This window comes from Temnothorax nylanderi, unplaced genomic scaffold, assembly GCF_030848795.1.
Source record: "Temnothorax nylanderi isolate EJ_2023f unplaced genomic scaffold, tnyl_v1.0 TNYL_tig0251_pilon, whole genome shotgun sequence".
In the NCBI taxonomy this organism is placed as follows: Eukaryota; Metazoa; Arthropoda; class Insecta; order Hymenoptera; family Formicidae; genus Temnothorax; species Temnothorax nylanderi.
Genome location: NW_027249313.1, coordinates 130,381 through 196,753, shown reverse-complemented (window position 1 = coordinate 196,753; position 66,373 = coordinate 130,381). Strand labels below are relative to the sequence as shown.

At 36.8% G+C, this 66,373-nt stretch overlaps 8 protein-coding genes across 14 annotated transcripts; 4 read left to right on the top strand and 4 right to left on the bottom strand.

Moving 5' to 3' along the window:
- Window positions 1-11,823: 11,823 nt before the first annotated feature.
- Window positions 11,824-19,420, top strand: LOC139779960 (LITAF domain-containing protein). The gene is made up of 4 exons (XM_071718494.1): window positions 11,824-11,985; window positions 12,573-12,700; window positions 12,808-12,964; window positions 13,057-19,420. The coding sequence occupies exons 2-4, from the start codon at window positions 12,586-12,588 to the stop codon at window positions 13,160-13,162; spliced, it is 378 nt and encodes a 125-aa protein (XP_071574595.1). The 5' UTR covers window positions 11,824-11,985; window positions 12,573-12,585; the 3' UTR covers window positions 13,163-19,420.
- A 3,275-nt stretch (window positions 19,421-22,695) lies between these two features.
- LOC139779955 (putative nuclease HARBI1) lies at window positions 22,696-29,262 on the bottom strand (the record flags this gene model as incomplete). Its single annotated transcript, XM_071718485.1, is given in 4 exon segments — window positions 22,696-23,075; window positions 23,176-23,407; window positions 23,410-23,733; window positions 29,169-29,262. Coding segments are annotated over 4 exon segments (660 nt in total), but the record flags the coding sequence as incomplete, so codon positions are not given.
- A 2,408-nt stretch (window positions 29,263-31,670) lies between these two features.
- On the bottom strand, window positions 31,671-35,086 carry LOC139779947 (GTPase-activating protein and VPS9 domain-containing protein 1-like). Of its 2 annotated transcripts, none has more exons than XM_071718475.1 (7): window positions 34,989-35,086; window positions 33,816-34,594; window positions 33,398-33,631; window positions 33,031-33,287; window positions 32,717-32,928; window positions 32,251-32,636; window positions 31,671-32,181 (listed from the first exon to the last, which is right to left on the bottom strand). In XM_071718475.1, exons 3-7 carry the CDS (start codon window positions 33,485-33,487, stop codon window positions 32,143-32,145), a joined length of 984 nt encoding a protein of 327 aa, XP_071574576.1. In that variant the 5' UTR covers window positions 33,488-33,631; window positions 33,816-34,594; window positions 34,989-35,086; the 3' UTR covers window positions 31,671-32,142. The 2 variants fall into 2 exon arrangements, with proteins under 2 accessions (XP_071574576.1, XP_071574577.1); XM_071718476.1 differs by lacking the exon at window positions 34,989-35,086 and adding an exon at window positions 34,737-34,842.
- A 111-nt stretch (window positions 35,087-35,197) lies between these two features.
- Cutlet (chromosome transmission fidelity protein 18 homolog) lies at window positions 35,198-40,056 on the top strand. 3 transcript variants are annotated; one of them, XM_071718474.1, is made up of 11 exons: window positions 35,198-35,446; window positions 35,617-35,979; window positions 36,054-36,195; window positions 36,289-36,475; window positions 36,539-36,960; window positions 37,027-37,269; window positions 37,352-37,692; window positions 37,801-38,042; window positions 39,095-39,357; window positions 39,447-39,708; window positions 39,765-40,056. In XM_071718474.1, the coding sequence occupies exons 1-11, from the start codon at window positions 35,365-35,367 to the stop codon at window positions 39,966-39,968; spliced, it is 2,751 nt and encodes a 916-aa protein (XP_071574575.1). In that variant the 5' UTR covers window positions 35,198-35,364; the 3' UTR covers window positions 39,969-40,056. The 3 variants fall into 3 exon arrangements, with proteins under 3 accessions (XP_071574575.1, XP_071574574.1, XP_071574573.1); XM_071718473.1 differs by having other exon boundaries at window positions 36,539-37,269; window positions 39,495-39,708; XM_071718472.1 differs by having other exon boundaries at window positions 36,539-37,269.
- Window positions 40,057-42,039: 1,983 nt separating this feature from the next.
- LOC139779954 (uncharacterized) lies at window positions 42,040-42,510 on the bottom strand. The gene has a single exon (XM_071718484.1). The coding sequence runs from the start codon at window positions 42,508-42,510 to the stop codon at window positions 42,040-42,042; it is 471 nt and encodes a 156-aa protein (XP_071574585.1).
- A 2,391-nt stretch (window positions 42,511-44,901) lies between these two features.
- Window positions 44,902-50,862, top strand: LOC139779957 (uncharacterized). 3 transcript variants are annotated; one of them, XM_071718488.1, is made up of 4 exons: window positions 44,904-45,046; window positions 45,186-45,274; window positions 45,352-46,838; window positions 46,909-50,862. In XM_071718488.1, exons 3-4 carry the CDS (start codon window positions 46,191-46,193, stop codon window positions 47,608-47,610), a joined length of 1,350 nt encoding a protein of 449 aa, XP_071574589.1. In that variant the 5' UTR covers window positions 44,904-45,046; window positions 45,186-45,274; window positions 45,352-46,190; the 3' UTR covers window positions 47,611-50,862. The 3 variants fall into 3 exon arrangements, with proteins under 3 accessions (XP_071574591.1, XP_071574589.1, XP_071574590.1); XM_071718490.1 differs by having other exon boundaries at window positions 44,902-45,274; XM_071718489.1 differs by having other exon boundaries at window positions 45,186-46,838.
- LOC139779959 (uncharacterized) lies at window positions 50,586-55,809 on the bottom strand. The gene is made up of 6 exons (XM_071718493.1): window positions 55,670-55,809; window positions 52,439-52,536; window positions 51,974-52,160; window positions 51,608-51,829; window positions 51,425-51,487; window positions 50,586-51,095 (listed from the first exon to the last, which is right to left on the bottom strand). The coding sequence occupies exons 3-6, from the start codon at window positions 51,993-51,995 to the stop codon at window positions 50,863-50,865; spliced, it is 540 nt and encodes a 179-aa protein (XP_071574594.1). The 5' UTR covers window positions 51,996-52,160; window positions 52,439-52,536; window positions 55,670-55,809; the 3' UTR covers window positions 50,586-50,862.
- Window positions 53,722-59,549, top strand: LOC139779958 (polyisoprenoid diphosphate/phosphate phosphohydrolase PLPP6-like). Of its 2 annotated transcripts, none has more exons than XM_071718492.1 (6): window positions 53,722-53,890; window positions 54,075-54,209; window positions 54,627-54,726; window positions 54,799-55,921; window positions 56,270-59,238; window positions 59,344-59,549. In XM_071718492.1, the coding sequence occupies exons 1-4, from the start codon at window positions 53,888-53,890 to the stop codon at window positions 55,182-55,184; spliced, it is 624 nt and encodes a 207-aa protein (XP_071574593.1). In that variant the 5' UTR covers window positions 53,722-53,887; the 3' UTR covers window positions 55,185-55,921; window positions 56,270-59,238; window positions 59,344-59,549. The 2 variants fall into 2 exon arrangements, with proteins under 2 accessions (XP_071574593.1, XP_071574592.1); XM_071718491.1 differs by having other exon boundaries at window positions 56,231-59,238.
- Window positions 59,550-66,373: the final 6,824 nt, after the last annotated feature.

Below are 66,373 nucleotides of genomic sequence, written 5' to 3'. Positions count from 1 at the left end.
AACCACAGTATAACTGTACATACTGTGTCATAACTGATAAAGTAAGCAAGAGAAAAAATAAAAGTGTAAGCATTGTATTTAATAAATCCAATTTCATTAAAATTGAATGTGATTTTATATTATCATTTAATACTGAAATGAGAATATATACAGAGAATACATAACCTCAACTATAAATCATCAAATTTGTTGCGGATGTAGTAAAAGAAACAGGCTGGATAGAATATACCGAACCGAACAATATTTATTTAATAAAGACCGTTTCTTTCGATACAAATCATCACACGTATTGTCTTTTCCTTTTAGAAAATGTAAACTGAGAACTTTATTATTACGTGCGACCAAAACAAAGTGTAACTGAATACTGAAAGTTACTAGAACTATGACTTGACAGTTAGTAGACTCGAACTCTAAAGATGACGCATAGAAGCATGCGCTCATTGGTCGCGCCATCTTGATGCGGAAGGTTTCAGTTCACAACAAAATTAACTAATATTGATAAATATAAGCTCAGACTATCGCGTCAACACATTTTTAGTATAAAAATGATTTTCAAAATTGTTCTGTTTTTTTCATTTATTGAATTTACAAATTTGCTAAATTTATATAAACTAGCACCACAGACGCGCGCTTCGCGCGCGCTATTTAGCTTTAACATTATGCTATTACTATTACACTATTAATTTCTTGATACACACAACTGTCAAAATATACGATGACAGCTGCAAATGAAGTAAGCGCAGCGAGAAAACCAATCAGCATCGCGGAAAAGCGGCAACAATAAATTCGACTATCGACTTAACCATGATACAAAGACATTGTCTTTGTATCATGGACTTAACATGCCTTTTTTTAGAAAGGAAACTCTTAAATTTATCAAAAAAATTATTTATTGCATTATTTACTGCATTTATTAACTTTTTGTGATAAATTAAATTTATCAGTATTTATTGTTTGTTACTATTTACTTAATTTCTTAATTTACGGAATTTATTTTATTTAATTAAGTTTTATTTATTTACTTCAATTTAATTGAAATAATTCCTCAATTAGAATTGAATTTATGTAGACATATTTTCGATACAGTTATTTTGTTTTATTCAAAAATGACGCGTAATGCCTGCCGTCACTTCCGCTCCCATTAATGGCGGCTTACCACACCGAGGGTATACATAATGGTTCTTATCAATGTAGGTATTCATAATTATTACGTAAAATATTATTATATATACCATTTGCTTTAATTTCTTATTTACAGAAAAATTAGGAGAATTGCAGGCGACAACTCGTCGAGATCTGACGACTTTAAAGGCAGGAAAGCCTTTAACAAGATTAAGATATAGTTGGATTATAAAAAATGGATTATAATGCTCTTGTGAACGCGTGGGACAGATTAGACGATGGCCTCTCTATAGAAGATTTTTTGTCATTGACAAGTTCATTACTATCAAAAATTATTAGATAATAACAAACAATTTAAATAAATAATTCGTATAAACTGTTTACTAAAATGTTTTTGCTTCAATAAATTTTTAAAATAAAATAAAGATATGCGTTCCGTATTTACTTCTGTACATTTTTTAATATTTCTTAAATATTTTATATAGGGGAGACCGGGGCTATCTCTGTCTACGGGGGCTATGTGTCCACAGCACTGCTATCTCAAGTTTTAAAAGACAGATGTCTCTACCATTGTAACAGAGTAGTTGAAAAATGCCCTACGTAAGATATTTAAATGTTGTTTGTTTTCTTGCAATGCCTTTTGCAGACGCTATATACGTTAAAAGAAAAGCGAAAACAATTATTCACATTTTTCGACGGTCGAAAAATTTGCTGTGCGACAGTAGTTTAACTTAAATTAAAGTAAGCAATTCATAATATTATCAATTAATATATATAATAGTTATCAGGTGTGAGAAACGTCAAATCTTAATTCCGCATTATCTAAAATTGGCAACATGTTAAAGACTGAAAAACGTGATCGGGGCTATCTGTCCTATTTTTGATGGGGCAATGTGTCCACACTTCAATGACGAATTGTTCTTTTATAAATAGATAATGGTGCGTAACTACAAAAGAAAGACTTTCCTTAAGACGGATAAGGTAGACATATCCAATAAAATTATATTTAGAGCGATTAAAAAAATAAAAATTGAGCGAGAATCTTTTCATAAAAACAGCGTTAGACTTTGGAATAAATGTTCGGGCTCTCACTCGCTACTGTAAAAAAATGACCTACGAGCAACTACTTGATTCTGCGATTCAAGAATTGTCACCAAATTTTTATTATAAAAATACACGTCAAGTTAAATATATGAGTTTGTCTTAAATTATTGAGTATTTTCTATTTCAAACGCTGCCGAAGATAAAGTAAAGGCTACAAATAAAAAAAAAGATTAAAGAATTGAGGGGACAAAAGAAACTCATCACATTGATTTTGCAACGGACTCAAAATCAGTTTGATGCCACCGTATATAAAGAAAAGTCAGCTCTACGCAGGAAACTTTCAAAAAATCTACACCAAAGTGCCTGCTACTTCTCTGACTCCAACGAGTAGGCAGTTTTTTCAATATTATATATTAATAATAAATAATATTATAAATAAGTATAAAAATTAATATAAATAATGTGTTTTTTATTATGTGGACAGATAGCCCCGCATATGGGGCTATCTGTCTACGCTTGACTTGTCCACTTAAAAAATTCGCCTCTTTAAAATGTTAAAAGATCAACGATTCTAATTATGTTTTTTTTTTAATAGCAAGGTTGAAAGGTTATACCATTAAAATTTTAGTCAAATATCTTTATTAGTTTTTTAGTAAAAACTAATACACTTGAAAAAAGTGTAAAGTGTGGACACATATAGCCCCGGTCTCCCCTATATGATAAATAATATATAACAGCGTAAAACATATACCTTTTATGTATATGTGTATATATACAGGGTGTATCAGAATGTTTGGTACTTTTTTCATATTTAGATAGAGCGAGCCAAACTGAGTCGAAAAGTCATGTACCATTTTGCAATTTTCGCAATAGTTGATGAGTTATTAATGATTAAAAATCGCCGTATTGGCCCGGCCCACCGCCAAATTCAAGCGCGCGGCGAGATGCGGCCGCCCCGCGGTCGGCGCGCGGGCAGTTGTTTACTTCAAGCGGCACGAGCGGCGCGTAACGCCGGGCCCCCGTCCTGAGCGATGATAGTTTCTCGCCTTTTTTAAATAGAAATAAAATTTTCTAACAACATAGAAAAATTTTTTGTGCGTACTTATGTACATACGTGTGTACATGCATACACAGTAAAATATCAATTGTACTGCTTAAAAAAGCGATTACTCAATTTACTTTTTTTCTGTTAGTAAGTAACGGTTGTCTTTAAGAAAGAATATTTTCTTGATAATAGTCTTAAAATGTACAAATTTTAGAAAGAGTCTTTATCATGTACTCGAAAGAAGAATTTATACTCCTTCAAAGAACATAATAAAATTTTATTAAAGAAAAGTCAAAATAATAAATAAAGTAATATGAGGACCCTCGAGATTATAAAATAGGAGAAGTCAAGGCTATGACGGTCAGACGCAGATCACAGTGCGTAATATCAGAAATAACTGATTTATTCGTCGTTTTGATACATTACATCGATCCGTACGTTTCGGCTCAGCTTTGAGCCATCTTCAGCGGTAGTTACAGAAGTTAAGTTACACGTTCTCCGTACCGTATGGTGAGTTTACTGATTCAAAGTATCAGAAACATAGACCAATTGATCCATATCTGTAAATTTGTTCAATTAATGTTGAGATATTAAAAAGATCTCTTAGGAAACTCACCATTCGGTCTGAAAAACGTGGAATACAGAGCCATGTACATACATAATGAATACTCTCTGCGAGAAGACTTGACGATCTTGTCGACACGACACACAATGATATGAAAGGTCTTGCAAGAAGAGGCATGTCGTAGGTCAACACACCGGCGAGGATTATAACATAGCACGATTTGACACCGTCTCAAAATGACACGGATTTTTTGCATCATGCATATGTCACGGTTTTGAGCAAATTGTAATCCATGCTCATGAACTTGGTCGTTGGCAAATCGGGGTTTTACTATTGGTACATGCAATATTGTGACGGTGTCAAATCGTGCTTTGTTATAATCCTCGCCGATGTGTTGACCTACGACATGCCTCTTCTTGCAAGACCTTTCATATCATTGTGTGTCGTGTCGACAAGATCGTCAAGTCTTCTCGCAGAGAGTATTCATTATGTATGTACATGGCTCTGTATTCCACGTTTTTCAGACCGAATGGTGAGTTTCCTAAGAGATCTTTTTAATATCTCAACATTAATTGAACAAATTTACAGATATGGATCAATTGGTCTATGTTTCTGATACTTTGAATCAGTAAACTCACCATACGGTACGGAGAACGTGTAACTTAACTTCTGTAACTACCGCTGAAGATGGCTCAAAGCTGAGCCGAAACGTACGGATCGATGTAATGTATCAAAACGACGAATAAATCAGTTATTTCTGATATTACGCACTGTGATCTGCGTCTGACCGTCATAGCCTTGACTTCTCCTATTTTATAATCTCGAGGGTCCTCATATTACTTTATTTATTATTTTGACTTTTCTTTAATAAAATTTTATTATGTTCTTTGAAGGAGTATAAATTCTTCTTTCGAGTACATGATAAAGACTCTTTCTAAAATTTGTACATTTTAAGACTATTATCAAGAAAATATTCTTTCTTAAAGACAACCGTTACTTACTAACAGAAAAAAAGTAAATTGAGTAATCGCTTTTTTAAGCAGTACAATTGATATTTTACTGTGTATGCATGTACACACGTATGTACATAAGTACGCACAAAAAATTTTTCTATGTTGTTAGAAAATTTTATTTCTATTTAAAAAAGGCGAGAAACTATCATCGCTCAGGACGGGGGCCCGGCGTTACGCGCCGCTCGTGCCGCTTGAAGTAAACAACTGCCCGCGCGCCGACCGCGGGGCGGCCGCATCTCGCCGCGCGCTTGAATTTGGCGGTGGGCCGGGCCAATACGGCGATTTTTAATCATTAATAACTCATCAACTATTGCGAAAATTGCAAAATGGTACATGACTTTTCGACTCAGTTTGGCTCGCTCTATCTAAATATGAAAAAAGTACCAAACATTCTGATACACCCTGTATATTATAGGGTGGTCCTTATTTTTCGACTTTTAAATTTATTCTGCGGCACCCCCCAGAATGTTTCCAATTCGCAAAAAAATAATCCCTGCCAAAGCTCAGCTCGATCGGATAACGGAAACCCGTGCCCCCGGATTTTTAAACATTTGAGTTCTCTTGTATTAAACTGTTTATTCCATCAACATTGGTTTTTAAAGCGTATTTTCCACAAAAATCGGCCTAAAGCACTTTTCTTTTTTTAACATGTGTGTCTTGCTTTTCTGCATCGTTTGAGACCTTATACGTCTCATTTAAACAATTAGGTAAATTGTTAATAACTAAAAAATAAAAATAAATAGTTATTGCATTTATTGCTTGATCAGCTGGAAAAAATTATGTATGGGCTACAAAAGTTATAATAGTATGTTTAGAGCCAAAAGAAGAACAAAAATCAAAAGATTTCATGTCTTTATTAAAAACAATCAATTTTTAGTGGCTAACGTTACCTAATAATATTTATTGCAATAATAAGGTTTTCTTTGTCAAATCAGGGAAGCGGCGGCGGTAATCTTTTACAACTCGTAATAAATACTGTTTTTGATCTTCGTTTCTAGTTTCTAGTAATTAATTTACTGTAATCCTCCATTAACTTAACGCCTCTTTCCGCTGTATCGTTAACAACTTTTAATTTGGATACAATTTGAAAACCTTTTTTAAAAGTGTCGTTTTCTGACCAGGTTGACGGGTCAGTCTGCATAAAATCCCGACTAATATTAAATCTGTCGAAAAAATCAGCTGTTTTCGCAGTTACGAAATGTTCAATATCTTTTTCTAGCACTTCAGGAATATTGTGTGCTTTTATAACTACGCGCTTAACACTTTCATTTGTCGATATTTTTTCTGGATTGATAGCTTCAGTCATCTACTTTTTCGTATCTGCGGATACTTTCTGATCAAAGAATACAAGCGCAACAGCTTCGGGACTTAAGGTAGGCGTCTCGGTACGTGCTAGTCATGTGACTGTTTGTAGGTTTTCACGTTCAGAAATATATTTCAGGCAATTTTTGCTAAGGGAAAATTATTTTATGAATTATGGTGTAAAATTTCATACGTGACAAAGTATGTTACTTTTTCCAAATTCTGTGATTTTTCTCATTTGACTCCGTTTTGATCAGCTGATCATGCGAGTCGTCGAGAAAGGTTACAAGTGAGAAAAATACTTGGCAACGTCGCATTTTACGTCAGTTGTAGTTTGTCAACAACCGGCAAATTCCTAACCTCGATTTAGATAGCCAATGTTAGATAGCCCACAGGGGTGTCAATCACTATCCAATTCGGCTAAGAAAGACGAGCCCCATAACCTGCAATTACAGTGATTAGCCAGCGGCGTTGCCAAGTCTTCCCAACCTCACCTCGACCAAAAAATGTCTGCTCGATTACCGCATTTTCACTAAAATAAACTAAAAAATTAGCAGCGAAATCTCCGGTAAACTATATATTTTATGGTTGCATCGGATTCTTCGAAATCTAATGTACAAAAAGCAATGTTTTTTCTCACTTCATCTAATCGAAAAATGCGAAAATATGTGATTGAAACCGTGATAGAGCCTTCTTTTTCTGGCCGTCTGTATGAAGTAATGCAAAATTTGTGATTTTCGAGATCGATTTTCTAGAGTAAATAGTCGGTAAGGAGCCACAGAAAAAATCGACTGCAAAGCTGATCATATAATTTGATATAAAATCCGAAATCGAAAACTTTATCTAATACATGCCCTGACGAGACGACTACCTTAAGTATAAATATTATTAGGTAACGTTAGCCACAAAAAATTGATTGTTTTTAATAAAAACATGAAATCTTTTAATTTTTGTTCTTCTTTTGGCTCTAAACATACTACTATAACTTTTGTAGCCCATACATAATTTTTTCCAGCTGATTAAGCAATAAATGCAATAACTATTTATTTTTATTTTTTAGTTATTAACAATTTACCTAATTGTTTAAATGAGACGTATAATAGGCCAGTCATATTAGACATCGAATCTTCCAATTAATCTTCCCAGGTTGCAACCACCATGAATCGGTTTGATTTAAGGTGCTCTAAGTGGGATTTATTTTGCTTCGCAAAATTAATGCGCAATAAAAAGTTATTAACAATATTATCAACAAAAAACATGATTTTTTTTATTTTTTCTCAAATATCTCGAAAACTAAGCAAGATAGGGTTACTAACTATACGTACCTTTTTTGTAGAGCGTAAAATTATCTACAATAATGATCTGAACAACATTTATCGTCAAGTCAGTCGTTTAGCTAGCACGCGCCGTCAAAGTCCGAGACTCGGATCTCGAAAACCCTCGATTTCATGGTTTATTTGATGTTGCGCCAGTGAGGTGCAATTTTTTTCCGTCATTTAAAATGGAATTAAAAATCTCAAAAAAATCACACATTATCTGAGAACGACAAAGAATACTTTTCATGGTGTAACCGATTTTTTAGACCCTTTTTCTTTAGTTTGTAGCTATGTAAGCAAAAAATTTTGATTTTTTGGAATAGTCTTAGTTTTTTGCTGTTTTCAGGCCTTAGAATTTATTTGAGACAAATTTTATTGTATGCATCTTGTTGTGGATGAAATTTGCAACAAAAATGGACCCTTGTATTTTTTTCGTACGACGAACGCTGATTTTTTTATTGACACGCAAAGTTATCCAATATTGCGCACAGGTCGGATAACGTTTGTTTTACACTGAAATAATTATTTTTCATTAAAATTTACGTGATTTTTCTCATTATTATTGAACCATATTGCAAAAAACGGCTTTGCTAAACGACTGACTTGACGATAAATGTTGTTCAGATCATTATTGTAGATAATTTTACGCTCTACAAAAAAGGTACGTATAGTTAGTAACCCTATCTTGCTTAGTTTTCGAGATATTTGAGAAAAAATAAAAAAAAATCGCGTTTTTTGTTGATAATATTGTTAATAACTTTTTATTGCGCATTAATTTTGCAAAGCAAAATAAATCCCACTTAGAGCACCTCAAATCAAAGCGATTCATGGTGGTTGCAACCTGGGAAGATTAATTGGAAGGTTAACCCCCTAAATTAGTCTAATATGACTGGCCTATAAGGTCTCAAACGATGCAGAAAAGCAAGACACATATGTTAAAAAAAGAAAAGTGCTTTAGGCCGGATTTTTGTGGAAAATACGCTTTAAAAACCAATGTTAATAGAATAAACAGTTTAATACAAGAAAACTCAAATGTTTAAAAATCCGGGGGCACGGGTTTCCGTTATCCGATCGAGCTGAGCTTTGGCAGGGATTATTTTTTTGCGAATTGGAAACATTCTGGGGGGTGCCGCAAAAAAAATTTTTGTCGAGTAAATATATATAAGGACCACCCTAATATATATAATATATATATATATATATATATAATAAATTCGTATAGATAACAATCTAAGATCTAAGACATATGTTACGCTGCACACACGCGCGTACACATACACACACACACACACATACACGCACACACACACACACACACACACACACACACACACACACACACAAACACATATTTCCTTTTATATCACACGTGCGTGGAAAGTGGCCCATTACGCGCGTGTTTTTTATGCGACAAATAGCCAATTCCACACACGAGAAATTTTCCACTCGAAACAGTGCGGTAATGAGATATTATGTCACACGTGCATGGAAAGTGACACATTCCGCACGCGACGCGTGCGGGATTTACCACTTTCCACGCACTTGCAACATAAAATAGGGTGTGCAACACGTGCGTGAAGTTGAAAATTCCCGTGTGCGGTGACCGCACTCGCCTTCGGCTCGTGCGTCAACTCCGCACCCGTGAATTTTCATCTTCCAGCACTTGTTGCACAATGTACTATTACCGCACTGTTTCGATCGTAATGGGCCACCACGCACGTGTGATATAAAATAGTGTGTGTAACACGTGCGGGTTGAAAATTGGACACGCGTGCGGGTGATCGCACTCGCCTTCGGCTCGTGCGTCCACTCCGCACCCGTGTCCAATTTTCAACTTCCCGCACTTGTTACACAAATAACTATTCTTTTTCTTTTTGTCTTGTTTTATCGCGATGCGAGGGAGAGGTAGAGGCCGAAGAAGAGGCAGAGGCAGAGGCAGAGGCAGAGAAAGAAGCGGAGCTGGTGAAGAAAAAAATATATCGGGCATCAACATATATATTAACACATATATTATGGGTGTACAACTTAATTCGGTCCGTTTTCAAAAGATGGCTCTAGGTGCTATAAATGGTTGACGGCGACAGCTGATTTTTGCTGTATTGTGAAGTGTCAACATCTGTCAACCAAATATTGTTTACAAGCCTTTGAGTTTTGCACAACAAGTTTAATTTTTACTGCGTTGAAAATGTCGAGTTTCGTTCCAAATAAGCACCATTTGCGGGAAGTTTTGATTTTCTGTTTCAATTGGAAGAAAAGTGCAGCTGAAGCGCATCGAATGCTTGTGGAAGTGTATGGTGAATCTGCACCATCGGATAAATCTTGCAGAGAATGGTTTCGACGATTTAAAAGTGGTGATTTTAGTGTTGAAGACAAAGAGCGTTCGGGTCAACCGAAAAAGTTTGAAGATAAAGAATTAAAAACATTACTCGATCAAGATTCGTGTCAAACGCAAGAAGAGCTCGCAAAAACATTGGAAGTTACTCAACAAGCTATTTCGAAACGACTCAAAGCCGCGGGATACATCCAAAAGCAAGGAAATTGGGTCCCATATGAATTGAAACCGAGAGATATCGAACAACGATTTTGCATGTCCGAAATGTTGCTTGAACGGTACAAAAAGAAGTCTTTTCTGCATCGAATCATTACCGGGGGCGAAAAATGGATTCACTACGACAACCCGAAACGCAAAAAATCGTATGTAAAGCCCGGCCAACCGGGAACATCAACGCCGAAGCCGAATATCCATGGTGCCAAGGTAATGCTCTGTATTTGGTGGGATCAGAAGGGTGTGATCCACTATGAGCTGCTAAAACCTGGTCAAACCATCACGGGAGACTTCTACAGGCAACAATTGATCCGTTTAAAGCGAGCTATAGCCGAAAAACGTCCAGAATATGTGACCAGACACGAATCCATAATCTTTCACCATGACAACGCTCGGCCTCATGTTGCTGTTCCGGTTAAAAACTATTTGGAAAATATTGGATGGGAAGTTCTGGCTCACCCGCCTTATAGCCCAGACCTTGCCCCTTCCGACTACCATTTTTTCGATCGATGCAGAACGCTTTGACTGGAATACGCTTCACTTCAGAACAGGGTATTAAAAATTGGCTCGATTCATTCTTGGCTTCAAAAGATGAACGCTTCTTCCGCGACGGAATCCATAAATTGCCAGAAAGATGGGAAAAAGTAGTGGCTAGCGATGGACAGTACTTTGAATAAGGTATTAATTCATTTTATCGTTCAAATAAATGCGTTTTTCAAGCAAAAAAACGGACCGAATTAAGTTGTACACCCAATACCAAAAATAATCTTCAATAAATAATAAAGTAACAATTAATATCTATATTTTATTTATGCATAGCTCTCTCTACTCCTAAATCTAACTTCTAAATCCTTTCCTTCCTGAATTAGTGTTTATAAATATTTATTTCATTTTATTTACAATTTTTACTTTTATAAATAAATAAATATATATATATGTATATATTTTTTAATATGCATATATATAGGTATATGCATATTTAAAAGTTATAAATATAAAAATTGTAAATATGATTAAATAAATATTTATAAATATGACGTAGCGCATCGTCGATTTACCAACTCGAGACTTGGCAATCGGCGAGGCACGAGACACGATACCCGAAATGCGTGGCATCGTGGCAACGTCGCATAGCCGGCGCGTACCGCCGCGGCCAGCATATCCCCTCCAGCTGGGTAGTTCGGACACGAACCACCAAATACCGACAATATCGAAAAGTGGATGTATACATAGCACGGACATGAACCAAATTCATCGACAGTATCGAAAAGTGGATGTGACTCGTAGTTCCAATTCCTGAAAGTGGATGTGTGGCGCTACTGTACGGCCTAGCAAAAGCGTCCCAAGAAAATCGCCGTCATTGCGCCTCTCATCCTTCTCTCTGCTTTTGTCGGCAACTTTGTCGCTGTCGCTATCGTCTATTGTGCAAGGGGCTTTATGTTTACGTTTTAAGCCCCTTGCACAATAGGCGATAGCGATAGCGATAGCGACAGCGACAAAGTTGCCGACAAAGCTATACCTTTGTCGGCAGGCAACCTTGTTGCTGTCGCTATCGCTATTGCTATCGCCTATTGTGCAAGGGGCTTTACACTTATGGTTATGGCAATTCGTATGCGAAAGCCTGGGGCTCGATTGCGTATCTTGAAACGAGGTAAAAATTACAAAAGTGAGGAAATTCGCTAGAGTATCTACGATTTTATTTGTCAAAATCTAGTAAATCTGTTCATTTTTGTAATTTTCACCTCGTTTCAAGATACACAATCGACCTCCTGGACCACTCTCTCTCTTCTCTCTGCTGGAAAGCATCTTATTTACGCACGCGCGCACAAACACACGCACATCTACTCGCGCGACACACACACACACACACACAGATACACGACACCTACACTCGTTGTTTATGCAAAGCCACGGATCACCAGATCACCACGGATGATTCGGTGTTGCATGCGGAACTTTTAAGGATCGAAAACGATCGTCGTGGATTAAATAATCACACGAAAGATTCGATTTTATCGCTTTATCGAGGACAAGTAAGTAATTATGACGCAATTGCGTTATCGCGACACGCTATCGTGGCCGAAACGTAGACCGAAACAGGGCGGGGATGTTGTTCGGGATGTGCGTCAAATTTCGCAATCGGCATTCGCACGTTGATTGACGTATACGGACAACAGCCTTCGACACGAGATCCATCGTTTGTTTCATCGGGCGTATATACATACACAACAGTCTGATTCGCTCGAGTTTCGCGTTCTCTACCGTTTCGTTTTTCTTTTTTACGCGAAATTTTACGACCAAAAGCTGCAGCTGATCTCAAGCAGCCATCGACAAACCCCCTTTCTCTTAATTTGTCCCCGCGATGATTTATATTTTTAGCATCGCGCGTCACGTCTGAAATATAACGATAAACAACGCTATAGATCACTTTATTATCTAACATGGTCTTTCGTTTTCATGTAAATTAAATCATATAAATTGAAATACATCCTCACCTATCTAGATTTACATGTACTGTTTTAACGTATTATTGCAAAATCTTGGTACTGCTAAATTAATAAAATATGAAAATCCTTGAATATTTGGGCGTTGCATCATATCAAATTTCTCATATTGACAGCTAGAAGAACATCATGCATAAGAATGGACCGCCGCCACCTTATGAACCACCACCTTATGCGCCGCCTGCTTACTCCCAAAATGTGGGAGGCGTTCCTCCAGCTAGTCCGTTTACACCTGCGCAAACTTGTATGTTGAGAAGATATAGAATTTATATTAATTAATGAAAATTACTTGATTAATTGATGAAAATATACATGTTACTAATTGTATTCTCTGTGCTCTGTATTTTACAGATGCAAATGGGCCTACTATAGTTACGACTATTGTTCCGCTTGGACCACAGTCGACTCATACAATCTGTCCACATTGCCATGCTGAAATAGATACAACAACAAAAACTGAACCTGGCATGATCGCTTATATCTCAGGTGTTATTATAGCATTGCTGGGGTAATTATGATTAATATTTCGAGTTACATTGCGTTATATTTATATAGGTATAATTTATTGTAATGCACAATTTCTGTTTTATTTTATATTAGATGTTGGTTTGGTTGCTGCTTGATTCCATGTTGCATCGACGAATGCATGGACGTTCATCATACCTGTCCAAACTGTAAAGCTTATCTAGGACGTCATAGAAGATAAGTGGATTGTATTAGCATCCACGTGTTGCATTTGAATGTTGAAATATCTTTACGGTACTACTAATTCCAATGGATATACTAAACTTGATTTTGACATTGTACATTATTTTGACGGACAGCTTTTTGGTCAGAGAGTGATGATCTATAAAAGATGTAGCTCCAATTAGATCAATCTAGTTAAATCTTTATAACGAAATTAGTAGAAGAATGCACAGTATCTAAGTAATTATACAGTTCTATATAATTTTTTAATGTCTACAAGATAACATTGCACACAATTCATTATTATAAGGCACGGATTTTGTAAGAATATTTTTCATGTTTTTGCGTGAATTACGGAATTATGTGCAATTATGTGTAAGATTGTGGTAATTATGCAGAGATACGGACCTCTCTTCGATGACTTTGGCCTTAATGTTGTCTGTGTTAGCCCTGCCTGATGCTCTGGTGAAAATAAAAATCAGAGCGTAAGAGGAGAATGATAGAAGAGTAAACGAAACTTATAGGAAACATAAATTGGAATGCATCTTTTATGTTTCACTTCCAACTTACGTTTCCTAGAAATTTCGTTTACGTTTTTGTCACTTTCCGCTTACATTTGACTTACGCTCCGATTTTTATTTTCGCCAGGGTGCGAGTACACGTGTAATACAGGTACTCATATAAATATGGGTATTCGTATTTCGTATGATACAGGTATCCGTACGATACGGGTACAATACGGATACCCGCGTAATCGGTCTTCATTCGTATGCAACAAATGACATCAAGACTGCATGCACTTTGAATTTATTTAACTTTACCAGTGACTGTAGCATCTTGCGAACACAGTTTTAGCAAGCTCAACTTAATAAAGAATTATCTCCGTTCTGCGATAAACCAAGAAAGATTAACCAGCCTTGCATTATTATCAATAAAAAAAGTGGTTTTACACATAAATGTAGATGCAATAATAGACGAATTCGCTTTAGCCAAGGCAAGAAAAATAAAATTGTAACTTTTATAAATTTATACATTTATAAGTAATGTTTCCTATCTAAAAAAGACTAGTATACATTAAATCAGATGTTATTTTTTCTGGGAGGGGGGGGAGGGGGCGTCGATACAGATCTTTGCCAAGGGCGCAAAGGATCCTAGATACGCCTCTCTGTCAAGGTCACCCATCTGAGTGACCTGAAGGTTTTAGCTGTCGGTCATTGTTTATTAAAAAGTTATAAACAAAAAAGTTAAAAAAATCTAACGGTTTGTGTCAGAGCTAAGAGAAGTAATTTGTTGATATGTGTGTATAGACAGTACACACTTATCAACAAAGGGCTACCGTCCCTCCTCCACAAACAGGGGAGGATGGGGGTAGAACTTGGTTCGCGTAGAAAGTTGAAAACCCGAACCGTACAATGGCAGACCTCGTTTCGCTCTGTAAGCAGAGGTGGGGTGGATCTTGCTTCGTGTGGATGATTCTCTGGACAGCATTTTGTACTTTCCACGCAAAGCGATCTCCACTCCATCCCACCCCATCCCTGCTTACAGGGCGAAAAGAGGTCTGTCATTGTACGGTTTGGGTTTTCAACTTTCCACGCGAACCAAGGTTCACCCTCACCCACTTCCGCCTATATGTGTACTGTCTATACACACATATTAGCAAATTTACTTACAGACGATAGACCCTCATTCCGCGTACACGTGTGGGCAGGGAGGAGCTCCGCCGCCCACGCATTCAATAAATAATATTTACAATTATAATCATACAATTATGGTTAAAGCAGAGAATACTTTGTATAGTTTGTATTCATGCTTTTTAACATATAAAATTGTATACAGGGTGTTCCATTTTAAATGACGACCTCAAATATCTCTTGAATGACACATTTTAGAGCAAAATGTTTCAGAAAAAAGTTACAGGGTTCAAAAGGGGCCAATAGACGATCTTACTAGATTTTGGGTCCTGGCCCCGTGTTGGGCTCAGCAGGGCCCAAGTTAAATTTTTTAAATGGAAACCTTTATTTTTTATTGTACGAGCTTTTTCTACTAATTAATTTGAACAACTTTTGTCTAAAACTTTTTTATTTGCCTAATACTTTTTGAGATATTCAAGGCAAATTTGGTAATTTTTTCGATATTTAGCTTACCATATCTCGATAATTGTTTGTTGGAAGGAAAAATGATACAGGACTTTTTGACTTAATTTGGTCTGAAGAATAAGCTCTTGCAATAGTACCGTAACTTTTTTAAATACTTGTGTACCTATACATGAAAACTCTAAGGAGATGTCTACACGAGTATTTAAAAAAGTTGAGGTACTATTGCAACAGCATATTCTTGAGACCAAATTAAGTCAAAAAGTCCTGTACCACTTTTTCCTCCGACAAACAATTATCATAAGCTAAATATTGAAAAAGTTACCAAATTTTTCTTGAATATCTCAAAAAATATGAGGCAAATAAAAAAATATTTCAGACAAGTTGTTCAAATTAATTAGTAAAAAAAGATGGTACAAAAAAAATGGGGGTTTGAAAAATTTAACTTGGATTCTACTGGGCCAAACACGGTCTCCGAACCCAAAATCTAATAAGGCCAATCCTCTATTGGTCCCCTTTAAAACCTGTAACTTTTATCTAAAACATTTTCTTCTAAAATGTGTCATTCAAGAGATATATGAGGTCGTCATTTAAAATGCAACACTCTGTATGTACACAATTAAGAATTTAATTGACTATACTGGCAATGAGAGAGAGAGAGAGAGAGAGAGAGATAGAGAGATACTGGCAGCTCTCTCTCTCTCTCTCTCTCTCTCTCTCTCTCTCTCTCTCTCTCTCTCTCTCTCTCTCTCTCTCTCTCTCTCTCTCTCTCTCTCTCTCTCTCATTGCCAGCATAGTCAATTAAATTCTTAATTGTGTTATATTGACTGGCGAAGTAAATGTTACTTATTCACTCTGTATATACTTTTCTATACCAACTATTTATTGCTTTAACAAAAAGACTGTTCAATATATTAACGATTCACTGCTTTAAATGACTTTCCTTCGTTCATACATGTACATATACTATTTTCACATACGTATTAGTTGGTTTATGCCTTTTAATACTCAAAATAACTACTATATTTTTCAAACTTTTTTTATTAATAACTTTTTAATAAACAATGACCGACGGCTAAAACCTTCAGAAGGTCACTCAGAAGGTGACTTGACAACATATCAAGGTCAAGGTCATCGGAGGGTGGTCCGTATCTCTGCATAATTATCAAGATTTTTAGTAACAGAAAGCGTGTTCAAAAAACATTGTGTATAACTCGTGAAAAAGTGAGACTTCCATATCAATTTATGCTTCCAATATTAATAGCTATGACTTTTATTAATTTCTATTATTATTAATTATTAATATAGATATGTACTGTAAACTATCTGCAGCATTGATTTTTAAAGATTAATTTGTTATTAATCGTGATTTATGCCAGTTTTTGGCTCAAATGTCATTGTTTAGAACAAAACGTTAAGGTGACTATAAAATTGATAGGCAGCAATAATACACGCAGCTATCTTTACTCATTGAGCCGTCCAACTCTATAAATATAATTAATGATATCGTACGCATTGATAAATTTTTTCTAAAATATTATTTCGGTAAATTTAAACTAAATCACAACACAGTGGAGACCACTCCCAATTTTTTAGCGTAATTTATGCTAAAATACTTAGCTTTTATTGTTAGATTAGTTAGATCTTGATTTGAAAAGTCTTGATCTATTTCGTATACAATAAATCTATCTCGTATACAATATTTATATCATGAAAGTATACAGATTATCAAACGAAATTTGATGTTGATAACTTATGTTTTTATATCATTGACTCTACGTTTACACGGCGGCTCTCTGGTTTAATAGCTACCGTATACTATCCGATCCAAAATTTTCCTTCTTTTGATCATAATAATTATTTAGATATGAGCTTTTTCGATATTTGAACTACGATATTTGAAATTTATAGTATACAGTATATATCAAACATTGTTTCAAATGTTTAGAGTATCAAAATAGGTTCATATTTAAATGATCGTTATAATTAGAAAAGAAAAAATTTTGGATCGGATAATATACGGTAGTTACTAAATCGGATTACAACCCAAGCAGCATTTTGACGTCCGCCCGACGTTAAGATAAACACACTTAACGTTGGTATCCAACGTTTTCGCTACGTCGTTTCAACCCTCTTTTGCACTAATTTGGGGAATCAAATTTAGGTTGTACCAACGTTGGGATCCGACTTATAAAAGTTAAATTAAGGTTACATTTTTCCACCAGTTTTAACGTTGGTGTAAGTAATTTTTGTAAACTTTGATTTTGTACACTCTGCTAGACCTGAGGTTATTTTTTCACAACGTAATATTACGTGTAGTTTTCGTGCTTCCATTCAAACCATATGACGGCATTGGTGTAATAAATGTATCATAATACGTACTTATCAATTTGGCACAAATAAAATGGCTTTAGAGCAAAAATATAGTTTGCGCAGTCTTTGATACTATTGTAATTTTGCCATAAATACACGAACCCAGCACTGAAAATTTATAACGAAACCCACTTTATTGATAAATGTGGAAATAATAGGTCGAAATTAGACGAATCCCTTCTAAAATATTCCAATTTATTAAATATTCTATTAAATAACTAAAATTTTCAAAATGTAGATTTTTATTTTTTTTTATCAAAATTACTTTTAAAATAAACATGTTGTCAAAACTTTAACAACAGATATTATATAAATGCTTTAAATTGTTAATAAAGTGCGTTAAAAAATATAAATCTAAATATACTGGAAAATGGCGGATTATTTGCCTTCCTCTTTGAGGGATGAAAATGGCGAAGTCAGCGTTCCACACTATATCAAACTTTACGTAGTAAAAGGTGCGATAAATTCTACTAAGATTTGTCTTCTCGTATAAAATAATGAACTTTTTCAGACTTTTGCAAACTAAGTAGTATACCACTGTAGGCAAAATTGTACCTATATTGACTAAAAGTCTTAACAAGGTCGCCAAACTGACTTAACATGTCGATAAATAAGTATCGATTAGTTGAAAATTCTATACTAGATTTGCGAATGCGTCGTATATCTTAACCAAATCCGACCTATGCAATACCATCTATGGTGATCTAGGTTCTGGTTATGGTATAGCGTTAAGCGTAAGTCGGATTTACACTTATATCTCTACTCTCTTTTAGGCAGAATTTGTTACCATTTCTCGCGATTTCTTAACGTCAGTCAGAAATGACCACAGGCGACGTTTCACAACGTTAGCGTTTTACAACGTTTGATAACAAAACGTTGGTTTACGTTGGGAATTACGTATTGAAGTCGCTCGAAAAGTGTGGTGCAGAGTATAACGTCAGGCAAACGTTAACTATCTTAACGTCGGGTAATAGGACTTAAACTGTTTCAAATTTGACGTTGGGGAAATGATAAAAAAAGCACGTCGTAATTTTAACGTTAAGACAACGTCCAAAAAACGTTAGTATTATCTTTTAATTATAAGTTACATTTTATAATTTTCTTGGACCGCTTACAACGTTGTGATTAGTAGAAAAGTAGTCCTTAGTCGGAAAGTTAACCGAAAAATGCTGCTTGGGAAGCCGCTGTGTAAACGTAGTCATTGAATGGATAGCAGCTGATATATCACGTTTTGCTAGAAAGCTTTAGAAATCTCACACTCGTTTAAAAAGGAAAGATATATATATGTATATATATATATATATATATATATATATATATAATATTTAATTTTGCATATCTTACAAAAGCGACTGTAAACATTACTTTGATCAAATATCTTAATGCGTGCAAATAATAAGCTTAAAATGTCGTTTGACAAAATAAACTCGATATTATTGCGAGAGAAGAACTTGCGTTCATAACATAAAGTAATGGTAAAATAACGTTTAACAAGTGATATCGAGCTATCGAGAATTTGCTTATTTTTGCGCGTGTGTGCCTCAAATTAAACAAGACTTTATACACCTCCTGTGCTCTTATTGCAAGATAATTTCTATCTTGTAATGCTTATAAAAGAATGTTAACAATAAGAGAATATCAACTTGTACATCCATATATTTGATATATCTCTTTGTAAATTTTATCTTTGATACATGTAATATATTTGTAATATATTTAAACAGAAAAATTATAAACTTGATAACATTGTGCAATCTTAAAATTGTTTAAAGTGAATGTGAACAATAAATGAATATCAACTTGTGTCCACATATTAGAGTTCCTAAACTCTACACATATTTAATATTAGAGCTCCCGGTCAGAAACATGTTTTAAAATACACGGATACACGTGACACGTGTAGTCGTACGTACGACGCAGCCACCTATAATGCCTGATGGCTGCCTATTGGAAATTCAGAAGTCATGGGCAGAATGCAGATACTATAGCGCATGCGCATATGGCTTCGGCATTCTACCCCTGGCTCCTGCAATTATATTCTTTCACCTTAAAGCCGTGATCAGACTACGGATTGAGATTGAGATTGGATTGAAATTTGACCAATTAGAGCAAAGTTTACTAAACTTGAAGTTTTCTTTATTCTGATTGATTAAATTTCAATCCAATCTCAATCCCAATCCGTAGTCTGATCACGGCTTTAAGGCCATTGCACGTAACAAAGTTTTAGTCGTAATCGTAAGGCCGTAAGAAAATAGATCAATCACACTCGATTATTCTTCGAGCTCAAGGAGAATAATCAACTGTGATTGGCCTATTTTCTTACGGCCTTACGATTATGACTAAAACTTTGTTACGTGCAATGGCCTTTAAGGTCAATCCAGACAAACTTGCATAGGTGCATATAAGCATATGCATAAAAGGAATGGATTGGTCTATTTCCTTATGCACATGTATATGGACCAATCAATTTTCTTATGCTTATGTTTATGCGCTATGCAAGTTTATCTGGATAGACCTTTACGCATTATGCGTTAGTGCCTGTCTACAATAGGTGTTTTAAGCCCTAAGAAATTGACCAATCACAGTCAATTCTTCTCTTCAAATTCAACTGTGATTGAACAATTTCTTAAGGCTTAGGGCTTAAGGGTCGGCAGGAGACACGGTGGAGACCTCTGTCGGGTTGGCTTAGCTGCGACTCGCTGCGAGTCCGTATTTTATTTATTATAAATTTTTAAGAGCAAAAATGCAAAATCGGGCTCTTTACCTCTCTGCATTATTATATAAAGAGTATATAAAAAAAAATTCACGAATCTATGTAACTTATTTTATGAGAAATCTGAATATTACGAATCCGTAATTCGTAATATCCATATTTCTCATAAAATAAGTTACATAGATTCGTGAATTTTTTTTTATATACTCTTTATATAATAATGTAGGGAGGTAAAGAGCCCGATTTTGCATTTTTGCTCTTAAAAATTTATAATAAATAAAATAGGAGTTAAAGTGCAGTTTAACGTGCACTTAGTGCATAAAGTGCACCTGAGTGTACCTGAGTTTGCCTGGGTCTCCTGCCGACCCTTAAAACACCTATTGTAGACCGGGACTTATGCAGAAATGTGTGCTCCCCGCTAAGGCCCAGTTCAACAGTGGCCAGTTAGCTTAACTAGTAGTTAAGTAGTGATGCCGACCACTGAAACAAAATTCGGTAAGCTGTTTACAAGGTTAGATTTTGACAAGTTGCATTTTCGCAAAATACATAAGTGAAATATTGTGACAATATATACACATATATATTGAACACTGAAATAATTAATTTCCAGCTTTGTTCTCATTACGATATCTCATCGTATAACGAAAATGGATATCAAAACAAACCGAATACGAGCACCAAATTTTTCTCAAGATGAAAAACTGATACTTGTATCATTAATAAAAAAAATACAAATTAATAATAGAAAATAAGCGGACTGATGCTGTGAGTGTTAGATACAAAGAAGAGGCTTGGCTCAAGATATTAGAGAAATATAATCAGCAAAGCAATTGTCGTCCTCGCGACTTAGGAAACATTAAAAAAAAACATAAAACAACAATAAACAAAAATATTATATGATATTGACAAAACTGAAAAACACTTGTGTGATTTGGATCATCATTCTCTAATCATCATCTAGTAGATTTATTACAGTTGATGGTGTTCCTACATCATTTGGTTTGTCAGAATCAAACGGATTGATCAATCCATCGATGGATGGCCCAATTATTTCGTAAATGGCATCGGCCACAACATCAGTCACAATATTTCAAGATCCACCACCTAACAAATATATATGATAAAAATAAATTCTTGCTCGTAATCAAAAGCGCCTAAATAATTGAATGTTAATTAAATTACCTGTGAGATATGTTTCTCTTTTATTTTTTGCATACAACTTCTTGGCGTCCTTCTTAGCATTGATCCAGAAGTTTTTTAGGGCCGGTATTCATAGTCGGTTCTTATATTTAAGACCGTCTTAAGTACGATCTTAAGATGTTATGAACCAATCACAGAGCCATATTAGCATCTTAAGACGTTACTTAAGACGGTCTTGAAATAAGAACCGACTATGAATACCGGCCCTAAAAAACTTCTGGATCAATGCTAAGAAGGACGCCAAGAAGTTGTATGCAAAAAATAAAAGAGAAACATATCTCACAGGTAATTTAATTAACATTCAATTATTTAGGCGCTTTTGATTACGAGCAAGAATTTATTTTTATCATATATATTTGTTAGGTGGTGGATCCTCAAATATTGTGACTGATGTTGTGGCCGATGCCATTTACGAAATAATTGGGCCATCCATCGATGGATTGATCAATCCGTTTGATTCTGACAAACCAAATGATGTAGGAACACCATCAACTGTAATAAATCTACTAGATGATGATTAGAGAATAATGATCCAAATCACACAAGTGTTTTTCAGGTTTGTCAATATCATATAATATTTTTGTTTATTGTTGTTTTACATATAGAATCTTATACTATTTTAATGAGATACAACAATTTTCAGCATTTAGTAAAAAGCAGAGAATTGAACAGTTGGGCGGAATATAATCCTCAAAAATTGAAAACAATCATCAGTCCTCCGCTTTCCAATGCAAAAAAAAGGTATCCAGTGTAAATATAAGCGTCCAAAAACGGTCGAGTCAAACAGTTCCAACGAAGAAACATTGAATCTTATGGAGACAAAAACAGCACTAGCAAAGTTCATGCTGAAGAACATTAAAGCTAAGCAGCGAATTGAAACAAAAATACTAAAAAGAAAACTCGAAAAAGAGCAACTTGCAGTTAAATTACTTAAAATAAAATGTAGAAAGGCGAATAGAGAAGAGCCTGTTTCTTCCTATTCAGATAGTATGTTGTCATCTGAATCTTCAGAAGAGATTCTTCTTTAACCTACATGTACATATGAACGGGCAAAAAAGACGTACTAATGGTGATAAGAGAAATTAATTAATGTTTAGTTTTTTTGTTAATTTAGTACGTATTCCATGGCAATAATTGTGGGCTGTGTCAATAGAAAACAATGTACCTATGCGATTAATGATGCATTAAGTTATTTTTTTTTTTTATTGTCATTGATTACGCATATACATATATTTCATGACAATAATTGTGGGCTGTGTCAATAGAAACGTTAAAACGATGTGGCTATGCGATTAATGATGCATTAAGTTATTTTATTTTTTTTATTGTCATTGATTACGCATATACATATATTTCATGACAATAATTGTGAACTGTGTTAATAGAAATATAAAAACAACGTTTGTGCGATCAATGACGTATATTAAGTTATTTTTTTTTTAATTCTTGTCATTGCGTATATATATTTTTTTAATAAATAAAAAATATGAGCTGTGTTAATAGAAACAGGTTTTCCATATGACTTTGCGTCTCCGTTTGTTCATTATAATAAGCTGCAAAATTATTAATGCGTTATTTCATAATATCTTTGATTAAACAAAAATAGAAATAAAAATATATACTTATGCTATATCAACTGTATAGTATAATTACCTCTGGAAATAATTGTCTATCATATGTTGTCTCGCATCATTCCTTTCGCCAGGCAAATCTATATCGCGAATCTGTGGTATCTCATCGTACACGATTTCATTGATCAGTAGATCTGGCGGCCTGGCTTGCCTTGCGATGTTATGTAGTACCGCGGTCGCTACAATTACTGGTAATGTTCGTTCAACAGTAAAGAAACGAGAACCGATGTTGAGTACGGCAAATTTTCGACTCATATGCCGAATGTGCGTTCTACTACACACCGTGTGCGAATTTGAGCTTTATTATATAATTGTTCAGCAGGTGTCACTGGATTATTCAGAGGTGTCATGAGATAGGGCAGATTTGGGTAACCGGAATCTCCAAGTAAAATTCCATCACCAAATCTCCCAGCTTCAAATAAAGCTTTTATTCGCGAATTATTGAATATGGTGGAGTCATGAATCGCTCCAGGCCAGCGCGCTACAATGTCGATAAATTCTAATCGTGCATTTATCACAGCTTGCACATTTATCGAAAAATAGCCCTTTCTATTTCGATATAACTCTGCGTTTTCTCCACCTGATACAAATAAAACAAAAATTCAATTAAATGTATTAATCAAATATGAATCATTGTGCGATACATATGAATGTTTAGCAGAGAGTAAGATATAAGGAGACCGATCTCCGTACTATGAAAGTGGTCAATTTTTGGGCGAAAGTTGGTGGCGCTGGTGTTCCAAAAACGGTACCCTCGCTGCTGGTGACAGGCGGCTGAACAAAATTACGCGATACGTAAGGTTGGAATTTTACTACATTGAAGTACACTGAGAAAAAAATCAATTACATGTGCTATCACGGGGTGCCAAAAACATAAGTAATTAATTCAATTGTATTATTATTAGACCCAAATATCCGGATTATTAAACCAATAACTTAATTATTATTATTAGATCCAATTATTAAAAAAATAATTTAATTATTGATTTAATAAATCCAGATATTGGATGTAATAATAATACAATTGAATAAACTACTTATGTGTTTGGCACCCCGTGATAGCACTTTAATTGAAGCAACAGCTTTTTTTCTCAGTGTATAAGAAAAGTGAGTTAAAAAGTGAGTTATAATTGAGAAAGTGAGTTATAATAGTGAATTTTAATGAATTATTATGGCTATGTTCAATAGAACAAAAATAGATTTGTAAATAACATTATTAATCGAAACTACGAAATAGGGGAGACCGGAGCTAGACCGTTAGTTTTTTTTCGGTGCCGATTTTTAACAACAAAATAAATAATTGTAGTTAAACGTGGTATACCACTGTAAAGAGTGAACCTTTAGCTACAAAATTTATACAGGAAATTTTTATCTACGTCGCTTTGTTTAACCGGTACATACCAAAAACGACAACGGTGCAAAAATTGAAATCTCAAAAATGCCGGAGTTGAACCGCCACCCCCCGGGGTTAATCCGTTACACTGCATTTTCAATACATATACGTACATCTAATCCTGAAAAATGATAGGATACATTTTAATAATTGTTTTTTAAGAGAAAAATAAAAATTTATTTCAAATTTTTATGCGAAACATTAAAAAATAATTGTTTTACCTATTCCATAAAACAATTTAGGCACGTGCATACAGAGGTTAACCAAATCGTAAACTCCCCAACGGCACGTCACATTGTCAACGCGGGCAACCACGGGGAACACGCGTGACGGCGTTCCGGTGCCATAGGATCAGCGCGGACCCTCGAGCAACCTAACCAAGCCGCGTTTCTCGCGGGTGAGCGATAAATAGCGACAGGGGGGTTAGAAAAGCTCGCGGTGGAGCGCGACCATTTTACCGTCTCGACAGCGTCCTCGCGCCGATTCCTTGACGCGCCGACGACGACGACGACGACGGCCACGACCACCACGACGACGACGGCCACGACCACCACCACGACGACGACGACGACGACGACGACGACGATGACCACCACCGACACCACCACCACTACAACGGCGGCGACAATGACGCCGAGACGATGCGGCGAACGCTGGACGATGCGGTCGCACGCGCGACTGTCACTGACACAACGACCAACAACGACGATCTACCGCGCGCGCGACATGTCAACTCTCGCGCCGAAATCGCGGGATCTCAGAGCCGTGCCGTGTCTCGCCGTACCTCGCCGACGTGCCGTGAGCGCGAGCGATCTCGAAAACAACGGTCCGCCATCTTTTCGGTCGGCCAAAACACCCGTTTTGCGACGATACGTGCGTACCGTTTCCCTCCTACACAAACTGACGCACGTGCAAGGGAAGACAGAATCACGCTCGAGGGAAACCTAACCTAAAATCGCCGTGAGCTGAAGTCTTGCGCCCGGCGCGCCACAGTGACGAGACTGGCTGACCAGCCCCGGGTGCTTACTGGCGGATAAGCCCCAAACATAAGTTTCAGGTTTGATCGCCCACGAAATATTAGACATCAACGATAATGAAAAAACTACACTGGATTCGTGTTCAGCATGCATTACTCTTTATAATCACGTACCTCGAGATTTGGAGAGCAAATATTATTGCAGATATTACAATATTTCCACGCGCAGAAAATTTCACTTTTACCTTCCGAAAACACGTTTGCCCTCGTAAAAATCATAACACGGCAGGTAACCTGCCGAAACTCCGTTGGTCACATGGGTACCATAAGCAGCGTTTACAATGTTAATAGCGAGTTCGCACAATATACAGGTTCCGAGATATTTGATTTGGCGGATTTACCCCGTTAGCGGTCTAGCCCCGGTCTCCCCTACTGTGCTGTGGTATAATAATAATCATGTAATAATTCTAGGTAGGCTAATTCTTGATAGGCTTAGGTTTTTCATTCCCAATTTTTTGTACTTTGTTCTTTGCGAACGATAGCCAGTTTTGCACTCCGGCACAAAACAAGACATTTCAATACTTTTCACTTTCAATAAATTATACGAATTATACGAATATTACGTAAATCTGATCGGTCTTATGGCTGATGGCAGAGAACGAGGAATAAAACGTAAACGTTTCGACGCACTAAAAAAATTTTTATATAAAAACATCTAAATATGTATAATTATATAATATTATATATATAATATATTATATAAAATATGTCTGTACATATACAGGGTGTATCAGAATGTTTGGTACTTTTTTCATATTTAGATAGAGCGAGCCAAACTGAGTCGAAAAGTCATGTACCATTTTGCAATTTTCGCAATAGTTGATGAGTTATTAATGATTAAAAATCGCCGTATTGGCCCGGCCCACCGCCAAATTCAAGCGCGCGGCGAGATGCGGCCGCCCCGCGGTCGGCGCGCGGGCAGTTGTTTACTTCAAGCGGCACGAGCGGCGCGTAACGCCGGGCCCCCGTCCTGAGCGATGATAGTTTCTCGCCTTTTTTAAATAGAAATAAAATTTTCTAACAACATAGAAAAATTTTTTGTGCGTACTTATGTACATACGTGTGTACATGCATACACAGTAAAATATCAATTGTACTGCTTAAAAAAGCGATTACTCAATTTACTTTTTTTCTGTTAGTAAGTAACGGTTGTCTTTAAGAAAGAATATTTTCTTGATAATAGTCTTAAAATGTACAAATTTTAGAAAGAGTCTTTATCATGTACTCGAAAGAAGAATTTATACTCCTTCAAAGAACATAATAAAATTTTATTAAAGAAAAGTCAAAATAATAAATAAAGTAATATGAGGACCCTCGAGATTATAAAATAGGAGAAGTCAAGGCTATGACGGTCAGACGCAGATCACAGTGCGTAATATCAGAAATAACTGATTTATTCGTCGTTTTGATACATTACATCGATCCGTACGTTTCGGCTCAGCTTTGAGCCATCTTCAGCGGTAGTTACAGAAGTTAAGTTACACGTTCTCCGTACCGTATGGTGAGTTTACTGATTCAAAGTATCAGAAACATAGACCAATTGATCCATATCTGTAAATTTGTTCAATTAATGTTGAGATATTAAAAAGATCTCTTAGGAAACTCACCATTCGGTCTGAAAAACGTGGAATACAGAGCCATGTACATACATAATGAATACTCTCTGCGAGAAGACTTGACGATCTTGTCGACACGACACACAATGATATGAAAGGTCTTGCAAGAAGAGGCATGTCGTAGGTCAACACACCGGCGAGGATTATAACATAGCACGATTTGACACCGTCTCAAAATGACACGGATTTTTTGCATCATGCATATGTCACGGTTTTGAGCAAATTGTAATCCATGCTCATGAACTTGGTCGTTGGCAAATCGGGGTTTTACTATTGGTACATGCAATATTGTGACGGTGTCAAATCGTGCTTTGTTATAATCCTCGCCGATGTGTTGACCTACGACATGCCTCTTCTTGCAAGACCTTTCATATCATTGTGTGTCGTGTCGACAAGATCGTCAAGTCTTCTCGCAGAGAGTATTCATTATGTACATGGCTCTGTATTCCACGGTTTTCAGACCGAATGGTGAGTTTCCTAAGGGATCTTTTTAATATCTCAACATTATTTGAACAAATTTACAGATATGGATCAATTGATCTATGTTTCTGATACTTTGAATCAGTAAACTCACCATACGGTACGGAGAACGTGTAACTTAACTTGTGTAACTACCGCTGAAGATGGCTCAAAGCTGAGCCGAAACGTACGGATCGATGTAATGTATCAAAACGACGAATAAATCAGTTATTTCTGATATTACGCACTGTGATCTGCGTCTGACCGTCATAGCCTTGACTTCTCCTATTTTATAATCTCGAGGGTCCTCATATTACTTTATTTATTATTTTGACTTTTCTTTAATAAAATTTTATTATGTTCTTTGAAGGAGTATAAATTCTTCTTTCGAGTACATGATAAAGACTCTTTCTAAAATTTGTACATTTTAAGACTATTATCAAGAAAATATTCTTTCTTAAAGACAACCGTTACTTACTAACAGAAAAAAAGTAAATTGAGTAATCGCTTTTTTAAGCAGTACAATTGATATTTTACTGTGTATGCATGTACACACGTATGTACATAAGTACGCACAAAAAATTTTTCTATGTTGTTAGAAAATTTTATTTCTATTTAAAAAAGGCGAGAAACTATCATCGCTCAGGACGGGGGCCCGGCGTTACGCGCCGCTCGTGCCGCTTGAAGTAAACAACTGCCCGCGCGCCGACCGCGGGGCGGCCGCATCTCGCCGCGCGCTTGGATTTGGCGGTGGGCCGGGCCAATACGGCGATTTTTAATCATTAATAACTCATCAACTATTGCGAAAATTGCAAAATGGTACATGACTTTTCGACTCAGTTTGGCTCGCTCTATCTAAATATGAAAAAAGTACCAAACATTCTGATACACCCTGTATGTCCATACTATGTTTCTTTTTCTTTTGTATAATCTCTGTTCGTATGTACAAGACAAATAATAAGAAAAAGAATTAGAAAATAATTAAAAGGATAATTTTTGCATTTTTTTTCAAAAAAATAAAGTCTGCAAATGTGAAAAATTTGTTCATATATAATCATATTTTATATACATTATTACATTTATATATGATTATATATGATTATATATAGGCAAAAAATGGACAATGCAAAAATTATTCTTTTAATTATTTTTTAATTCTTTTTCTTATTATTTTTCTTGTACAATATAAACAGAGATTATACAAGAGAAAAAAAAACTTATATGGACATATTTTATATAATATTTTATATAATATTATATAATTATATATATTTAAATATTGTTTTATATAAAAAATTTTTTACCGTGACGTGTCGGCACGTACTGTCGTCGCCAAAGTTGACACTTGAACATTGAAACGGATCGTCACGTGACCCACCAATGATGGAACACAAGCGCTGCGAGTGGTAACATTTAACACTCAACTTTCGCCCAAAATCAGGCCAGGTTTTTGCGGGTAGCCAAGTATGGAGATCGGTCTCCTTATATCTTACTCCCTGGTATTTAGTTACCATATGATTGGACTCGTACGTGCTTACAATCTATAGCTCCTATGACTCGAATGAAGCCAGAAACTTCAAAAAATTCCTTTTGAGCTTGGCGTATTTAGTCAGGCTGTGCAGGAAATGTAATAAAATCCTCACTCAAAGTTGCAATTGCTTGGGAAACGCGATGCACAATCGTATGAGCCGAAACTTTACTTATTCCGCAGAAATCTCCCACCCTGATAAAAAATAATCCATCAGTTGCGTAGAATCTCAGTGCAACCAGTAACTGGATAATTGGAGAAATGGCATAATTCCTATATATATATATATATATATATATATATAAGATAATAAATATCATTATTGAAGATAATGAATCATTAAGTCAAATACTTTTCAAGCATTTTATCATAGAACCATATGTTTATAGTTTTATATACATACCAGTTAGTAAAATGTTCTAATTGGTGATGAATCCTATTGAGCAACATAGTAGCACTCTGCTTTGATAATCGGAAACGATTAACAAATGCATTTTCATCTAATTCCTCAAAATAATTGATGCGCAGTCTAATTCTATGTTGTAATTGCAAAATTCTTGGAACTCTTGCGCCTTGCTCCATTTCCTCATCGTCATCCTCATTATATAATAAATCCCACAGTCTTTGCATGCTGATACTAAAAAATATAATACATTTTCAAATTTTTTGTTACGAATTAATTTTTACATCCATTCATGCTGTTTCTCTAAAATACAATTGAAACTGACTATTGACTTACATTTTAATACGACGTTATATTGCAGTATTCTCAGAATGTTATTTCCTATTTTTATTAACAGCAAAAAAACAATAATCAAACAATATATATACCTTTGCTAATATAATAATGAAAAAATGGAATAAAAATATTAAATATAAGGTCTGTTCTTTACAACTGAACTGGCTGCACTAGTTCAGAGTTCATCCTTTTCCTTCCAATGTGGTGTAAAAAAGATAAACTCTGAACTCTAAACTAGTGCAGCCAGTTCAGCTGCAAAGAACAGACCTGTAGTAAAAATAAATCACATTTATTTACAAAATTTATATATTTTCAATATTGTCAAAATCTAACCTTGTAAACAGCTTACCGAATTTTGTTAAAATCTAACCTTATAAACAGCTCACCGAATTTTGTTTTAGTGGTTGGCATCACTACTTAACTACTAGTTAAGCTAACTGGCCACTGTTGAACTGGAGCCCTATTTTCGAATCGTTTTCATGAAACTCGCATGCGAAATTCAATGCTTTTCAAATAGAAAGTCGCATACGAAAATCATTAAGGCAGGCTCGAGAATACGGTCCCTGGGCCTTTAGGGTGAGATTTCATGGGCAGTGAAATGCTGTTGCAGTGAATTCGTATCCCTGGTAAAAATTACCGTTAGAAACGGATAGAAATGGAAAGAAACGCATAGTAAAACAGCCGTTTCTGAAGCCTTGTGTACACGATACTAGAAATCGGTCCGAGTTTCGGTTTAAGCCAATCAACTTGCAGCTCTTACAGAAAAGCGGCAGTTTCATTGGCTTAAACCGAAACTCGGACCGATTTCTAGTATCGTGTACACAAGGCTTAACTGTTTTACTATGCGTTTCTTTCCATTTCTATCCGTTTCTAACGGTAATTTTTACCAGGGATGTATTTGGCCGGAAATGAACGTCTTTTTAAAGAATCTCTATATGAAATCGTTTGTATTTCGTATGAAGACTTTTGAAGTGCAATTGAAAAGGTTTGTGAGTTATTCGTTTAATTGTAATTAATTATTTATTTTTACACCATGCATTTAGCCGAAATAGATAAATTAATAAAAGTTTTTATATGGAATCGTTTGTATTTTGTATGAAGAGTTATGAAGTGTGATTAAAAAGGTTTGTGAGTCACCCAGATAATTTTAATTAAATATTTATAAACTCGGTAATTAGCCGAAATATAGATTTTTAGTTATTCATGTTAAAAGAAGAAGGCGCTAGTGTTCCCGAAGGTCCGTCTGCAGTCAGAATTAATATATATAAACGTTTTAAAAATTATTTTATACTGAAATAAATAAATATACAGGCTATAAGCCTGTATAGCTATAAGCGATAGTTGCTAATTGCGTTCCATCTTGAATTTTTTTACAGTCGTTTATTAGGATTGCCCTGCTTTTAAATTGAACGCTTTTAAATGTATTATTATTAAACTACTGATATCGATATATTATTAGTAATTTAATATTAAAGCTTGACAGAGTGACGTAAACTAATTCGCTCATAGTATTAACAAGTATTATGCGTTCAAATTCTCGAAAGCTATAGCTTCTTTACTATGCTCTCTATTTATGTCGATCGATTCGGATAAAAATCTCCGAAGTCTTTCTTTCTCTCGCGATATTCCTGATACATAATCCTAGAGTAAAACTGTACAAAAGCTCTATGAAAGTGGCGATATTTTTCAAGGATCTGGTTCGGCTCTTGGGGAAGGTGCGCATGTAGAAAGAGTACGTCAAGACAGTTTATCCTGCTAAATGGTTATCAATTCTCTATAAGTTCTGTATTGTTTACACATAAATTATAGAATATCTAAACGTTTCTTTTTTTTCGATGTCCTGCGAAATTGTACAATAGAGTTACAAATAAAAATAAAGCCACACTTTACGTATATTCAGTCTTTGCTAATGTTACATAATAACGTGCGAAAGAACTAACAGACTATTTAAGAGGCTATTTAAGAATTTTAATCAAGATACTGGAAGCATAAAACTGTTCAGCTAGCTTTACACAAGATATTGGTCTTCTTCTTTATGAAATCGTCAAATTATGATTATGATACATTTCTACATTATCACCAGCATCGAATCTAATCTTATTTATCGTGATACTCTTGAGAAACTGTTAATCCATTGTCTTGATAAACTCGATCGCGGCGCAGAACTGCGTCCACCAATATTGTTCCTCTCCCTCCAATCGATTCCCGTAAAAGCTGTCTACATATTGAACAGTCGATACAACGACGGCGGATTAGTCTGAAATTAAGCACACGTTAACAATCACTCTTCTTGCTAAAATCACATATTCTCTTTTCAATCGCATACCTTGATTATGACATAGACCAGCACGGGAGTCAGATCGTCGGCAGCAGGTATGCCTCTTTCCGACGCCATGGAGAGGAGATTCATGATGGTAGTCGCGCAACGAAATACACACTGCAACTTATCCCTAAGAGTCTTATACGCCGATATCACAGCCAATTCAGCCTGCGCCCATGACCAGGAACATTCGTAATGATAAACATTTGGAATGCGTAGGTCCTTGTGATTTGGAGTTACGACTTTCGCCAACTTTTTTATGTGATCCTGAAGAAGCTGGTCCCTATATACATCTCCATCTTCATTTAGATAGAGCGCATTGTGGTATACCCGTGCCATGACGGTTCTTTCCACCACAACTCTCGCCAAATCTAACTGGTTGGCGCTCGCCGCTGAAAGTAAGAAGTAAGTTCAGACGTCTCTGAGCACTCCGCTAAGATCAATTGCGAGATAAATAATTATATTCATGTACATTGCCAGATCGGATCGTTGTCCATTTCCGCGTGGACCTTTCCTAGAAAATTATCCACGAGATCCTGTTTCTCGTCAGCTAGCGTAAGCTTTTTAAACTCTTCGCAGAAACGCAGGAGGAAAGCCTCCTTTTTTCCCAAAAATACCCTCACACAAACGGATACAAGATGATTATTGATAGCATCCTGATCGCACTTAACTCGCACGCATAATCTGGAAAATATTATTATTAAACGGTTAACATCTTACATTTAAACATATTTTACATTTACTTATACATTACATACAAAGATGATATTTATATATAAACAGTACCTATCTAAGTGAGCTAATGTCGACAGCAATCCTTGACGACATCTGATTAAATATGCGATATAAGGAGATCGTTTTTGATAATCCTCTCGAAGTGATTTGAAGAGCTTTCTACATCCATCGTCATTAAATAGACGCACGCAACGTAAAATTTCATGAAGATGAGCTATTAATGCCCTATCCTGCAGGTTTATAGCTTCTGCCAATTGTAGTTGTAAAAACGCAACCAGTTCGTTTTCTTTCTGCGACCAACAATGTCTCTGTAATAAAATTTTATATGCCAATATTTGAACATTAAGTAATTAAGTAATCCATAAAAAAATCACACTTTGTTTTGTACGCCATGATTAAAAAATAATACAATAAATACCTCTGAAGTATTCCATGGAATGTGTTGAAGGTCAGCAGTGCTAAGTACTAAGTACCATACGTAATTTTCTTTTAGCATCCGCAAAAGCATAAGAGAGTTTTACATTATTCGGATCGATTGAAAGTCTTTCGTCTTCCACCTCTTTTGTACGGGACTGATTGCTTTCGACCGAGGCTGTATCGCTAGCTGCGCTTGGCTTTCTTCTGTATTTCGCTAATATATCATCGGTAGTATCTGAAATTAATCAAAAGAACAATTTATTACTGTCTAAAACTTGCAGGAAAACTTTTCCTTTTTTTTAGCATTACTTTCCGATTTATCTTCGATTCGATTCTACAAAACTATTAAAACAGAAACCGTTTATATTGTAACAAAATAATATACGATAATTGTTAATAGTTATTTATTAATATCTTACCGCCCGCGACATTACCGGATGATGTTACATCTTCCAACATAATCTTGCGTAATCTGTGCCTGCACACATCGACGCCGTCGCCACCAGCTTCTCGATCGAAACATCTGTCGTCCGTCACGCGGATTGCTTTACCTCTACGATTTCTCAATGACAATTTTAATTTACCAGGAGCATTCTCTGAACTTAGCTTGGCTTCAGTTTTGCCGTTTGCTATGACAGAACCCTTCTGCTGATGTTCCCCATCAAGCCTCACATTCTCTTCCTCCGCCTGAGTCTCCATTCGCGCGAAGAGCACGTTGATCATCTGCGTGAGAGTCGCATGGGCTGTTGTTTGATTCATCAGGTTGCGCGATGCCAAGTAAACGTTGTAAACAGTACGAATTGTTAACAATACCGTACCCTCGTGTATCTCCACATACTGGCTTGTCATTACAGTCAGCAAAGCTTTAATAATCTGCAGCTGCACACCCTCATCGGTCTGTAGACCGGTGAAGCAACCGTAAATTGTCTCGACAATGCGCACAATCAGCAGCTTGTTAGGCTCCGTTGAATCAGGCACATTGCCAGTGAGATGGCCATATGCGATTAACTTCTGCAGGCAGTCCAGTGCTGTGTCATCACAATCCGCGGTGACTTGCTCTGACATGCTAACTCAAATGGCAAGAAGTACTTCTCAGCGGTAATGACATTTGAGTCGCTCTTGGGCTATGGCAGGGCGTTTGAGATAACCTCTTCACCCTGCACAACTGGTACATCTTTGATCTCGTTACGGAGGTCCTCTGCAAGATGGAAATATATGAGTGACAAACTTAATTAGCAACTATCGCTTATAGCTACAGGCTTATTATAGCCTGTATATTTATTTATTTCAGTATAAAATAATTTTTAAAACGTTTATATTAATTATGACTGTAGACGGACCTTCGGGAACACTAGCGCCTTCTTCTTTTAACATGAATAACTAAAAATCTATATTTCGGCTAATTACCGAGTTTATAAATATTTAATTAAAATTATCTGGGTGACTCACAAACCTTTTTAATCACACTTCATAACTCTTCATACAAAATACAAACGATTCCATATAAAAACTTTTATTAATTTATCTATTTCGGCTAAATGCATGGTGTAAAAATAAATAATTAATTACAATTAAACGAATGACTCACAAACCTTTTCAATTGCACTTCAAAAGTCTTCATACGAAATACAAACGATTTCATATAGAGATTCTTTAAAAAGACGTTCATTTCCGGCTAAATACATACGAATGCAGCGAGCAGCAGTTTAGTAATTTCTTAGAAATTACTAAGTAATTTCTAGAAAAGTTTAATAATTTCTAGGAAAGTTTAGTAATTTTCTAGGAATTTGCTAAGAAATTACTAAACTGCTGCTCGCTGCTGCAGCATTTCACTGCCCATGAAAACCCACCTTAAGAAGCAAAAGAAAACAGAACGGTAGAGGTTCACGTAAAGTTGTGTCGCGGAATGTTTTTTCGATCCTTTAATTAATTTGTATATTGCGTGATCGATCTACATCAAATGACGCGATGGCTGACGAATACCCAGATCCAGACGAAGCATTTGACTTTATCCATCAGGCAGATTATGAAGCTTTGAAAGAATTGGATGGTAAACAGTATGACTATTGCATGTCTCTCAGCCATGATTGAAACAAGGACACAAATTTACATAAATCGATACTTGAAATCTCATTTCAGTATTTTTTTTATATTCTATTATTTCCATTGTATTATTTGTATCATGTTGAACAAGTAATAATTGTCTATATTCACCTGAAGGTGAATTGCTTGAGACAGAATCATTGTCACAGCCTGGTCCTAGTAACAGTGGAGTATCTTGGACAGCTAATGGAAATAAACAAGCAGGTGTTGAAATTCCTGTGCCTGTTAATTTCAACAAAGTCAACAATGCAGCTAACAATAATAAGAAACGCTGTTATGAAGAATTACATGGTGATAGTATACCTAGCAGTAGTAAGAAACACAGTTACAAAGAATTATATGGTGATAGTATACCTAGCAATAGTAAGAAACGCAGTTATGAAGAATTGGTTGGGGATAATATACCTAGCAGTAGTAAGAAACGCAGTTACGAAGAATTGTTTGGTGACATCTCTGATTTCTTAGACACAGATGTCTCAGGTGTGATAATTGATAACTGATCAATAATATGACTTAACTATTTTGTGAACGTTATCAGAAAATCTTCCTTTTAGTTGATGTTAACATCGCGGAAGAACCGAGAGAAAAGAAGCTTCGATGGGATCAACCTAAAGATGTCATTAAGAAAATATTGAATGCAAGACAGTTGTTGCATGAACATAATGGAGATACATCCATGAAGATAAGTTACGATAAGTAAGTAAATTAGTTAGCAAATTAATTTTACAATATGATTTGCATAGTATAATATTTAATCTGTTGTACTTAATATTTCTGTGCCTAATACAGTAAGAAAAATTCCATTTCTTTACGAGTTCCATCATGGAATTTTATGGCCGTCACAAGATCGTATGATTCTCAACGCTTGTACATCAGAGTCAGAAATACACAAAACAATATCAAGCAGTCCACTCAGCCAGTTGCCAATCTGTGTTCTATACCTTATACACAATTGAAAACTCAGGCTAAAGAAATCGTATGTCTATTCAATTTTTTATATTACATTTTCATGCTACAATACTAATGTGTCATATTATAGATGGCAAAAAAACGGGAATTATCGAGACAGCCGCCATCTGATTTATGTGATACAAAAAATATAATTAATGATGAATTGTGGGTCGATAAATATCGACCTCGATCATATTTAGAGTTACTGTCGGACGAAACCGTTAACAGACAGTTTTTACATTGGCTGAAACTTTGGGATAAAATAGTATTTAATCAAAATATTACAAAGCCAAAAAGAAACCAGCCGCCTATGTTTGGAAAGAGAAATGTTGATAACGAAAACGATATTGAAGAAGTGGATAGCAAAGGATATCCAATAAAGAGGATAGCCTTACTCAGTGGCCCTCCTGGATTAGGAAAAACAACTCTAGCCCATATAGCAGCCAAACATGCCGGTTATAATGTTGTGGAAATCAATGCGAGTGATGAAAGGACTCCAGATACGTTTAGGTGCAATGCACAAAACTCATTTGATATTAGCGACACATTTGGAAGTTACATTATATTTTCGTTTAGACAGATTCTACTTGCATCAACAGAAATGAAAGCTGTAATGGGCGCTGATCCCCGTCCGAATTGTTTAATTTTTGACGAGATTGATGGTGCACCGGCTGCATCTATCGAGCTTCTATTAAAATTTATTCAAGGCAAACTAGTGCCGAAAAATAAAAAGGGAAAAGGACAATCAGAAAAAACGTCTGATGGCTGTACACGTCCCGTAATATGCATTTGTAATGAACCATATACTCCATCATTAAGGTATTTTAACTAAAAGAAATTAAAGAAATTAATATAATGAGTTGAAAGAATAAATGTAATATTTTAAATTTTATATTTATAGAGCGTTAAGAGCCGCCGCTTTAATAATTCCGGTACCGGAAGTAAGTCCTTTAAGATTAGCAGAACGTTTAATGGATTTGGCAAGAAAGGAAAAGTTAAATGTAGACTTTGGAGATCTTGTGAAGATAGCAGAAAGATCCGGCTGTGACGTTCGAGCTTGCATAGGGGTGTTACAATATATGGGTAGCGCCAACTTGAAAGATAATTTATCTTTAGGTCTGAAAGACACGCGTAAGAATTTGTTTGATTCGTGGAAAAGTATACTAACAATTCCTATGAACAAAGGGGGAGTTCTTACTATTCCTGAAAGAATCCAGAATATTTTAAGAACTGTACAAAATGGTAATTATATAAAATTAATTGTTTATGCACTTTGATGCAATAATTTACAATTTTTTGTATTAAAAATTTTAATATAGGCGTTTTTTTGCGTATTTAATTGTTCATTAGGTGAGATGGAAAAATTGGCACAAGGAATATTTCATAATTATCCTGAAATCTGTGACCGAAAACTTGATAATGTACCTATGTCTCTGGAATGGTTTCAATTTTATGATTTAATAACGTCGCTCGTTACATACAAGCAGATTTGGTCACTTATGCCATACACGAATTATGGATTTATCGCGTGGCACTTGCATCTTGCACGAACGCAGAAAGTGAAATTGTCATATCCCACTGTTATCAACGAAGCAAGTATTATATATTAAGAGAAAAATCCAATTATTTGATCAGAAAAAAATACGCGGTTTTTTTTTAAATTATATGGATCTAAATTATCTAGATATTATGCGGAATGATTATTAATTATACGTCAATATCTCAAGGAAAGAACTCCAAAATAAAGGAAATACATATGTACATGAATCGTTCAGACTTTATCAGAGGTTCTAGATTCATCCCTTAAAATATTCATGTATAATTAAAAATCACTATGTATGTGTGTATATATGTATATACATATAAAAAAAATTTTGTCCGCCGATTATTTAGCGAGATATCGCAATTTAAAGTAACCCCTGTTTTATGATTTCAGCACGATACCGCCAGCATTTGCGTAACCTGATATGCATCACAGGGAGGTTGCTCGGTCGGATTTTGCACATCATGTATGTATGTGTATGTGTATGGAGTTTACATGTGCAAAATCCGACCGAGCAACCTCCCTGTGATGCATATCAGGTTACGCAAATGCTGGCGGTATCGTGCTGAAATCATAAAACAGGAGTTACTTTAAATTGCGATATCTCGCTAAATAATCGGCGTAGGACGAAGTTGTTTTTTTTATTATTATTATTTGAAAGGACAAAGTCCGTACTTTAAGATGGTGTGAATGATTATTGTTCACCAATTTTTTTGTTAATCGGTAGAAGATTGCAAATTTCAAGATTTTGGATATCTCAAATACGTCTTTATTCAAAGCTGACCACGCTTTTGAGTATTAACCTGAGTGAAAATTGAACAAAAGCACCTTATAGTAGAGAGCCATGTAAAACCTTTTTTAAAACTTTTTTTACGTTAATTATTTGCTGAGTAATTACAGTTTAAAAATCGGCAAAAATTTACTGACAAAAAGTGATCCCCTAATTTTTTTTTAAAAGATCTGTATGTGTATATATATATATATAATTTTATACAAATATTGCAATTAGTTTTGTATTTTGTGCAATTAATCTCTTGTATGCTAATACTCTGACAAGTTTTTTATATTAATTTTATTACATTATCCTTGTCATTCTTTTAGGTAATTCAAAAATCATCAAAGAACATGGGTATTTTAACAGCAATACGAAGAGTATGCGGACGTGACGTTTTCACTCTAACTACGGATATCGCTAGTTTTTTGCCGGATATTCTAGCGCCGAGATTACGCACAGTTCCCTCCCACTTGTATTCACCAAAAGAGAAGGCTGATCTCGCCAGAATAGTGAACGTGATGCTTGAATTCGGTTTATCATTCGTGCAAGAGAAAAGCCTTCAAGGAGGATATATCTACAATTTAGACCCGTACGTTGTAATAACGATAGCTAGTAAATAAGGCATGTTTGACGCAGGTTTCTATTTAGAATGGCACATAAATAGCACATTTTTTTAAGTAATATTTTGGAAATTGGGGTTTTTCCTGATTGCAATGCGCATCGAAGTCTGGCATACGCAGTACAGCAGATAATCGCACAAGAGTTGGAGGTCGAGCGTTTGAAACGTTCAAGTATCTTAACGGGACTTGATGGAGTTAACTCGGAAAACGTGGCAAATCCAGAAAAGTTAGAAATTATAAAAAGTGCTCAGAATATATCTTCTAATCCTCCGAATAATACGAAACAATCTGGAAAAAACGTGACATCATTAAAGGAAATAGTAAGTCATACGCATTCTCTTTTTATAGTCAGTCTCACTACACTTAACAATTTCAGGTGTATAAAGACTTTTTCGGAAATGTCATTACGAATGAAAGTGTTCAGAAGCAGAATAAAATGGTGAATCGTGTATCCTCAAAATCGCAGAAAAAATATTCTCTGATGCAGAACATTTTAACGAAACATGGAATTTGGTACAAATATAAAGAAGGTTGCAACAACGCCGTCCGCCGAAGTATATTCATGGAGAAACTTTTATAAATAGATTAATTCAATTATAAACTGCGGTGTATGACTGTATTCTTGTGTCTTTATTGCTTCCAGAAATATATATTTTGTATATTTTGCATATTTTTTTTACTTTTGTCTTTCGTGTATAGATCTATTTGTAGCTAGAATGTACATTTTACGAAAAAAGAAGTTTATTTTTCAACTTTATTTTTCAACGCGAATGATTGGTAAATCACGACATAACAAGCACAGTCAGTTAATTGTTTAATAGAACATATTTATTTGGACAATTTAACGGAATCTAATGGATTTTGTCTCTTACATTTTTAATTCTATAATACCTATATGTTTTTTTTTGTGTATTGTATAATTATGTAGCTTAAGATTAATTCAGATTTATTATTGAGCGGGTAGTCGCTCAAAATATATCTGAAAAATGAGCAATTTTGGGGATTTTGTCTATAAACAAAAAATCTAGAAATTTGTAATTTTGCATATGTATTAATTTCTATTTTATTATTGTTTCTACCGCAATTTATAAAAATAACCATTATTATTTTATAAAAATTAACCCAATATTTATTAGGGGCATCCAGGAGCGCAACCGCGCTCATAAGTAGCAATTCAATATGATTGGTTCTTAAGGTGAATTTTCATTTGCAGTAAAATGCTGTAGCAGCGAGCAGCAGTTTAGTAATTTCCTAAAAATTATTTAGTAAGGAAATTTTAAGAAATTACTAAACTGCTGCTCGCTGCTACAGCATTTTACTACAAATGAAAATTCACCATTACCTTTGGATCCAATGGTCGCGTTCAGCAGACCAAGTCGCTCAGTAGCAGTCGAACGTGATTGGCTCTTACTTTTAGAACCAACCAATCAACGCAGTGTGTTAATAAGACGAACTCAACAGTTGTGTCTGCTGAACGCGCCCAATTACACTTTATTGCTACTTAGCCGCTCAATTAGTAGTTGTGCTCCTGGATGCACCTATTGAAATGTAAGGTGTAATATTCTGAAATGTTTGTCCTCTATAATTGCTATATCAAAAACTAATGAACTGATTAATTTCAAATTGTACACATATATGTTCTATACATGTCTCTTTACAGCCTCTACAAAAATTACAAATTTAAAGATATTGTCAGTATTTTTATTTCTTATAACAATTTAAAGTAAAAAATTTGGTAAAAAGTTAAATTTCTTCTTTAGGGCCACTTAATTCGACCAAGCTCTGATTAACTTAAGGGGATCCTATAGCGGCAGTGCACTTTATGCACTAAGTGCACACTTTAACTCGTATTTTATTTATTATAAATGTTTAAGAGCAAAAATGCAAAATCGGGCTGTTTCGGGAACTACATATGAGCTTACTGATTAAAAATATCCTAAATGGAATAAGATTCATTCGATATTTTGGCTAAATTCTTCTAATTCGTAATTTAATTACGTAATTTAATTCGTAATTTAATTACCTTTGAGGTTAGAAAGAGACAGAGTGAGAGTTAACTACTAGTTAAGCTAACTGGCCACTGTTGAACTGGGCCTTAAGGGTTTTTTTTTTTTTTTTTTTTTTTTACGTGAGGAAATTTTCTACTACCGGCCAACCTGACCGATAGCCCCTGAAGGGGAAGACCCCCTTGCCCTCCGGGGAGAGGACAGGGGGAGTGTGGGATTCCACACGTGCCCAGGAAAGTGCGACACGTGTAGCCTACCCACTAAAACCTCACGGGTATCCTTATCTGCGCCGATTTGAAGGACGCCCGGGAACATTGATTATCGCATCCGGGCCGTCCTCCGGCGCCGAGCCTGACTGGCTCCCTTCTATAGGCGGTGACGCCTTTGGCTTAGTGAGCCATCTGATCTAATCTATTGTGGCGGGGTGGGGACACCGTCCGCCCCGCCACTCCTCTCTTTGTTTGGAGAGGATGTCAGACTTCCCGGATTCCCCGCCGGAGAAGTCGGACCTCTCTTCCTCCGGACCCCACCCTCGTCGGGGGGGGGGGGGGAATCCGGAGGTTCCAGACTACTCGTGTTATACTTGAGTATAACTAGATGGGTCGTTTTTTGATCCATCTCTATCTTGAGAAGAACACTGACTGATTAGTGGGAGTTATATTCCCCTCTGCGTATTCTTTCTGCCTCCTCTTTGGAGCGCATGACTTGACTACAAAAAGCCATGAAAGCCCTCCATTTGTCTTCATTGACGACGATCGCCGCCACGATCGCCGCCAGGGATAAGTCGTTCCCTAACGCCTCTTTTAGGACACGGCGCTGCACCTCCCACGCTGGACAGAATTCCAGCGTGTGCTGCGCCGTGTCCCTTTCCTCGTCGCAATGGTGGCACTTTGTGGTGGCCTCTTTCCCTATTCGACACAGATACTCACCGAAACACCCATGTCCGGCGAGTATCTGCGTCATATGGTAAGTCAACCCGCATCGCCGTCTGCCCAGCCACTCTTCCAGGCAGGGCCGGATGGCGTCGACGGTCCTTTTCCCCGCTAAGGTAGGGTCGCACAGGTACTCCTGCCATTCCCTGCGCAGGGCCGTCGCCTCCTGGAGCCTTATCAGCATGCGTGCCCTGTCCGGCACTGGTCCCCCGGATCGCGCTGCCTTAATTCGCCGATGTACTTCGGCTCTGGCATTTGCCGCGAGATGTAGTGGGGGGAAGTCCGGACAGGACTGTTGCCGCCGCATGCGACACCGTGCGATACGCCCGTGACACCCTTAGGGCGATCGGACGCTGCATTTGTCGCAGCGTCTGCTGCAGTTTCCGCGAGCCCTCCGTCACTGGCGCCCAAACAGGGGCGCCGTAGAGTGCCACGGCGTGCACGGTGTTTGCGTAAAGTCGGCGAGCATGTCCGCTCGCCCCTCCCAGGTTGGGCATAAGTCTGGCGAGCTTGTCAGCTACGCCCTTTACCCTGGGAGCCAGGCGAGCGAAATGCTCGCCGAAGCCCCAGGTGCCATCCAGCCAGAGGCCCAGTATCTTGATCTGGGCCCCTACGGGGACGCGGGTTCCCTCGACTCTTATGTAGACCCCAGGCGGTCTCTCCATCGCACGACGGTCGTAAAAATAGGCCGCCTGCGTCTTTTGGGGAGCCACTCTGAGGCCCACCTTCCTCATCACGGCCACCACTGCCGCCACTGCGACGTTGGCCTTGTTTTTGGCCTCCTCCCAGTCATCGCCCTCAACCCCCAGGATAGTATCATCCGCGAAGGCATTCAGCCAACAGCCTGAGGGGAGGACGATACGCAATACTGCGTCGAAGCCCAGGTTCCACAACAAGGGGCCCAATACTGACCCCTGTGGAACCCCGCGAACGACCGGCCTCACCCTTATATTTGCTTCCCGATCGGTATAAACCAATCTCCTGTCCCGTAGATAGTCGAATATTACGGCTATTAGGTAAGGGGGGATCCCATGGTGAATAAGTGCCCCCCTTATTATCGACCAGGGCAGGGTGTTAAACGCGTTCGCGACGTCAAAAGAGACGCCTAATAACACCCTGCCCGCCTCCGCCGCGGCCCTCGAGAGGGTCATGATGCGTTCGACAGCGTCTACTGTCGAGCGACCCCCTCGAAAGCCGTACTGGTCCGGCGAAAGATCCGGACCAGTCCGGGACAGGTGTTGGACGATCCTGTCGGCAATAACCCTCTCAAATAACTTGCCGACTTCGTCCAACAAGCAGATTGGCCATACCCTGAGGGTGAGTTGGTGGGCTTCCCCGCTTTTGGGAGGAGGACCAACTTGGCCACTTTCCATTCCCGGGGGAACCGGCCCTCTTTGAGACACTTCGTATACAGTCTCCTAAGCTGTTCGGCCAGTTCCCCCGTAGCCAAGGACCATGCTTTGCCTGGTATCCCGTCCGGCCCTGGAGCTTTACCTGTTTTTAGGCGCTTTGCCGCCTTTACCATCTCGTCCATGGTTACCTCGAGCTCCTCGTCCCACTCCACAGGCGGTGGAGCCTTAAGGGTCGGCAGGAGACCCAGGCAAACTTAAGTGCACTCAGGTGCACTTTATGCACTAAGTGCACGTTAAACTGCACTTTAACTCCGTATTTTATTTATTATAAATTTTTAAGAGCAAAAATGCAAAATCGAGCTCTGTAGCGGACTGCATCATTATATAAAGAGTATATTAAAAAAAATTGCACGAATTTATGTAACTTATTTTATGAGAAATCTTGTTATTACGAATTACGGATTCGTAATAACAAGATTTCTCATAAAATAAGTTACATAGATTCGTGAATTTTTTTTTTATATACTATTTATATAATAATGCAGTCCGCTACAGAGCCCGATTTTGCATTTTTGCTCTTAAAAATTTATAATAAATAAAATACGGACTCGCAGCCACTCGCAGCTAACCCAACCCGACAGAGGTCTCCACCGTGTCTTCTGCCGACCCTTAAAGGTTATTCTACATAGAAGTCGTAGTCGTGAGTTGTAAGAAATTGACCAATCACATTCGAAGTTGAAAAGAATATTCAATCTGTGATTGGTCAATTTCTTACAACTCACGACTACGACTTCTATGTAGAATAAGGGTAAGGGGATCCTGCAGTGACAGGCGAACTTCCTCGATGTCGATAATGTCAACCTTTCTAATTTTGCTTTCCCTATATCTATCTTCGTCTAACGAAATGACATCTGTCTTTGTTCGATTGCTCGCCATCTGACGCAAGATCCGGCAACTACTGTTGCTGCTCTTCTTGTCAGGGTGCCGTTACATGCGGCGTAACTTGCGTAAAGCGTAACCTGCGTATCCTAGTGATTTAAGAGAAGTTACGTCCATGATGCATCAAGGTTACGTCATTTTCTAGCCTGGGTTTACATGGAGCGTATTTCGCGCAATGCGTAACTAATACAACCAATTGGAGATCAGAGTTACTGTTGTATCCTTCAACAGAAATACAAAACTGATTTGCGATTGGTTCTCGCAACTTACGCATTGCGCGAAATACGCTCCATGTAAACCCAGGCTAGAAAATGACGTAATTTCTCTCTCTGCATCTGCACTTGAAATTGGTTATGCCAGACTCGGAGGTTATGTGTGTTCTTTCATCTCAACCTCCACCAGATGACATGAAGAAAATTGCCATATGATGTAAGATTTACATATAAAATATGTTATTATTCAAATAATTTATACAATTATATTTTATGTATATAAGAGAATGTGCTCTAAATTTGTGAAAATAAGAACTCTACATGTAAGATATTTTCGTTGTAATATATACTTTCAGCCTGATATGCTAAAATGGGATAATCACCGTCACAGAGCGAACCAGCGTGAATCACGTTGAACAAATTTATTGTTAATGTGGACTTAATGGTGAATGATTTATAATAACGATAATAACGTATCGAAATATGTGTATCGCAGCAATAACATTGCTGTCTAATTTTCAGGACCATTACAAACTGCTGACTACGATTTAGATATACCCCGACAAACCCCAGTATTCTGCGTGTCTTGTATCAGGGTAGATGTTGTTCACAAGTACTCTGTCTTTTCGAATGTAGTTTATTGATTATGCACTTCGATACAAATTCAACTTAAAAGTCACGGTAGTTCGCGAATCAGTCTATAATATGTACTGCCGAAGCAAGTACTCGCTTTATTTACGTTCTACGCGTAAGACCGGGATAACGCCTCAGAACTGTTGTCCTGGATCCCGGTCCGGCGACAACGCCTGGAGGCGGTTGCCCTGAGTCGCCTGACGGACACACGACAACGTCTTAATGAACTCTCGCTCTTGGTCGCGTTTTCTCGGACACACGATTTGCTCGAACTCGATTACCGCGTGTACACTCGACTGTGGCTACGGGCAGAATGCCTGATTTTTCCATCGCGATTTCCCCCCTTATCCCGGTTCCGTCGAAACGATTCCTCATTGGTCCCTTCGATTGGCGAGACACCGATGAGGCGATCACGGTGGCGGCGGTGTCCTGTGATTATCGGCGCCGCGGTTCCCTTTGACTAGCGTCGCTAGACGGAAAGAGTGGCGACGATCGTTGTTAGATTCGCAGATATTTACCTATCTGTCGCATGTGTGTGTACGTGTGCGCGTGTATACGGTTGTGTGTCCGAGGGGTCCGTCTCTTTAGTGCGGCACATGTATGTGTGCATAATTTTTTATATGTTTATGCGCATGTCGTGCACGACTTCTCGGATGATACGTAACACTGCGTGAGTGGGAAAGTATAGTGAGGATACCGTGTGATCTCCAGATTGAACAGTTGATTTAATGTACAAGATGGAATTGAATCAAATAGATCCTGACCTGATATTAATCGTTATATGGAAACGATGGCTAAATTGGAAGAAGATGAAACAAACGCGTCAACAGCGGAAAGTTGGGAAACGTCGTATACTAAAACTGTTTGTAATATGGAAACTGATGGTGTTGCAAGAGGAAAACGCTCGTCACAGAATATGGTTGCGCCCGATATTCAGAGAAAGACAAAGGTTATTCCAGGGTGCCAGTGAAAATTTGGTCAGAGAAATGGAATTTCAAGACCACGAAATGTTCTACAATTATACTAGAATGTCCAGAGAGATGTTTGATGAGTTAATGGTCATTGTTGGGCCATTCATTGAAAAACAATGTGTCGTTCGAGATCCAATACCAGCCCGTACCCGGCTTTTAGTATGCCTGTGTTATTTAGCGTCTGGGGACACTATGGCTTCAATTGCTTATGCTTTTCGAATTGGAATAAGCACTGTCTCAAAAATTATTTCTGAGACATGCGAAGTATTATGGAATACTCTCCACGAATCAGTTTTCCCTGAAATAAATGAAGAGAATTGGTTGAAAATCGCGAATGATTTTGAGACGAAGTGGAATTTTCCGCACTGTATTGGTGCGATAGATGGGAAGCACGTAGTAATACAGGTGAGTCGATGTTAAGATAATGTATCTTATATTTACTTTAAGAGATAAAAATGGTAATTTTCTATTTCAGTCACCTCCTCGCAGCGGCTCAACGTTCTACAATTACAAGGGAAATCACAGCATCAGTTTACTAGCGGTTTGTGATGCCAACTACTGTTTCACACTAGTTGACATTGGTGCGGAAGGCAGACAGAGCGATGGCGGTATCTTCGCGCATTCAAACTTTGGCCAACGATTCGAAAGAAACCAAATGAATTTGCCAGAACCGAGACCGATTGAAGCTTCTGGGCCCGCATTACCGTTTGTGTTAGTAGCGGATGAGGCATTCGCTTTGACTCGTTACATGATGCGACCGTATCCACGAAGTGGACATCTGAACCGTCAAAGAAAGATATTTAATTACCGTCTCAGTCGAGCACGAAGAATGATCGAAAGCGCTTTCGGCATTTTGGTAGCAAAATGGCGAATTTATCGTCGATCGATAATTGCATCTGTTTCTACTGCAGTCAAAATTGTTCAAGCGACTATATGCTTGCATAATTTTATTATCCAAAAAGAAAACAAATTGCCACTCTCTGAAAGGCATTATATAGGCATGCTCAACGAAGAGAGAGCCGTGATAAACGGTGCATTACAGGAAGTGAACGACGCAGGCAGAACTAACGCCCACGCCCGAATTGCCTCTAGAAGTCGAGACGATTTCGCTGCATATTTCGAAAACAGCGGGGCAGTACCCTGGCAGTGGGAAAAAGGTCTACTCGACGATTTCTAATTGAAAAATCGAGAATTTGATCAAGTCTCTATCGGAATTTGCAATTTGCGATCCAAGAATTTTCCGACAAGGACTGCGAAACATACTCTGAATTTAAAAGACGCTATATTAGGTCCTCCGAAGAACTCAAAGCACTTCCCACGAATGTCAGAGACTTTTCCTATTATCGGACGCTCTCTAACGTTAATGCATCCTTCCCACCTGGTATTTGGCTGTAAACTTAACGTATTTTCGCTGTTGACTTAAAACCTATCGAACTTTCCTCGTTACGTCAGATATATTTCATCGGCGGCTAAATGACGTCGTAGAGTAAAATCGGCATGAGAATGAGACTCTGCACTTAGAGCGTGAAAACCTTTTACGCGTAATCGCCGATATATTCGTAAAAATAATAAAACAAATTTTGATAGGTATTAGATATAAGTCACTAATTGTAACTGTTATTTATATTATATCTAATATTAAAGCGCTAATTAGTTTCATACTCGTGGCACATAGTAATATCGTTATAAGAAACAATAAAGCATTTTAATGACCAAAGCGTAGAATCAGATTTTTTGTTAATTATTCACATTATTCCATTTAATTAAAAGTACACAAAATAATGATTAAATCGAGTAAAATCATCCTTAAAATATCCCTCTTAATTAATGGTATTCATTAATATATCATTGTATATTTGGTAACTTTTTGGACGAAAATATGAATAATTACTTCCCACACAGCACATTATATCATTCGTATATACTGAATTAATACTCAATATACTATAGATGTACAAGATATACTGATAATATCTCTATAATATATTTTGCAGTATATTATTTTACTGATATTTTAAGAATATTCGAAATTTATCAGTAATATTCGGTCTATTTATCGAATATTTTCAGGATATGCTAAATTTATCAGAATAGTATATTATTTTACTGATATTTTAACAATATTCGAAATTTATCACGCGGGCGGCAGCGCGAGCTCGCGCGGCAGGAGAGTTCGGCTCGCGCCCGTTACGCGGCGCATCGCCAGTATTCTTTCGCGTAATTAAGATTCAACATCGACTCCTATATCTAGGGCAGCTCGGCAGGGTTTCTCCAGCGTTCTCAAGTTTGCCAGTCAGGACGTGCTCACCAGCAGGGCCTCTGACATAACCCTTTTTGTTTACGAAGTGTGCTCCTCATCCGGGGCCTTCGTTTATACCTGCTTTGCAGGGCATTAAACTTTCTTCGGTAAGAGTCGACAGAGAGCAAAATTCAAAAATTTGTTTGCATTAACGCAACAAAATTATTTGTTTGGTTTGTTAACAAGCAAAATATTTTCTAGTAGATACTGGTAATGTGATCAAAATATTTTTTTAATATACTCACAATATACCAAGAAATATTCTCAGTATATACTGAGTAAGCTTTTAGGGCAGACATTAGAACATCCTCAGTACGTTCTCAAAATATCATAGACGTATTTCGAATATCAACAGGATATACACAATCTACGTTTGTGATATACTGAGAACATTCTCAGGATCTACCTGTGCTGTGTGGGTTGTTGATAATCCTCACCATTATTTCCATTATCCTATAATAATCTGATATCATAATTATATTAATAAAAATTATTTGCCCTTCCTGAATTATACTAGATTTATGATTAATAATAATTATTTCAAATTGAAGATCAAAACATTTCACAGCCATCTAATCTATTGCATATTGTCAGGTAACAATTTCTTTATGTTTCACTATCTTTTTCCACATATTTTTACGCTGATTTAAACAGTCTTTTGATGATAGTATTTTGAATATCGTGACAATCCGAACGCGCGAGCATATTTTTTCAATCGAAAGTATCGTGTACAATTTTAAGCTACTATTGCATCATATACGAATCAATTCAAAATATAAAGGAGCATAAGAGCGTAAAATGTCTGATACGTAAAAATTTTAGACAACCTGATGGTAAATTAGTTTGGCGAGGATTTTATTCGGCAGATATGCCGGCGACCAAGAATTTCCGCACCGGACGCGGAATGGTAAAACCGAACCGTGAGCAAATAGTAATATGGGCGGTTTTACGCTAGGAGAAACGGACAGTGCGGCGACTGTTGGTGTGCATCGAGAAAATCCAGAAAAATCGCTTTCTCTTTTGTACAAGTGCGGTCCAACGTGGATAAAAATACGATGAACGTGCAATTTTGCCTTCATACTCGCCTTTGTGGTAACCACTTCATACCTTTTCCATCCACCATCGCTACTCTGATTCCTAAAAAGTTTCTACAATGAAAATAAAAATTCGCTCAGTGTACGGAGAACTTAAGACACACGACTTACTGCAAATGCCCCCCAAGTTATATATGTATATTATTCTATTACTATCTACTATACTACATTGTTACTTTCTTTTTTCTCCTTTTTTATTGTAACAGAGCACAAATCGACGTTTTACGAAATTGAGACGAAACGTTAGGGATACGTCCAGTGTCTGATACCTTCAATTATACCTCAACGATTTTTCAAAATTGTATGAGTCATTAGCACCACATAGATGACAATTTCCAATCGTAAATGACAAATTGCTAGTTCCTACGTTTTTCACGCTGTTAACGCTTTCTCTGCACATTGAAGCTTTTACTTCCACAGCGAGAACAATTGCTAATTAATAGACATTCATGCTGCTCAGGTGATATGCTAGCATTTACTATGCAGGATTTTACTATTTCCCAAAGAGAGATGTTATCGTTAATATACACGTTGACTTCCGTAAGTATTGCTCAGAAGCCAAGCTTCTTAACTTTCTCAAGTTGTAAAACATGCTGATATAATTCCAATTTGATATTAACAAGGGGAAGCTTGTGAAATGCGACTTGGGCGATTGTTTTCGTTTCTTCCGAATGAGTGCAAAACTGTGCAACTACATAAAATAAGACAGCGTACTTTTTAAGAATATCTGAAGAAAAAATTATACAGCCATTAAGAATATACAATGCCATTGTTAAACTTTTTATTTTATATGTTCGCGTAAACCAGTACAAAATTTTGAACTAAAACTTATATACTTATATAACTATAATTATTATAATATATTTGTCATCCACCTGTTGAAACGATTATTTTTTTGTAACGTATTGCGTTTTCGCGGATGACTTACAAGTAAGAGCGAGTGCGCCGTGTGTATACGTAATGTATGTATGAATGCCTCTGTATGTAAAACTAATTTGTAATAAATGAAAGGAAACGTTTCTAATTAATATTGCAATTAACGCATCAATGATTCTTTTTTATTCTCACAAGAATCTTCCGTCTCTGCAAGCAACGTTAGAAATCGTATTTCCAGGCGAGCTCTGTCACGATATGGCAACCTTCGCATACCTTCTCCCAATCGAATTAAAAATCCATCTAGCGGATCAGTAGTTTGCGCTGGCTCATCTGTTGAGTCATCCTCTTTCAACGCTTTTATCAACGCTGCTTGCAAATCTTCGCCCTTTTGCTCTAAAACATAATATAGACGTACGAATAAACCGGGCTAACTAATATAGCTGAGTTATATGTTCGCGTAAAGACACGCAATACAAACATTTCTACATTCAACAAGAATGTAGAATTTATATAAAGTAAAAAATTTTAATTGACAACAACCGTACGCTAATATTCATTCGTAGGTATTAAACTGATATTTTTGGATTATTAACGATGTTTCCTATTAGTAACACAAATTGACACAAGTATCATTCTGTCTTTGTTCAATATCCAAAGAGCAATAAAGACAGAATAATATTTGTATCGCTAATTGAAAAGCACCCTAAATCGCGATAACTTACTTTTCTTCGCAGCGGTTTGCCGGGGGGGTTTATCTAAATCGTAGTCAGCAGTTTGCAATGGTCCTGAAAATAAGACAGCAATGTTATTGCTGTGATACACATATTTCGATACGTTATTATCGTTATTATAAAGCTATTATCGTCAAAAAAACGAGAGGAAAAACATATAAACAAACTACTAACTTTTCGAATTTGTGGCCGGTATTGGTGAAGTTTTACTGAGGGCTGGCGGTATTTCTGGAGAGACGCTGTCTTCTGTTGAGATTCGCGGAGAAACGAGATATTTTGACACCGAGATTGGTGTTTTTGGAGAAACACGAATGGGAGTCTGCATTGCAGTCCTCGTATTGCATAGATGTTGCATATACTTGACTTTCAGTAACGTCTGGCATTGAACTGACAGTCCTGAAATAAATAAATATATATTTATATATACTTACATACAGCATCCTATATGAGTATGTCGAACATGAAACAAGCTGTATTCTCAATATACTTGACAAATTGAGAAAGTGGTATAATTTTGCATATTGAAGAGAAAGAACTTACTGCCGTGTTTCAAGAAAGTCATTCAAGAATGTCATGAGGTCATAAAATCTAAATTTAGATTTCTTTAGTCCACCAGTTTTAGCTGCCGATCCACTGGGAATGTAGGCTTTTGCCTTTTTGCGAGCTTTTGCATAATTATCTCGCAGATACTTCCAGCGAGCTTTAGCTTCCTCTGGACCAAGAGCACCTAACAAACATATACATGTAATGTATAATTGATTTATAACGTATAAAATATCTATATGTGTATTCACAAAAGATAAGACATAGAGATATAGAGATAGAAATAAATTTAGATATAGTACCTCCTAAAAGATTGGATACTTCTAACCATAACGCATTTTTACGCAAATTTGTTCTTTGAGAAGCAGGTATAGTATAGGAATGCAGTTATCACAGCTTTCATATAATAAATTATAATAAATAATTATAATAAATTCTATACAAAACTATTTATTAACTTACCTTTAATTGATCCTTATTCATTCTTCTCTCTTGTGCGTAACAATCCTGCACCAGCCTGCACCAGTCTGCACTATCTATCGCTAGTTCCGTTACTTCCGCTAGAAATTGGATTTGGCGTAATGACAATAGCGTAAAGAGCGTAAAATAACTAGACGAAAGTTGATACTCAAATGAGATGATGTGATTGGTCGGCACAAGTTACGCCGCAGTTACGCTTACGCAAGTTACGCCGCATGTATCTGATTGGTTACGCGATACGCGTTACGCGGAAAATATCAGTCCATGTGACCGCACCCTATGAGCTTGAGTAACTCATTGAAGATTGTTGATGACATTCTGAGATAGTTGAAGTATTTTTCGGGATCTGTCAATCTCATCTCTACAAGTAAATTGTTGCTGTCACCTTGTGCAAGTCTTCTTTCTTCGGTAAAAATAGGTCGTACCCATATTCTTCGATTCTTTTTGTCTTCCAATTTCTTGTAACGCAAGTACAAATAATACATTGAAGTCACTTTTTTCATTGTTATTTCTGCATGTCTCATCGGTTCATCTCTTGCTTGTATGAGAAACTTCATAATAATCATTAACATGATATTTGGATCCATGATATACTTTTAAAATAATTAATAAAATACACGAAGTACAAAATAACTTTTTCTTCCGAGATTTGTAATCGATAGAATATATATATATATATATATTTGGAGTCTTTCGCACGTGCCACAACTAGCCTGCACTAGGAGTCACGGCTATAGAGCACTTATGCATTAGCGCTTGTTCTACCGAATAGTTTATAACAATTAAATCACTTTTCCAATTTCACGGAGAAATATCCACAATATTCTAAGCGGGATAGAATATATTATAAAAATACATAACCTATCTGAGGTATCTGCGTGCAACAGTACAGAGAAAAAGAACGAACATTTGACGCGTCCGTTCCGCGAGTTTGTTTCTCCTTATATTACATAGAGCACAATTTGCGCGGAAAAGCGGAACAGTATAGTGACAAATAGACATTTGTATTCATTTCTTAAAATTGTGTTTACTTAATTCATTGCAATTTTTATTAATATGCTTATCTTTTCAGCTTATCTATTGAATACAAGCATTTTAATCAATAAATACCGTTAAAAATTAATATTTTATAATTCTCCGTTCCGCTTTTCCGCTCAAAATGTGCTCCATGTAATATAAGGCATTCAAAACAGACGGAACGGATCGACGGAAATCTAGTAAATTTTGTCTTCCGCGCTTCCGCGTTTCGCGTTTCCGCGCAGTCCATGTGACCGCACCCTATGAGTTCTAGTTCGTGTTTGGCATGGCAATTTTTCGATTACTGTTTATCAGGATAGATATAAAACAAGTAGATTGCATGATTTTGTGACGATAGCAACATTTGGACGTTCGTCTATTAATTTTTCTGGCCAGTTGGGAAGCAACGGAATAATGGTACATCCGTCATTTATAACCTCTCATTCTCATGTTTGCTTTATTCGTTGTTGTATTGCATTCAATAGTCTCACATATTTGTATTATTTACATATTTTTAATTAATAATTTCTTTTTTTATTGAAACTGCATTATCTTTTTTTTCAAGTTTGTAATAAGAATAAAATGTTATTTTACATTTAAGGAGGAGAAAAGAGAAATACCATCAATGCTAAGGAAGTTCTTAGCCGTTGACGCTTATTTAACTAATGCATTTGTTAAGTGGGCAGAGCAAGTTTCACTTTTGAGACGACTTAAAGCACATAACAAAACCTTAGACGTAAGATTATTAATTTTGTTCGTTAAATAAAAAATAATATATGTATATATACGTATTCTTTTCTACTTACTATTATTTTTTTTATACTTATTATACGGGCACCACTTTTAATTGAAGTTTAGCTCCAATGGCCTTGACTTTAACACATATGTTGTTGAGATTGAGGTCATGGTTCTAGTTTCATTTCGTACACAATTCATTATATTAAAATGGTTCTATATGGGTTTCCAACTTGCACTTGAAGCGAAGTTTAACACGCCTGGTGCTTGCAATGCAAGATAATCTATCATTGTACGGCTTGCATGAAAAGTTAAAAACCCATGTGAAACCATTTTATATTAAGAATAATCGCTGTACTTTCAAGTAGAAGAAAATTAGAAGTGGCGCCCATATAATGAGTAAGTATCTTTCTTTTAGATATCGTGTCATAGCATAGCGTGGCTGGTAACTAATCTCATGTTAATCTGGGTTTTTAACAACTCAAATTTATATCAGATGCAAGTTAATCTTTTAATAGGTATATCCAAAATAAAGCTAATGACACGTTGTCGTTCTTAAAAATTATGTTAAAGGATGAAAATTATTTCAGGTCTGACGCTCGATATTATTCTAGTTGTTACACTAAAAGCAATAACGAGAAGGAGACGACCTACGATCAATGGCAGTTTGGCTCCCGAAAAAGACTCATTTCCATCCGGCCATTCGACTCGCGCAGCATTTATCACATATTTTTTCCTTAATTTATGGCCTATACCCTTAATATGTGTACCATTCTTGTTAGCATGGTCCTTTTCAGTATGCATGTCCAAACTACTAGTAAGAAAACATCATATAATTGACATTTTGGCAGGAATAATTTTTGGTATATTCCAAGGTTTGCTAATAGGATACATATATCTGAAACAAGAGACTTGCGCGAGTTTAGTTTGGTGGATTACGGACGAAAAAATATCCGGAGCCGAGTATGATGTTTGAATATATCGTTTATTTCCTATGCAAGAAAATAATCCACTTTGTTTCTCTTTTTTATCGAGGCTATCTCGATTGTTGAGTTTTTATGGTTATATGCGTGCGCAACTAATTAATTAGTATTTTACCAAAATATTTTTACATGATACACAAGTATATGTGTGTATGTACGTATACTCCGACATATATAGTATGGACTGCGCTCAGATGCCTCAGATATAGAAAAATATGACCGGTGACTCACACCAGTGGAAGAAAAGAGATAGCGACTGGTAGAGGCCAAGCTGTCTCTTTCTATCCAGTAGCGTACACGGAAAACCCAATTAGCAATGAAAGATGATGCATCGATTACTGGGTAAATGTTAATGGTTATGCACCGTAAGATAGCGTGGTGATCACTGTCGTCTTTTATGCGCATGCATTATACTTTTCGATACCTCAAGCGCATCTTCATTTCTGAAATGGGTAATTATTCAGTTTACACCCCTCACCTCCGATTTTGATGAACTTAGGCTTAATCGACGGGTTTTTGTACAGTCGTTCACGGAAAGGTTGCAACACTTTTTTTTTGATGATTTTTGGAACGCGCAGTAATTTTGAGATCGCGATTCACCATCTCTGTATACACGTAGTGAACGGTTATGATAGCTGTCAAAGTGAACTATACAAGGTGGAGGTTCACGAAATGTATCTTGTGCGCCGCGGAAAATCTTAAGATATCAACTGGATACTGTAATATCGGGGTTAGTATAAAAGAATAAGCTAAATAGACAATTTTATTTTATAAATTAATTTTTATTTTCAAGACATGTGTAACATTAAAAATTAATGTAATATAAACATATTAATATAATTATTTATAATAATTATATTAATTATTATAATAATTATATTAACAATATATTAATTATTTATAATAATTATATTAATATATTGTGTTATATGTTATATTAATTTTAATTACATAATTAATTACATAATTAATAACATTAAAATTAATTAATAACATATTAATTTTAATACATATTATTAATACATAATTAATATAACAGTAAAATTAACCGGTGTCTGGATTAATGTTCGGCAAGCAGAGGACATCAGTCGATCGAAGAAGCTGCCGTGGAAGACGTGGATGCTGAGACCGCGAAGTCACATCACCGCTTCAAAGCCAATCCTTCTCGTCAAATAACGATGAAGTAATCTTTCTAAAAAATTACAATTATAAAAATTAATTACTTGCAAATTCAGTTTTAGTACAAAATCATCATTTTATTATAATTATATTAAGTTGAGAAGATAGATTTACTTACATAAAATTGCCAGATCGCTGATTACTATTGATTGTTCGGTAAGAACAGATCAATCGCAATCTGTTGTCCGCTGCAATCCAGAACGAATCTCTTGTAGAAATTCGTTGTGGGATTAAGATGTGCACGTCTTTGTTCACTCTAGTACTGGGATCTTCTCTCGGCTGCAGGGCCCCTGGATCGATATTAGGCAGGGATGTTTCGAAAACGGCGATACGTCCTCGGGTGGTGGAGAGGAGTTTGTGAGTAGCTTGAAGACCGGCACCAAGGGCGTTGTTATCATCAAGAGTGCCACACAACTTGATAGGCAGCTAGGCGAGAAGGTTGCGGAATCGGCAGGCCCAAAGATATTTCGGATAATTTTTACCTTGTGCCGTGTTCATTCAAGATTTATTCCTTCATTCGTTTATTCATTCCATTCATTAACGAGAGTTCACGTTACAATCATTCAATGTCAAACATATCATTTATTTATTCATACATCACCTTGGTGAAAAAATTTCTCAGAAAATCTCTCATATTTTCTCAGAAATTTTGCAAGAATTGGGACTTATGAAAAATTCTGAAGAGGTATATGATATTTCTCAGATACTTTCAGAATTAATTAGATGAAGATTTATAGAATATTTCAATATCCGTATATGTGAAAATTTCTGATAAATTGCACAGATTTTCTCATATTTATTCAGATTTCTACAAGGATATATTTGCGAAAAATATTTTATTCTTATTTTGTCTGAGTTTTTCAATTCGTATAAAAAATCTGAAAATTTCTCTGAGTATTCAAAAAAAAAATCTGAAAATTTTTATAGAAATTCTGATTAATAATGTGAAAAATTTTGATATTTTTTCACCAGGACATCCATGGAAGATCACATAGTATTAATACCGTGTGACATGATTCTCTATTACTGCATTTAATTTTTGGGGCATAGATGCAACTAAATTTCAGAATAACTCAGGCCTTGCGCGGAAACCTTCCCATACGTTGAGAACTGTTGCGCCAATGCCTCGCGTCTACGTGGAAATTGAGGATTCCATATTTTCTGAGTAGCTTGTTCCTCTCGTTTTCCATAATGTTACAGGCTCAGATTCATCCGTCGAAAATACCTTCTCATTCGAGAAAATGGTATTTGTCCATTCATATTCCCATGCCAAATGCTGCAAGGTAAAAGCCATCCGTTGTTCTTTGTGGCGTTCGGTTAATTGTTTATATTGAGCCGGTTTATATCGATTGTATCTCTGTTCCCGCCATCTGCGTCGCACGGTTAGCGCGCAACAATTCAAACCAACTTCCGCTACCGTTTGCTGCGCCGCTGAGCGGAATCCGGTCTTCTGAACTAAATTTAAAAGTTGTTGATCTTCCTCGACGGTAGTGCATCGTGGACGCCTTGTTATTGGCCGAGAATTTATATGGCCGTCTATTTTAAATTGTCGCACTAATTTGTATACCGTACTTCTTTGCAATGTAGAGGAAAGTCCCCTATTATGAGATAGGCTCCTAATATGCGATAGCGCAAACCGTGCGGCGCAGAGAGCGGGAACAGAGATATAATCGATATAAACTGGCTCCATATAAACAATTAATTGAACGCCACAAAGAACAACGGATGGCTTTTGCCTTGCAGCATTTGGCATGGGAGCATGAATGGACAAATACCATTTTCTCGAAAGAGAAGGTATTTTCGTCGGATGAATCTGAGCGTGTAACATTATGAAAAACGAGAGGAACAAGCTACTCAGAAAATATGGAATCCCCAATTTCCACGTAGACGCGAGGCATTAGCGCAACATGTTCTCAACGTATGGGAAGGTTTTCGCGCAAGGCCTGAATTATTTTAAAATTTATCTATGCCCCAAAGATTAAATGCAGTAATAGAGAATCATGGAAGTGTCACACGGTATTAATACTTTCCATGGATGCCTTGGTGAAAAAATATCAAAATTTTTCACATTATTAATCAAAATTTCTATAAACATTTTTGATTTTTTTAGAATACTTAGAAATTTTCAGATTTTTTATACAAATTGAAAAACTCAGACAAAATAAGAATAAAATATTTTTCGCTAATATATCCTTGTAGAAACTTGAATAAATATGAGAAAATCTGTGCAATTTATCAGAAATTTTCATATATACGGATATTGAAATATTCTAAAAATCTTCAATTATTTCTGAAAGTATCTGAGAAATATCATATACTTCTTCAGAATTTTTATAAGTTCCAATTCTTGCAAAATTTCTGAGAAAATATGAGAAGTTTTTTCACCAAGATGATGTATGAATAAATGAATAATATGTTTGACATTGAATGATTTTAACGTGAACAACTCTCGTTAATAAATGAACGAATGAAGGAATGAAAATCTTGAATGAACACGGCACAAGGCAAAAGTCATCTGAAATATCTATGGGCCTGCCGATTCCGCGACCTTCTCGCCTAGCTGCCCATCAAGTTCTGTGGCACTCTTAATAATAACAACGCCCTTGGTGCCGGTCGTCAAGCTGTTCACAAACTCCTCTCTACCACCCGAGGGCGTATCGCCGTTTTCCAAACATGCCTGCCTAATATCGGTCCAGGGGCCCTGCAGCCGAGAGAAGATCCCAGTACTAGAGTGAACAAAGACATGCACATCTTAATCCCACAACGAATTTCTACAAGAGATTCGCTCTGGATTGCAGCGGACAACAGATTGCGATTGATCTGTTCTTACTGAACAGTCAATAGTAATCAGCGATCTGGCAATTTTATGTAAGTAAATCTATCTCCTCAACTTAATATAATTATAATAAAATAATGATTTTGTACTAAAACAGAATTTGCAAGTAATTAATTTTTATAATTGTAATTTTTTAGAAAGATTACTTCATCGTTATTTGACGAGAAGGATTGGCTTTGAAGCATTGATGTGGTTTCGCAGTCTCAGCATCCACGTCTTCCACGGCAGCTTCTTCAATCGACTGATGTCCTCTGCTTGCCGAACATTAATCCAGACACCGGTTAATTTTACTGTTATATTAATTATGTATTAATATTATGTATTAAAATTAATATGTTATTAATTATTGTAATTTTAATGTTATTAATTATGTAATTAATTATGTAATTAAAATTAACATAACATATAACACAATATATTAATATAATTATTATAAATAATTAATATAATTAATATAATTAATATAATTATTATAATAATTAATATAATTATTATAATAATTAATATAATTATTATAAATAATTATATTAATATGTTTATATTACATTAATTTTTAATGTTACACATGTCTTGAAAATAAAAATTAATTTATAAAATAAAATGGTCTATTTAGCTTATTCTTTTATACTAACCCCGATATTACAGTATCCAGTTGATATCTTAAGATTTTCCGCGGCGCACAAGATACATTTCGTGAACCTCCACCTTGTATAGCTCACTTTGACAGCTATCATAACCGTTCACTACGTGTATACAGAGATGGTGGATCGCGATCTCAAAATTTCTGCGCGTTCCAAAAATCATCAAAAAAAAGTGTTGCAACCTTTCCTTGAACGACTGTACGAAACGAAAGAATCTGGCAGAAAAAAGTGTCGCTCTGCCTCGCGACGCGAGATATTAAACGTTAAAGTTGACAGGAATCAGGTTATGATTCCCGTCATACCGACGAGATATCGCAACACTGAACATGCCCTGCGGCCACATACGCATGCTCAGTGGCCGCACGCGCATGCTCAGTGGCCGCATGCGCATGCAAAACTGCGCCAATTTTAAATATGATGACTGGTCAATCATGCGGAATAATCAAGCGTCTTAATTCAAGCAGTTAGGTATCACGCTGGGAGTTTGTTTAGTTTTATTATGCGGGGGAAGGGGCACCGCCGCAGGCTACTTCTATGTAAAAATCACAACTTCTATAAAGCAGGGCATACACAGCACGTGCGTGTATGCCCTGCTTTATACGAAAGTTGTGATTTCGTATAAAGCAGGGCATACACACACGTGCGTGTATGCCCTGCTTTATAGAAGTTGTGATTTTCGTTAAAGCAGGGCACACACACACGTGCGTGTATGCCCTGCTTTATAGAAGTTGTGATTTTCGTTAAAGCAGGGCACACACACACGTGTGTATGCCCTGCTTTATAGAAGTTGTGATTTTCGTTAAAGCAGGGCACACACACACGTGTGTATGCCTGCTTTATAGAAGTTGTGATTTTCGTTAAAGCAGGGCACACACACACGTGTGTATGCCCTGCTTTATAGAAGTTGTGATTTTCGTTAAAGCAGGGCACACACACGTGTGTATATGCCCTGCTTTATAGAAGTTGTGATTTTTACATAGAAGTAGCCTGCGGCGGAACCCCTTCCCCCGCATAATAAAACTAAACAAACTCCCAGCGTGATACCTAACTGCTTGAATCAAGACGCTTGGTTATTCCGCACGATTGACCAGTCAATAGTCATCATATTTAAAATTGGCGCACTTTTGCATGCGCGTGCGGCCACTGAGCATGCTCGTGCGGCCACTGAGCATGCGTATGTGGCCGCAGGGCATGTTCAGTGTTGCTACATCTCGTCGGTATGACGGGAATCATAACCTGTCAACTTTAACTGTTAATATCTCGCTTCGCGTGGCAGAGCGACACTTTTTTCTGCCAGATTCGGTCGTTTTGAGCAAAAACGCGTCGATTAAGCTTAAGTACATCAAAATCGGAGGTGAGGGGTGTAAACTGAATAATTACCCTGAAATGTGCACCACTTTTTCTGGTGCAAGCTCACTAGCGTAGTAGCGTTGTAGGTTATGTTGTAGGTTATGGTATCGAGAACTCTAGCACTGTGCACCACAAAATCTGGTGCAGACGTAACAAAAACCTGTTCGTGTGTTCCGAAATAACGCAACCCAGTAAGCACTGTACAGTTGAACGCATATGTATACAAATAAGTAGTGCTGATGGACATATACATAGTGCTCGAATGATATATTACAGCTACCTCAATTTCTAGCATCAAGTTTGATAGTGAGTTCGGTTTTCCGTGTATAGACAAAGAGGGAACGAGGTAAAGATCAACTTACCGGATACTTTTTGAAGGTTTTTATATAGGGATCGCGTAGTCCATACTATATGTCGATGGTATACTCCGTCCAACGAGAGATTGAGGGCTTGAGCAGAACGGCTAACTTATAATTTTAAGACAATGTTTAAATCTTATGCTTTAAATCTTTGTTTTTAGCAACGCACAATATTGTCTTCCCACTCGGCATGTTATGTTGCTGAAATATTGAAATATTCGGAAATGGTGCAGAAATATTTCGTTAACATTTAATTTGTAACTATGCATCTGAAATATTTCAGAAATGTACCTGCATCATGTTTTTTATAATATTGCATTAACAATATTTCTGAAATCTTTCAGAAAGTTGTTTACAATATTTGTAAGTTTCTGTAATATTGCAAAAAAATGTAGCAGATGCAATATTTCAGAAATATTTCTGAAACATTATAAAAGTAATATTACGTTTGCATTGCACGAATAATATTTCTGTAACATATCAAACGCAACATTGCATTTAAAATTTTTCTGAAAAATTTCTGAAAGATTGCGTAGGTAATGAAAAATTGAATTGCAGGCAGTGAATTTCTACAATATTGCAGAAGAAATATTGCAGATGTAATGGTTCAGAAACATTTCTCTAATAAATGATAAACTATTATTACGTTTACATTGCACGCGTTATATTTTTGAATGTTTCACATACAACATTGCATTTGTAATATTTCCGAAAAGTTGCTGACAGACTTTAGAACTTATAAAAAATTAAATTTATTATTATATAATTATTGCATTTTTTGATATTCCATTTTTGATAGAATTTTCTGATATTCCAAATTTTGTCATATGGCATTTTTAATATAAAATATAAAATATTTAATAATATTTAATATAAAATAATATTCGACGCTGACTGGCAAAAAAGATTTATTCGTATATCTGTATTGTTAATATTGTTATGCGATAGTTTTATGCTCACCAAAATAAGCAAGTATAAGAAAGAAAGAAGCGTCAGAGTCAGAGGATCACCACTACCCTGTTCGATCATCGATGTCAAGCGACAAGGCGCCGGTATACTACTTGGATGGGTGACCGGTTGAGAGAGCGGATTTCTTCGGACAAACGCGCGACGGCTATACGCACATATACGGCTTAATATATTTTTTTTTGTTCCGGTAATAAAATATTTTATTTTTCACATATCAACAAATAGTTTTTGCGTCAGTAAGAAAATTTTGTTTGCTAATACGAAACATTTTTTTTAGTGTAAAATGTATTTGAAACATCTCTGAAGTGTTTCCGCAATATTTCGTAGATATATTTGAAAAATACTTCATAACATTGCCGAAATCTTTTAGCGTGGTCGCATTTGAAATAATTGCGGACATTGAAACATTGCCGAAATGATGTAGAAACGGTCGTGAAAAATTTCTGAAATATTAATGAAAAATGTAATATTTCAAATGGAATTTTGCAGAAATGCCTTTGAAATATTACATGCCGAGTGGGTATATTATCACTATAACCTCAAAGTGAAAATTTAACCATTCGATGATCAAGTCCATGAACTTTTCTTTTTTTGTGGGCCTGTGTTATTAATTAAAAGAATAAAATGTAACAATTTGTTTTATTTTATTGCACTGTGCATCGCCATTGACTTGCTGTCATAGTATTTACGTTTAACAATTGTTTTGTTATTCGCTATTCTCATTCTGTAAATTGCATATCTATTTGCTATCTTTAAATGTAAATTATGACACAACAAAATATGACTGTTACTTAAAATATCTAAAAATGTAGCAACTAAAAAGTTTTTATAACCACGATTGTTATTGCACGATTTTTGATACTGCCTAAATATATACTCCATTTTTTTAAATAACTGAAATGTTTGATTGTTTACATAAAACAATGTGTTGTTTTTATAACTTCGCAATCGCACTAATCTCGCATATTGTGACTATTAAGAATAGCTGAGTTCAGCGCATTTCTGTTGGCGAGTGTACAGTTACATATTTCTCAACGTGACTGTACAGCAAACGAGTCGAGCGCGACTCGGGTAACTTCGGCAGCTCTCGTGCCCCGAAGCGAGCCCGAGTGGCAACCATGCTGTGCGGCTAGTCTCATGTCGACCGAGGAGAGCACGCACAGCTAACGTTTACGATTTGTTACAATAAAGAGAACACGTTTATATTACACCGACTTAATTATTCCTCAGCCCGCTCACACAATCCTGCTTCAACATGTTATGGGCCCAGTTAACGGTTAACTGCGGAAAATTGTGTGAACGCTGTGAGAATTATTCACGTGGCGCGGAACGGAAGTCGGCGATTTCGAGTGCCGGTGTTAACGTGTCGGAAGCGTGCGAGTTAAATCGAATCCGCGATGTCTGTCGGAATCTCGGTGAAGGGTGTGAAGCCTTTCGATGGAACGAATTTCCAGGGCTGGAAAGCTCAAGTGAACGCGTTATTTGTCATGAACGATGTTCTCGACATCGTAGACGGCACGAGGGAAGAGCCAGCCGCGGGAGCGGGACACGCGGCCGCGTTGAAGAAAAATGTGAAAGACGACGCAACGGCGAAGTTCATACATAATCCTGTCCAATCTCGACGAAGCTCAACAAGTGGACTAAATTCAAAGAAATGTGGACTAAATTGTGTTTAATTTACGAGCAGAAGACGGCGACAAACAAGCTGAGTCTGCTACAAAGGTTTCACGCGTATCGGATGAGCGAAGCAGATACGGCGGTACAGCACGTGGCCAGGGTAATGAATATGGCGAGTCAGCTCAAGGACGTCGGCGAAGACGTATCGGACGCCACAGTCATGGCAAAAATTCTCGCGAGTCTGACCACAAGGTTCAGCACGCTGCAGGTGGCGTGGGATAGTGTCGACCCTGCACGACAAACTCTCGATAATCTGCAGGAAAGGCTGATTAGAGAGGACGCGAGGCTCAACAGCGACGAAGACGCTTCGGAAACGTTGGCCGCGATGGCCAAAAATCGACGTCCGCGAGGAGCGAAAAGTGCCGAGAACAAAAAGACTAAAAATAAAAAGGAAACAAAGGAACTACAGTGTTACAAGTGTCAAAAGATGGGACATATCGCGAGTCGGTGTCGAAATAAACGGAAGCCGCGTGATGACGGCGAAAAATCCCGCGACTGCGCATTCGTAGTGGAGACGGGTAAAAGCTCGGTCGCGTCGGGTTCGAAAAGTGCCGAAAACGCTCGTGTGCTGTGGACGCAAAGTCACGTAATGGCGGCCGACCAAAATGAGGTCTGGCTGATCGACAGCGGTGCGTCGAGGCATCTAACCTACCGACGTGACTGGCTTACAGCGCAACACTGGTGCTACGATATCACTCAGTGATAATCAGATCTGCAACGTCGCTGGTGAAGGCACGGTGCGAATTAAAAAGCTTATTGATGGTGTGTGGCACGACGCGCGAATCGAGAAAGTGTTGCACGTTCCGAAATTGCGTAAAAAACTTATTCTCCGTCGGAGTGTGTACGAAAAAGGGATTCGGAGTGCAATTTAAAGACAATCGGGTCGAAGTAGTGCACGATGGCAAGGTGCTCGCGACGGGCATGAAGCAAGGCAACGATGTGTATCACATGTTCTTCAAGGTCGCGAAACAAGGAAGCGCCGAAGAAGCGAACATAGCCACGACGAATTTAACCGTGTGGCACGAGCGATTGGGACACGTCGGGAAGCGCGCGATACGCGAATTGGCCGAAAAAGGACTAGTGAGTGGAGTGTCAATTACGGACAAAAATGACGTTTTCTGCGAACCGTGTCAAATGGGGAAATTGCACAGGCTGCCGTTTAACAAGAAATTGGAGCGCGATAAGAAAATAAAACCGGGCGAGAAAATGCACTCGGATGTCTGCGGGCCGATCCCTTATGAAAAAGTAGTACTGGTTTTAATACTGGAAAAAGTATTGGTGAAAGTACTGGAGACATAAGTACTCAAAGTACTACTAAATTCGACCATACTGACTTCGTCAGTACTCCTTCCCAGTACTCATTCAGTACTCCCTTCAGTACTTCCTCTAGTACTCTCTCCCCAGTACTCCCTCCAGTACTTTCTCCAGTACTCCCTCCAGTACTTTCTCCAGTACTCCCCCCAGTACTCCCTTCAGTACTCCCTCCAGTACTTCCTCCAGTACTCCCTCCAGTACTCTTTTAGTACTTATCAAATACGTGGGATACTAACGTGTGGTACAGGCGCAGTACTTGCGCAGTACTATCCAAGTAAAACAAAAAGTCAAGATGATATCAAAATAACGTCATATTGATAGTTTAGTGTGTTAATTTAGTATTTTATTAATTTAGTATTTCCAAGATACGTTACGAAAAAGTAGTACTAGCAATCAGTACTCAGCACTAAGTGATCAGTTCTCGTAGTATTGAGAGTATTAGTATGTTAATACTCATGAATACTGCAGAATGGTCAGTATTGTGTCTGTCAGTGCTTACAGTACTGGCAGTACTACAAGCCATCTACAAGCAATAATACTCAGTTAGTACTTCAAAGTATTGAAGTGGTCAGTACTTTATCAGATTAATATTCGGAGTACTATCATGATAGTACTGCCAGTACTGTAAGAAACTAATAGGCACAGTACTGACCATTCTGCAATATTCATGGGTATTAACATACTAATACTGTCAATACTACGAGTACTGATCACTCAGTACTGAGTACTGATTGCTAGTACTACTTTTTCGTAACGTATCTTGGAAATACTAAATTAATAAAATACTAAATTAACACACTAAACTATCAATAAGACGTTATTTTGATATCATCTTAACTTTTTGTTCTACTTGGATA

What these genes read in the sequence shown, in the direction of transcription:
- LOC139779954 (XM_071718484.1), bottom strand. Translation starts at nt 42,510, where the DNA reads ATGCTGATAAGGCTCCAGGAGGCGACGGCCCTGCGCAGGGAATGGCAG.
- LOC139779957 (XM_071718490.1), top strand. Translation starts at nt 46,191, where the DNA reads ATGTACAAGATGGAATTGAATCAAATAGATCCTGACCTGATATTAATC. An exon ending in GGAAGCACGTAGTAATACAG is followed by an intron (nt 46,839 to 46,908) that starts GTGAGTCGATGT and finishes TTTCTATTTCAG; the next exon opens with TCACCTCCTCGCAGCGGCTC.
- LOC139779959 (XM_071718493.1), bottom strand. Translation starts at nt 51,995, where the DNA reads ATGACTTTCTTGAAACACGGCA. An exon ending in GACTTTCTTGAAACACGGCA is followed by an intron (nt 51,830 to 51,973) that starts GTAAGTTCTTTC and finishes TATTTATTTCAG; the next exon opens with GACTGTCAGTTCAATGCCAG. An exon ending in GCAAACCGCTGCGAAGAAAA is followed by an intron (nt 51,096 to 51,424) that starts GTAAGTTATCGC and finishes ATTATGTTTTAG; the next exon opens with AGCAAAAGGGCGAAGATTTG.
- LOC139779960 (XM_071718494.1), top strand. Translation starts at nt 12,586, where the DNA reads ATGCATAAGAATGGACCGCCGCCACCTTATGAACCACCACCTTATGCG. An exon ending in GTTTACACCTGCGCAAACTT is followed by an intron (nt 12,701 to 12,807) that starts GTATGTTGAGAA and finishes TGTATTTTACAG; the next exon opens with ATGCAAATGGGCCTACTATA. An exon ending in GTTATTATAGCATTGCTGGG is followed by an intron (nt 12,965 to 13,056) that starts GTAATTATGATT and finishes ATTTTATATTAG; the next exon opens with ATGTTGGTTTGGTTGCTGCT.
- Cutlet (XM_071718472.1), top strand. Translation starts at nt 35,365, where the DNA reads ATGGCTGACGAATACCCAGATCCAGACGAAGCATTTGACTTTATCCAT. An exon ending in CCATATACTCCATCATTAAG is followed by an intron (nt 37,270 to 37,351) that starts GTATTTTAACTA and finishes TTATATTTATAG; the next exon opens with AGCGTTAAGAGCCGCCGCTT. An exon ending in TGACATCATTAAAGGAAATA is followed by an intron (nt 39,709 to 39,764) that starts GTAAGTCATACG and finishes TAACAATTTCAG; the next exon opens with GTGTATAAAGACTTTTTCGG.
- LOC139779947 (XM_071718475.1), bottom strand. Translation starts at nt 33,487, where the DNA reads ATGCTTTTGCGGATGCTAAAAGAAAATTACGTATGGTACTTAGTACTT. An exon ending in TTCCATGGAATACTTCAGAG is followed by an intron (nt 33,288 to 33,397) that starts GTATTTATTGTA and finishes ATTTTATTACAG; the next exon opens with AGACATTGTTGGTCGCAGAA. An exon ending in TGGTCTATGTCATAATCAAG is followed by an intron (nt 32,182 to 32,250) that starts GTATGCGATTGA and finishes GCTTAATTTCAG; the next exon opens with ACTAATCCGCCGTCGTTGTA.
- LOC139779958 (XM_071718492.1), top strand. An exon ending in CACATAACAAAACCTTAGAC is followed by an intron (nt 54,210 to 54,626) that starts GTAAGATTATTA and finishes TCTTTCTTTTAG; the next exon opens with ATATCGTGTCATAGCATAGC. An exon ending in GCAAGTTAATCTTTTAATAG is followed by an intron (nt 54,727 to 54,798) that starts GTATATCCAAAA and finishes AAATTATTTCAG; the next exon opens with GTCTGACGCTCGATATTATT.